Consider the following 50,737-nt stretch of genomic DNA (forward strand, 5'->3'; position numbering starts at 1 on the left):
ATCATCACAGATGCACAGTGCACAGCGTATAGCGCATATATTCAAAACGACTAAACGAGTAAATGCAGAACCACGACAACCATCAGCAGCACTCTTGCATTAAGAGCAGCTTATGACTGTAAGAATGGACTCTTTATACCTACAATCATATGTAGATGGCGCACAAGGAATTTGGCGGTGGCGGCGGGTCTCACTATGGGTATTTTATATACAAGTGCTTGAGAATGCTCTTGGTTCGGGTCCGGGTCCTGCTGATGTTCTCTGCACATGTACCTATCCAATCCTATACATAGAACTCTGTTTTCGTCCTTCGTGATATTCATTTGACAGTTGGAGGTTAAAAGTTTAAATGGAATTTGTATAGTTTTGTGATTTATGTGCCTGGTGGAAAATTTTAAACCAAGCACTGTGTGTTTTCTGGTCTGCCGTGATACTTTGACATTTTGGTGGTACATACTCAACTCATATAGAACGATATGAATTAGTTTGGTTGGATGGTTTTTGTAAATTTAGGGGAAGGATGGGTAAATCCTATTTTCAACGAGGAATGTGTACGAGTAAATTTTGTGATTTTGTTAGTTTCTTTTTATTAATTAATAAACATTCAAAATTTTGAAACTTACACTTTGTTAGATAAAGTATTATTACAGGAAAAGTTGTAAATTTATTACTGGAGAATCCAAATTATGCAGTTTATATAAAACTCGCAGCATTCATGCGTGGATTTTGCTGATTGGGGCGCATATTTGAATATTTAATTTAGTTTTTTTGTGTACTTTTGAAATTTGTGTATTTTGTATGGAGATTATGTTTTCCTTGTACATGTAGTGAAGTTTTAAAATTGTGTGCATACAAAGCCTTGAATTTGACTGACGTAAAGTAATTAACAGCAATAGGACCTTAAAGCGCTTTGCCTATAAGTCAATTGTACATAAGACCATGTAAAATTACTGCTAAAATTAATTATTTTCTAGAAAACAGGTATAAATATACCAAAATTGAGACTGGCGAGGCTGATGAAACAGACGAGAAAGAGAAGTGAGACAAACAAGACAAACTAGACTAAAAAAAACTAACGAGACTGTTAGAACTAACAATACTGAAAAGACTGACAAGATTGGCAATACGGACAAGATTGATAAGACTGATTATGGTGAAAACGATAATAGTTCATTCCTTTATTTCAATGTTGGCATACTCTTTGCAATGCAACATAGACTTAGCTTCTAGTGCGTCAATCGAAGCCAGCTCATCGTTATGTCGTTATAAGCATAAACCTCAACAAAGCTCCACACAAATAATTCAGAGACGTTAGGCCAACGTAAAATAAATTGTTCACCAAGCTTGTTACGCCTGCTGTGTGGCATGTGGTCTTGTTGAAACCACATGTCATGCAATCAAGTTCTTGCATTTTGCATTGTTATTATCGTACAGTAGAGTTCACTACCTTGCTGTAAGCTTCATTTTAGAAGAATACGGCTCAATCATTCCACCAGCTTATGCCAACTCCTCCAGAAATAAGCTAAACCAATATTTTGACAACGATGTAAATTTTCACCCAATTTTTCATGAGTATTTCCCCAAAAAATTTAGCGTTGTTGTACGTCGTTCGAATGTAGTTCTTGCACTTGTTGGATTTTGAAAGGATTCACTCCTTTATTCTTCGATAAAATGTTCCACGTAATAGAGTAACTTGTTAAAACAGTACAGTAAATTAAAGTTAAGGATTAGGGCCACGGCTATTTATTGGTAAAGTGCAATTTTATTACCAGGAACAAAACCCTGTCGATCAGTATTATTTCAGTACTGGGAAGAAACTTTGATTATTAAAAACGTGCCAGAAATAAAATGCAATGGTAAATGTAATGGTTTTGTAAATCAAGACATTTTCTATTTCAAAATTAAAAACAGCCTGTTGAAAACTAATCAGTTTTAAATCAATAAATAAGTAAGAAACAAAATAAATTATGTAACACAACAGTTCCTTGATCTTTAGGACCTAGTGACTTACAACTCTCAACCATCCCAGTCAGCGAGTTCTGTCAAAGAAAGATGAGACCCACAAGTTGTAATGCCAAATCTAAACGAAACTGTTTTTAGAAGTTTGGAAGTTTTTCAGTCCCCTGAAAATGATTTCTTAAATTAATTGCTACGTATATTGGGTGTGATTTTTATTTAGAAACCTTATCATTATAGGCTACGTTTTTGAATTTCTTTTTGCGTTTTATGGCTCATTAACCCACAAAAATCAATTAAAATTTCTTATCTTTACTGGTATAAATATTAAACACCTATAAGACTAACATATTTATCCGAAAACAATGGATTTGAATTCAAGAAAGTTCAAAACATGAACAATGTACCATGTGTTTATTAAACCACAGTACTAACAGAACCTGAAACAATTTTTTAAGATTTTTTGAACTTTTATATTTCTTCTAAAATATTAACATTGAAATCCAATCTTTAAACAGAAAAGTCAATAAAAAAACAAAACAAACAAACAAATCCTTATTGTCTTATCTCTCGAAATTAAAATCGAAAACATTAACTAATTTCATTAAATTATATAAATGTATTAACTATAGTATCACTAATCAAATCACTCGTAGTTACTTAGATCTCACTTTGTTTGAATTGGACATTTGTACATAATATTCAATTTGTCAATATCCTTAGAACTCATATCTCTCCTTTGGCCAATTTCAGCACTAGGATCAAGTATTGGAATAATTGTTTTCTCTCCGTTTTTCGAAAATGCTGTCGGTCCATAATGCATAACACTGCCATAATCATATTCAATACCAAAATCCTCCACAACCGTTGAATTGTAAATATTGAAATTACTCTCTTTGCCCGATGAGATATTTTCGAAAACAATTTTCACAAATTCATCACGATTCGAAGCACTTTGCTGATGATAGAAGCCCAGAGCGTGCAGAAATTCATGGACAATAGTAGCTAGCCGGAAGCAACCTTTATCCAGTTCGTAGTTTTGAAAATTCACAGTTTGTACTTTATTTTGGAATCCAACAGACGAATGACAACCTGTTGGCTGGCTTGTTATGTTTACGAAAGCAATTGTGGTCTCATTAGCTGGAATAAAGCGAATGCAGGATACTTCTTCAAGCATTTGCATTCCACGAAGGACGTGATTCTTGTGAGCTCCATCTATACATAATGTGAATAGTAACATTGCAGTTTAGAGTTTAGTTTTTAAACAATATTATTGTAGGTGAACTTACCGAATTGTCCTTCAGCGAATTTGTAGTAGACAACTTTGTTGGGCCAATGATATTTGCTAGAAATTAATCCATTGCGAGCCTTTCCCTCAATTGCTTCTCTTTGATCTTCCGATAGATCAATATCACCTTCGAAGAAGTCTCCTTGTTCGGGATCCTTCTCTACGGGAGTAGGATATCCCAATGTGAGACCTAGAATGGTTAAGGAAATGATAAGACCAATAATGATTGACTTCATTGTCAGTTGGAGTTTATGAGCAAATTGTTAAAATACTTTGCGAAATAAGGAATTTTAAACTAATTTGCTGATCATTTTAAAGGTACGTTTAGGGTATTTCCCCTCTTTAAAAAAGAGCTTTTTCTCTTAGCAAAAAGTAGAGATACGACGAAATAAATATTATTTTAATGCAAACCTTTATCTTATCGTGTTTTAATTCAAATATGTGCTAAAGCCATTGAAGGTTGTTAAAAGCCACTTGAAAACTGGACATTTGAAAGAAATATGGGTTTTTTAAAAGGTCTTTCAAAAAGATTAGATCGATCGATGATGGATTGGTTGATGAAGCAGTTTTGTTTTAAGTGTTCGTGTGTTTGACATTAGCAAAAAAGTGGATTAGGAGTTATCAGACATTTTTGAGTAGCTATCAAACACATTGGATTAAAAGTTCAAAAATCATTTTGTTCGTTTTTGAATAAGTCGAAAGGAAGTGCTTAGTAATCACAAATAATAAAAAGCTAAGTTATACAACAACAATTAAAGTGTAATCATTAAACAAATTGGTTATTTTACAATGTTCTTTTATCGCACTAGTTATATTGTGATTGATATTAGAAGTTTTATTTATTTATGATTGTTTTGTTATTTTTATGAATTCCTGGTTTAAGAATAGTTTTGATAAAATGTTGATACAGCGAAACTTTTGTAGAATATGTTTGGATTTTTTTAAATTTTGGTCCAGCTGTTTCTAATCACGCTTAATGCAAGCTGTTAACAAATAGTATAATTATTTTATGTATAGGCTTGGGCCCAAAGGCCCACATATTAGTTTTTGATGTACAAAATACTTCGAGAGGAAATACTGATATTAAAGTTAAAGGTGGAATGCTCGTTGTTAGCTATGCGAAAATTTGACGAGACATGTTCAAAGAGGCCGTCATTTTTATGGTGTGATAAGAATGGAGAAAAAAAGGATTATTCTTACCCTCTGTGAATTAGAATCAATGGAAATATTTTCTAGAAGAATTGGTGAGTCTAATCCCTGCTAAAAATAGTTTAGAAACAGAATATCAGTAAATCAGTGACTTCGTGGTGTTTTTGGAGGAGGTTGCAGATTAAAAAGTTGTAAACAATCTTCTTAAGGTCGTAAGAATTTATTATCACCCCAATTAAGACCGCGAAGTATATGTCTAAGAAATGTTCCTTTCATAGGTTAAGATGAGATTCCACAGATTATGAGACCAATTAAATACTAACGTATTTAAGCGGAGGTCTAACAAAGGTGGTATATAAAGATTAAGTGATATAGGCGTTCAAGTATTTTTCGTACCAGTGTTTGATAAAACCAAGAGATGAGTTGCATTAATAACGTCTTTGATAGTTAAGACAAATATTAAAGGCCCAAAGTGGCTCCCTTGAGGAACTCCTGAGTTTGCATAAATGGGATCGGAGATTGAGAACCTGAAAAAAAAATTCTTTACTGTCGGGTGTCTACGTATGATCTGAGCCCTAAAAAAATAGTTCTACAATGTAAGAGGGTCGTAGATAATGGTTTCGAAAATCTTTCAAATTGAAAAAATGCTTTACTGGGCATCTGTAGTTGATATTTTAATTTTTTGTCTTGTGTTTTATAACAAGAAAAATCAAGGAATCTTTCCAAAGCTTTTTGAACATGGCTAAAGTATGAGGCAAAAGTATTTGTAACAATTTCAGGGTCGGCAGACGTCAAATCAAGTAATTTTAATGTTGAAGATAAGCTATCAGATTTATGTTTAATGCTTAAAAATAGGTAGAAAAGGCTAAGATCCAAAATCAGGCTATATTACATTTTGTTGATGTGTTCGAGATATAGGAATTCACCAAAAAGGAAAATGCTGCATTGAGTTTGCTGATCAATTCATTAAAAATGTTGAAGTTAAAAGGTATTTTAACCGCGTTGACAGTTCAATTTAAGATCATAAGATATATTTTTGTTAAAAATTGAGTCTTGTAATCCTCAATTAAAACGAATAAATCAAAATCCTTCCCTGTTAGAAGTTACTTCACATTTTTCATATCATGCAAACTACGTACGTAACTATAATGCTGAATTAAATTCAATCTACCTATTTATATTTTTATATTAATAGAGGTTTACTATGAATTCTTTATGAAGATAAATTTGATAATTTATCAGTAGCGTACCTGGAAAACTTTTCAAAATAGGATAAAATTATATGAAATGAAACAAATTTCAATTTTGGGCTGATAAAATCTTTAATGATTAAAAAAGTACGAATGGGTTAATAATTTATCGTCATTCCAAAACTTTGATCCCTAACGTTAACTTTAATTTAAGTTGTTGGTTTCCCGTTTTAAAAGAAAAAAAACATAGTGTTTTTTTTTCTTTTGTTTTCTTTACTTTATTTCTTTATTAATATTTTATATAAAAGTACATTTTATTTTATATTCTAAAAGTGAGGCCGCTGTCTTCAGCTAGGCTGCACCTCACAGTTAGACTGTGGAATTAGAACTTGCATAAAAATAATATTTAACATCATTATATAGGTTATTTTAATATTACTTATTGTCTATGTTGCAATAAATGTGTAAACTGAACTTTCCCACGATTAAAGGTAACGGAATGCGCTTGTGGTATGTGTAGGGGAAAGGGGGTGTATCCATTTCGGACACGATTAGCAATGTATGCAAAAATGGCGTGGGAATCCGTTATGAGTGTGCCGTTAGCCAAAAGTGGAGTGACCGGAGTAACGGGTTTCGGTTTGCAGGTGGAGGCTCAGACGTAACATTTATACTTCGAAATATTCTACAACTATAATTTTCTTTTCTTAATTTGGAGGGAACAATTGCTGATTAACAATTTGGGTCCCTTCGTATCGATTTCAAAAGTTAAAGTTCAATATCAGAGGTGTTTGATAATTGCTTTTCAGGCATTTAAAACCCCTATACAATATTTTCAGCTACCTCACTGAATTGATAAAAAAATAAAATTTGCGTCATTTTAGTTTATATTTGGGTATATTTTATCTTCTATCTGTAAACGAACTTTATTTGTAATAAAAAAGATTGATATTTAGATATACCTACGTGTCGGTAGTTTTGATAAGAATAATAACAAATGTATTATAAATTTCAACGTTTTTATGGAGAATGGAATAAAACAAATTAACAATAAGTGGAGACTTTTTAACTTTAACAAATTTCCTGTACAGTACGATAAAAGAATGTTTAATTACACTTCAAATGCTAGGAATATATCGTTTAGCGGAAATTGAAAGCAACTTTTGTGAAATTGCGTCAAAATATTTGTTTTGTTTTAACAATTTTTCTAGAAATTTCTAATAAACAAGGAGCATACATTTTTCCGTTGTTAAAAACTGCCAAGGAAAATAGAGGAGCTACTTTGAAAAACAATTCCCCAAGTGCGGAAATTTGGAATTTTTTTTTAGTTATTAAGTTCGGACCAATTTGTAAAATTGAAGTTTTTTCAAGGTTCAGAACACTGTTTTTATTCGGCTATCTCTAGTACTAGCTGAGAAATAAATAAATTTAGTTTCCTTAAAATTAACATCCCGCTCTTAAAGAAGATAAATTTTTGGTTTTCAAGTTTATCCTAATTTTAATTTTGATATGTCAGTAGTACCCGTGGCATGATGGTTAGTGCGTTGGACTGTCATGCCAGAGGTCTTGGGTTCGATCCCTGCCTATGCCATCTAAAGTCTTTTCACGGGTACTGCCTCTTGCGAGGAATTGACAAATTCTCCAAGAGTAACTCTTGTCATGAAAAAGTGCTTTCTCAAATTAGCCGTTCGGAATCGGCATTTAAACTGTAGGTCCCCTCCATTCCTGACAACATTACTCGCACACAGGAATGGTTGAGAGTTGTAAGTCACTAGGCCCTGGTTCTTCATGGACTGTTGCGCCACCCAATTTATTTATTTATTTTATGTCAGTTTTTTAAAAAATTAAAAAATAGAAAATGATTTTATCTCCAAAACAATTTTGTGCAACGAAAAACAAAGTTTTTAACATCTTGTACAATTTTGTGAAAAATCGAATTGACAGTTTTTTAGAAAAAATATAAACTTAAACAAAAAATTAATAAAAGTTTGTACAAATTGATTTTCGACTCAAATATCTTTTCAAAACTTTGAAACATTGGCTTTAAACAATTTGTATTTATTTAAAAATATTGCTGTCAATATTAAGTAACATTTTGAGAAAAATAGAATCGACAGTTTTTTACTAAAAAAGATAAAAACTTCAAAGAAAATTTAACCAATGTTAGTAAAAATTGATTTTCGGCTCAAATGTCTTTTTGAAACTTTGAGATATTGGTTTAACACTACTTTTATCTTTTAAAAAATATTGTTCTCAACATTCGGAAAAATTGTAGAAAAATCTAATTGATAGTTTTTTAACAAAAAAATAAAAACCTAATATTTAAACTTGGTAAAAATTGCCTTTAAAAATATTGTCTTCAAACTTTTTTTGTTTCACTGAAAATATAGTTTTCGATATTCAATAGTTTTTATAAAAATCCAACAGTCCGTTTTTTCATAAAAAAATAGAATCTACAAAAAAAAATAGTACGCTAATTTGTTATAAATTGATGTTCGGTTCTTGATATCTCTCAAATAAATTTCATTCATCTTATTTGTAAACATTTAAGAAATGCTACTAAAATTGGTAAAAATTTGTTTTTGACTAAAAATTTATTTAAGAACTAAATTTTCAAACCAAACTATTTCTTTATATGAAAAATATTGTTGGTTATTTTAAATGTTTTAAGAATAATTCAGATGACAACACGAAATCCTACAAATTTATAGCAAGACAAATCGACAGACGGGATCAGAAGTTATCAGTGGGTCGCATTCCAGCATTTTTTTAATTTTTTTTTAAACTTTTAGGAAATTGGCTGACGGGTCAGTGCGAGTTGCATTTTAAATTCTTTATTTTATTTTAAAGAAATGTTTTTGGTATGCAGTTATTTAGTGCTTATAAATATACGTTTCACGTTTAAATTTCGTTAGGAAAATATTGACTCGTTTTTGAGATATCGCACTAATTAATATTTTCTAAAAAAAATAAAAAATGTCATATCTTCCCTGTACTTACTATTTTTGTTCAAGAGAGTATAGAAATGATTCAAATCTGCAAAAAAAACTTAAATATCCAAGTTTGACCTCAATCGATACAATGGTCTACGGATCATACATCGCAATGTTTGACTTAAATCTTCAGTTGGATATACGAACCAAGTTTTCACTAAGTGTCAGAAACATCATATGACGTTATATTATTCCAAAGTAAAATTAACTTTTCTAACTTAAAGTTTGGGAACTGAGCTTAGACCCATTTTATTTTATTTCATTCAATGGTTAGGATACTTTTTGTCACCTAGAACATTTTACGAACAAAAATAAGATTACTTCCTTAATAATTTCATCCAACAAAAATTAATATTGACAGTTGGTTACAAAAAGCAAACATTTTTACTAAAAACGTCAAGAAACCAAATTGCTTGATCCTCAATCATTAATTGCATTTTTTTCCGAAACAAATTTTCTATCTGTCATAAGTAGTCAATTTTTAATAAGAATGCTTGATGCTTTTGACGTATGCATCATGCATGAATGACAAAGCCATATTGGCGAAATCTATTTTATTTGTAGCCTCCATCAAGAAATTTTACGAGACATCTTTTGAAGAAAAAAAATTGATTGGTCTTCGAACCACAACCAGCCGACTTATGAATGACCATACTACCAATAGTGAATACCCTTAAGATAATCAAACTACATTACTTTGTGCTTAGCTGCCAATTACTTTCGCTATCAGTTTTTCATTCAACTTCAAGTTCCTGATAATTTTAAAATATCAATACACGGATACTCTAAGCAATGATTGTGTTTAAAAAGTTGTTCAAAATTCCATAAGATTATACTATCGTAATCTTCTACATTCCCATAAGCGTTTTGTCGAAATTCGCATATCGCACAGTCAAAACCTGTCAAACACTCGTCATTTTATGTCAGATTTTATCAAATAATTTGACTGTGTCTAGCAGATATTTTCAATTGATAAAGTAACACTCAAACCATAATGTTGTGGTGGTTTAATCTGATTTTTAGACGTTCCCAGAAACGAGTATAAAAGTCCAAGCCAAATCTCTAGTTGACATTAGTAATCAAAATGTTCAAGTTAGTAGTACTCGTTTCATTGGTCGCCTGTGCCTTGAGCTCAGCTGTGACTCAAAGTCTCCTTCCCCAGTTGGATGGACGCATTGTCGGAGGCGAGGAAACAAGCATCAGTGAATTCCCATACCAACTTTCACTGATGAAATACGGATCCCACTCTTGCGGAGCCAGTTTGTTGAGCCCAACCATTGCCGTGACAGCTGCCCATTGTGTTGTTAGTGCATCTGCCAGTTCATTGACCATCCGTGCTGGATCCAGCTCAAACAAGAGCGGTGGAATTGTTGTCAAAGTTGCTGCCTTGAAATACCATCCTCAATACAAATCCAGTAACATGCAATACGACGCTGCTGTCCTTAAGCTCGCCGAGGCCCTTCCTCTTGGAGATACCATCAGTACCATTCAATTGGTTAAGAAAGCTCCAGTTGAAGGAACCAAGGCTATTGTCAGTGGATGGGGTACCGAATACTCTGGAGCTTACTCCATTCCTACTATTCTACGTGCTGTTGGTGTTAAGATTGTCAGCCAACAAGTTTGCTCATCAAATGCCTACAGTTACGGAAGTGACATCAAGCCAACCATGATTTGCGCCACCGCAACCGGAAAGGACGCATGCCAAGGTGACTCTGGTGGTCCATTGGCTGTTGAAGCTGGTCTTGCTGGTATTGTTTCATGGGGCTATGGATGCGCCGCAACCAACTACCCAGGAGTTTACTGTGATGTTGCTTCAGTTCGCTCATGGATCCTCCAAACTGCAAGAACTTTGTAAACATTTTGATTTTAAAATCAAAAAAACAAATTTAAATGAAATAAATTATAATTTTATTTAATTACAATGCAATACTTGTTAAATTATTATTCTTTATATTTATTGATAAATATTGAAAAAAAAAACACACACATTCTGACAGGCTGCTACTGTCAGATGACATTACACCAGGTTCTCACGAGAGATATGGGTAAAGTGGGATAACAGCTTGTGCTAACTGTCAAATTACTAAAATTTCATTGGCTGGAAGGAATTCATACAACCTTAAGATAAATAATATTTATAATGCAAAAAACTTTAAGCCTTAGAAAAATAGGATCAAAGGTCGAAATAATTAAATAATATTTATTGTCACCTAAGTAAAACGTCAAAAGTTCTTAAAAGTTCGCAATATCTTTTCTTAAAAGAACACTGCCAAAATCATATAACAACAGAGAAACACAAAAGGCCACATAGCCACATAAATATATCTCTTCCGAATCCCCTCTAATTAGCCAAACCATGGCATAGTTCGTTCTGACCTTCAATGATCTTACTATACAAAAATTCCTTTAGCTTCTCGAAATATCAGAACTTTGTGTTTACAATAGACGTCTTTAACTTCAACTTTTAACGACGAACTTGCTCAACGTTTGGAAAATTCATAACTCCAGCAAAAAGATCTTAACATTATCTTCCACCTTACTTTTGAACTCTGTGCAAATCCAGGTGAGCAAGTGCGAAATACTTGCTCAAGAATCACTTAGTCCGCAAACCCTGTAAGATACCAACTATTTTAAGAACTTTAAAAGTAAAATGCTAAAACGACATAGCAAGTAATTAAGCTAGCTAATTGCGGCATATCTATGCATAAAGATTTTCCGGTAGGAAAATTAATAATCGAGAAGTAAAAGAACTTTTTTTTTACCTGAAATGATTTGAAGGGACTTGTCTAAATGTCAAATTTTAGATTGACTTTCTTGGAAAAATATAATTTCTCCTCAAACTGTCAATCAAATGTGACATGGGACAAGTTAAACACTTGCGACATCTTTATGTGGGTGTGGGTAAGATTCCGGTCGGTAAGGAAGTTTAACTTAAGGTAAGTGCGCAATAGCTACAAAATTAAAAACATAGATAAACTAAAACACATCAAACTGCTAAATTATAACATAAATTGATTATTAAATAAGAAAATGTTAACAGAATTTTTCCATGTTGTAAATTTCTTTGATATTTTTTTACCCACATTTTATATAAAAACCGATTTCTTGTCGAAAATTTTAAGCTGTTCTGGATAACAGCTGAAAAGAGAAGAGAAATTTGGTATCGATTAAAAATATCAATTTAATGAAATTTCAATCCTGTCTTGTTTAATTCTTCAAGGAAATTTTGAAAAGTAAGACTATAATGATTATATGTCATAATACACATATATAAAAAATATATGTCTTAAGTCTCAAAATATCCCACACTAGACTAGCCAGCGTTTGCAAAGAATTATTTGTATACAGAAATTACGCTATCAGAGCTTAAGTTAGTAGTACGCAAATCAAAGGACAACAGAGCCACAGAAAGTGAAAGTCTTAAAAAAGTTTATAATAATATTTCAATAATCTTAACAATTTTCAAAAAATAAAGGGGAAAAATTGTAACAATAGAACTCTGCTATTAAAATATTCATCAAATTCTGAGATGTCGTTTATAAGTACATGAGTTGATAGTCAGTTTGTTCTCAGCGAATTTCAAATGAGTTTTCGAAAACGTAACTCAATAGTTAACTAAATTCTTACTTTTACGAATAATAATAAGGCTGATATGCACCTGAGAAACGCAGTCAATTTCCATCAGCATTTGACGCAATAAATAGAAAAGCTCTGATTTATTAATTGTACCAAGATGGCCTGTCGAAGAAGTTTGGAAAAGTTGTTGAGGGGCTCTACAACTTGACCTTAGATGCGATAAGAAATTTTAAATATCTATTGGACAAGTTTCTAACTTCTGTACGACTAAAGCAAGTAGATAATCTATGCCCTTTAAACTTGTGCTTGTTCATCAAGGACGTATTGATATTTTTTCCGTGTGGAACAAACCTTAATAACTTTTAAATCAAAATGTTTATGTATGTTATATGCAATTACTGAAAGCAAGTATTAGCCGTAAAAAGGAATTCTTTAGGTGATTCAACATAAGTTTTGTTTTTGTTTTAGTGCGTGGAATCACTCTATCAAACATTTTAGCGAAAGTATAAACTTTTATTTTTTCCAACACCACATTTAAACCCTGCGTTAAATTTACCACAAGGGCATTAAAAACGCGCTCTAAGTGACTGAATAAAATCGTTCTCGTGGATAACAACTCGGCAATGAAATGCGGAACTGAATTCCTTAAGTTTCAGAGAGTAATAAGTCTCCCATTATTATTTCCAGAAATAAATACATTTTACTTTTTTTTTTATTATATGCAGACTTTATTTCTTAAATTCTTGATTTTTTTAAAACATGTTTTGATTTAATCTTCAAACCTACGAACAGATTCTAAGATCCATTTGCGAATTACATTAACATCAATATAAACACCTGGGTATTCTATATAGCCACATCCAACTCCCCACGCAACAATACCAGCTAGACCACCATCGACTGTCAATGGGCCACCTGAATCACCTTCGCAAGCGTCTTTTCTAAAGGCAGCAGCGCAAATGTTTTCCGATTTGATCTGTTTTCCATAACCGTACGGCAGAGATGAACACTTTTCCTTGCTGATAATTCTTACCGAAGCAGCTCGTAATTGAACTGGCAATGATGTTCCTTCAGATCGATTTGTGCCCCAACCACTAACCATAGCTTTGGTTCCATCAGCTGGAGTTTCTTCAACCAATTGAATCGCATTGATAGTTGATCCAAGAGAAAGTGGAGTTTCTAGCTTGATGACAGCAACATCGATTTTGGGATGGAAGACATAGTTTACAACATTGACAACAACTCCACCACTGATTCTGGAGCTAGATCCAGCACGAACTGACAGTGAGCTGACAGGTTCACCGACAACACAATGACCAGATGTCAAAGCTACTTGCGGAGTTAACAAAGTTGCCCCGCATAAATGTTCCCCATCCAGCATGAGTGAAAGTTGATATGGTACTTCGCTGATGCTTATTTCCTTGCCACCAACAATTCGTCCATCCAGATGAGGACGACTTTGAGAAAGGGGTGACCCCAAGGCACAAGCGACCAATGAAACGAGCACTACAAACTTAAACATTTTGTTTTCTTCTGTACATATTCCATGTTTCGAATCGGGCTTTTATACTAATTATGAAAACTTCAAGACTAGAGATAACGAATGGTTGAGTGTTTTTATCAATTGGAGTGAGTATGAATAGATTGGGACTGTTTAAAAGGAAAATTTGCTGATATAGATCTTATGAGAAAATTAAAAATAATAATTCGAGCTGGCAGACAGTTAGCTATCTAGGCTTGATAATAATCAGTCTGGTAATTCGAACAAAAAAATATAACCACAATCTTCAAATGCGGACACTAAATAAAGTTTAAGGTTTTCGATTTAAAGAATGCTTAGCTGTTTTTGGTGCGGGAACGAAGTGTTTGGATATCAAGTAATGGAAGAAATATTTATAAGCTATTCGAACCTTCTTTTTCAAAAGAGCTATAGTCGACCGAATAAACTTAGCTTTTTATGTACGAGTGTGTATGTCGAAACGGTTTCACCGAAAAAAATTAGTTAGAAATCATAAGGCCAACGCAGACTTCCTTACAATCATAACAACACATAAGAGTGGAAAAATTATTTTCACAACTTTATGTCTAAAATACTAATGCAAAGAACAAGAGTTAATTGTTTTAAGGTTCCTGTTATATTTTGCCAGGATTCCCAAATTATGCTATCGAAACGAAAAAAAAAATTAATCGAAAATTCCAAATAAACTTGACTAATAATTAGATTAAGGTTTTTTTGAGGAAATTTAAATTGTATGGAAATTAAAAGTTAAGAAAAACAAACATACAATCTTAATGTAAATAATTTGTGCTATCATTTCCACCTAAGTCCAAAAATTATAGATTACTGGATAAAGCAAATTTGGTAAACAACGTTAACAACTTGTGTCTCTTATCTATGCTGTATTCTAATTTATTTACACTTAAACTTCGGTCTTTCGAATGCTTGTACTCTTGTAAGTTATCAGTTGTAATATCGAAGACTTAAAAAAATAGATTGTGTGGATTTCTTGTAGTCTTTGGTCAGATATTTCCATTGAAAACACAAAATAAAAAGTTTGTAAACATTTCAAAGTAAAAACAGTACATACGAGTATGTAGCAGATATACATAGAAAAACACTATAGGCAATAAGAAGTCCAAGACCTTTCGTAACTTTATCTACAATCCATCAGTATTATGTCAATCTTTTGCCTTTAAGTCTCTGATTCAATTTTTTGGAACACGTTGGGTATTTTAAAACTTAGTACTACAAACCGAAATACCACAACCAAATCCAATATCTACTAAACGAAGTCCCACAATAAAATTTTGAAAACAGTAATACAAAATACACGTAATTCCTTAAAACCAAAATTTTAAAAAAGAATTTCATATTAGAAATTCGTAAACACCAATATCCAAAATCAAAGATACGTAGACCCCGAAAGAAAATTCCAACAATAAAATTGCTTGCAACCAAAAACCATAAACCATAAATAAAATCAGCAATCTAAGATCGAAAATCCTCACGCGAAATTTCAAAACCAAAATCAAAAAATGTTAGATCTTGAAAACAAATTCGAAATTTAAACACGAAATATCGAAAATAAAAGAAAAAAAAGATATATCCCAACCAAACACCTTCAAGACAAAAATCCCAATAACCAAAATTTGAAACGTTTAAAAACCCAAGACAAATTTAAAAACTAACAAACAAAATCCCCAAAGACATGTATATACATTGCCAAATTACTAAAAACCACAATTCACATTCGCAAAACTTAGACATTTAATCCATAGATATGCAGATAATAGATATTGAAATCAAAACAGCAAAATCACAAAACGAATGTCCATAAAACAACTTCCGAAGAATTGTTTTTTTTTAAAACAAAAGACGGAACAAAAATTTCAAATGCCCTTAAAAAGATCACATTCCTCAAAAAGAAATTAATTAATTCAAAACTTTCTAACATCTTAAAACTGCAAAACGAAACTCGCAGTTCTTAAATTCTGAGAATGAAAATCTTCTAGTTCAAAGTTTAGAAAACCAAAGCCCAACACTAAAATTCCAAAAACAAAATTTTAAAAACCAAAACCTTGAGATCAAAAATCATCAAGTAAAATTTATCCCAACAACTATGTATGTTTTTTTTTTGTCAAAATGAATATTTCATTCGGGTTTTGACATAAGTATAAGCAATGACACATTGCCTATTCTTGTTGAGATTACCCTTACGGGTAACGTGAGCATGCGTTTTCTGCCATTCCAACAAACTTGTCAAAAGCTTATGTAAAATTTTTTCAGTTTCTATATTTGTCATTCATTTTTTTTGTAATTTTTGAAGTTGCAAGATTTTATATTTTCATAAATTTTAAAATTATTGTATTTTAATGGACCCTAAGAATATTGATCTAAAAAATCTTTGTTGGCCTTAATTTGTTTTCAATTCTATACAATTCATATAGCATATACATACATTTCTCTTTATTAATGAAAAGCATTCCAATAAAATTTTGAAGATTCAAGAAACATTTTTCTAATATTTATGATTTCCGAAAAAAATTCCTTCTACACGAGCAAGAAAAATTTCAACTTCTATTCCGTGTTCCTTTGGGGAGAGATAGGAATAGAAACCCATGTTAACTCATAAAAGTAAACACATACATCATTCTTAACTATCAATTTTGAAATTTGTTGCAATCTGTAAAATACGAAGAAGAAACACAAAAATAAAAACCCTTTTCAAGATTTCATATCTCATCACCTTTAACATTTTGCTTATCCCATAAATCCAGAAACGAAAAATTCGAAAGTCGAAATCAATTTAAGGATTGCTGTTATACAGTTGTGTAGGTGTAGGACTCATATATGTCAGTATACGAGTACATAAGCCCCAAAGGATTATATTAGCTTTAGCACCATATTTTAAAGCAAACATAGAGCGAGAGTCCCTTAAAAAGGATCAGATCTATAAACAAGCGTTGGAGTACATGGTAGGTCGCTCGATGATGTGGTACCTTTATACGAAGAGTATACAAACGTATATTGAATCGCTGCGTGTAAAGGTCCCATCAATCTTGACTAAGTATAAAATGAAAGCAAAAAGAAATAATAATAATAAAGAACAATCAAGGTCCGTATCCCCTGTGAAACGAATTTTTCAACTATGACTCGCAGAATCAATCCATAAAATAAGTCTGAAGGCTTATTTCACAGAACAATCTTCGTTTTCTTAAATTGTTTTTTTTTGTTCCTTGGCCAACAAAAGCGAAAGACTTCGTCGTCGTCGAGGACGACGCAACGGGAGAGCAAAAGGATAAAACCAAAAACCAACAAAACATCCATTCAAACCATATTACGTTTTTCCAATAATAATTCTTTCATTTTTCTAACTTGTGTGTACTTCAAGGATTTCGTTATCGTTGTCGTTTTCGACATCGACATCGACGACACGACGTTATGTCCCTTTCATATTTGCCCTTTTGTGAGAGGTGGGAGTTTTGTTGGTTTGTGGAACCCTCTGCCTGCGGTCTATACACTCTTTCAAGCCATCAACATCATCGACACTGTATACACCAGTCGATTGCCAAAGGATAATACTATGTGGCGCTGTTTGGTCAGGCATCAAAGGGGCTATATGTACCTCTTCACTACTCCCTTTCACGTCCACGTTATAAGAGTACATATTGGCACAAACAATATTTCACCGCAAAGATCATAAATCTCCGGCATCAGAATCAATATTTTTCCAACAACTGAAGAGCCCACATACTTTGTATCTATCTACGAGTACCTATGCCAACTTGTAGTCCTCCATCATCCTCATCCTCAAAGTAGTCGTATAGTAGTTTGCCACAGTTCTGAGTCGAAAACTCGAATCGAAATCACTTTAAGAGCTATACCCAAACCATAAGAGAAGTGCGGTAACGTTTTTCTGACCAGAGAACGTAATCCTTCTGCTAATCCCTAAATCCTTATCCATATACAACACGAGCTCGAGCATGACAGTGTGACTGATCTGGGCTGGGGTTGCAGGCCTTGAGTAAACGCGTTATTTCGTTTGCATCCTTCTTTATACTCGTATACATTCCTTTTAGTCCCACCTGACTCCTGGAAGCCATGACCAGACCATGAGTGGATGGAGGAGGCTAGAGGCTAGAGGATTGTTATTAAGTGGGAGTTTGTGGAAAATCATGGAGACGACGACGACGGGCGAAGAGCTTATCTGGTTCTGGAGCTCTGAACGAGTTGTAGATGCATAAACTGTAGACGTAGAGTATTGAACTTATTTATGGCAGTGAATGAAAGAGATTACTGCTGGAGCTTGGTTTGGTTGGTTTTACAGACGCAGACGGATATGGAATTGGAATATGCGGCAAGGTTTGAGTTCGGTTGCCATTTCTGTTTCAATTTCGGTTAAAAGCCGCCAAAGCTTTCAGCTGATTTACTTCGAAAGTAAGTTTTTTGTGTGATGTGAGAAAAGAGTTTCAACGCCACCGCCTCCATTCTCTTCTTTTTTCTTATTTTTGTTTGAAGGACGAAAACTACCTAAGGAAGGATAAGGCTCAGAAGCAGAAACATCAGGGAAGTGTAAATGGATATGGTGTTTTGTGTTCAAGTACACCAACCTTTTTCTAGGGAGTGAGAAAAAGTAACTATATCAGCTTGACAGAAGATTGACGTGAATAGATGGATATGTTTTCAAAAACCTTCAATGGAAGAGATGTAATTGATGTTTAAAAGGTCCTTTGGGATGCTAAAAACAATAATGTTAAGGATATACGAACGGTCATGATCAGACAATTTATTGTTTAATTCGTGTTGTTCCCAAGCAGGTGGTGTTGGTTGCAAGGGGTAATCGATATGACTTGTTCAAGTTGTGTGTTTTAATATCAAGTTGATAGTTGAGTGTTCATAGGAGTTTGGAGCTGATGCAAATTGATCGTTATCAGCTAGAAAACGAATTAGCTTCAAATACATCGTAGAAGATGAAAATTTTACTCTTAAATATTCATTTGATAAATATTAAGGCAACTTAAACTTTAAGTCTGCCTTTAATGTAGAAAGTTCTAAATTTAAGAAGGTTTATTATAATTTTTGTAGCAAAGTGATATTGACTAAAAGTCAACAAGTTTTTGGAAGCTAAAAAATTGTAGATAATATAAAATAACAGAAGACTTGCAAAGGAAACCTATTAAATAAAATACCACGCCCACTGCGTGTATTAAGTATATCACCTTCTTATAGTTACATCATAAACATTAATCAAAAGTTTTGTATAAATAAAAATAACCACGCCCTTTGAGTGCTCAGATTTGTCCCTTTTGTATAAATAACTACGCCCCCTACTTTATTGAATTTCATTTCTTAAACAACACTTTGAATTGGTCTTTTAAATAAATATTTTGTATGAAAAAGTGGGAGGATACTTTGACTCCCTTATCTCATCTATATTCAACACAAGATCTATATTCCAAATGTTATTATAATATATATTAAAAAGTTCTTCATAATTTTGATGATCAATCAATCAATTTCAGATTAGGTTTTTGTGATTTTTTGAAATTTAATTGGATTTATGGCATCATGTGGCCTGACAACCATCATGACTTTGTAAATTTTTTAAATAAATAAAATGAAGAAATTTCTCGAAGTTTCTAACTTCATATATTTCAAAGCATAAGTGGAGGTTCAAAATTGGCTGAGCTTGGTCTTAAAAAGAAAATAGTACCTGATTACTTCATTTAGCACTTCTGGGTCTTTTGATTAGAAACTATGAATATTAAATAGGAAAAAAGCTCAAAATCTCAACGTATGTAGACAATTATGAGTTTGAGGATCTTCTTGTTTAAAATTTATACAAGAAGATGGAAAACGGCCTATTTGGATGCAGTTGAAGCCAGACTTAGACATCAAGTCTTTAAGTATAGGTGCATCATTATCTTTCGTATCAAAATTCCGAACTGCATCGACTCGGACTACTACTTCAGTGTAGCCAAAGTAGTAATTTGGATGACGGATTTCCAGACCTAAGTCAAAACACGAGAAGATACGACGTTGAATAGTTATAATTACAAGATATAACCAATTCCTTCACCGAACAAGTATAACCACTTTCAAATTTATCTGCTACTAGCACAATTTATTGAGAACCAATGCAAAAATTTGCTCAAGATGCAATCAGAGATGTCGACTCTGTCATTGTTAGATAAGGAATAGCAGCATAGAAGGAAAAGAGCTGCTCACGAGCAGAAGAGAAGAGAGGAACACTGACTTCTCAGAAGGTAAAATAAAGACTAAGAGAAGCATGCCTTCTAAGCTGTTGAGAGATTCAGAAGCAGAAATAAAGTTGGAAAGCTCTATGAGCAGGTTAAACGAAATTCACAAGTCCATAAACCTAGTATTGAAGGCTGCAAAACGAAAGTGGAAACATCATAACAGAAGCTCAGTTAATGCTTAAGATATAAAAGGACCACTTTTGCAGATTTTACAAATGCGATGACGGACCAAGTTCCGCTGCCAGGGATTATGATCCATTCAATATAGATGACGAAAGCGAAGAATCAGATTTGCGCGACTTAGACGAAGTTAAGATTGCCATACCTAAGTTGAAATGTAAGAAATCCTCTGGAGTAGATGTCTTAAATTCTGAGCTTTCCAAGCCGCTGTGATTAACTCTGCCATGTGATTTCTTAAACATCGCCCTTGAAAGGAAAGTGCAGACCTTCCACGCCAACACTATCTTTCAAAAGTCTTGCATCTCTGGCTTCTCTCGAAGAATTTGTTTCCATATCTTAGTCTGAAAGTTTCTGGAAACCAAATTATAGGTGGACCGAACCAAGTTTTCCACATTGTTAACCTTAGAACCTCCTCCAGAGCTAATAGGATATTAAAATAGTTCAAGTAATCCAAAAAACTATCCATTTTTAGAAAAATTGCACGTTTTTAAGCTTCCACCTATGAAAACACTTTATAAAAAGGTATACCTATCAACAACGTATATAAAGTAACAAAAATTTAATGGACCACATTAACCTCCGCCATTACTTTTTGGAAAATATTGTTATAAAGAATATGTTTTTAGTATAAGAACCCACAACCCATAAACTCATCACATTGATGTGCTTCCGATTTTATTCAACCACATCAAGGTGAAACCCCTTTAACCATCAAAAGATGTAATCACAACGAGCAAAGCAGCACCACTTGAAGTTGTAACAAATCAATCCCTTCCATTTGGCAGTGACGCCCATCATCCATTACCTCACAGTATACGTACCTTTCCACCCTTTCTTTCCATATGGAGCTGGTGCCGCTCTATATTGCCACCTTCTTAAGCTCGTGTTATGTTGGTCCTGTATATTACTCGGTTCTCTGTGCATTCACGACAAAAAAGAAAAAAAAACCGACAGTAGAAGGACGTCAACGGCGGCGGCGACGATGATGTCGACTCCGTTGAACACTCTATAAGAAAATCAAATGACTAGGACGACCGACAACGACGACAACGACAACGTTGACGACGAAGACGCAAGGACGACGAGCGGCGATGAAGACGTTGAACGTCTTACGAAGGACGAGGTATCTTAACCCAAATTGAGACATCTATTCAGAAAGCAATTTGCAAAATGAAGTAGTTCCCTGCTGCCAGCTAGTGAGCAGAGCAGAAGCAAGAAAACCTGAAGCAGAGTATGAATGAAGAAGTTTCGTGCGGAACCATCAGCATCCTTCATCGTATATCCTTCCCTCTCTCACTCTTAAAATACCCTCCCACTGGTATCCCAACCAGTCGACCTGAATTTCGAATTACTCTTTTGTAAATAAATATATGAGCATATAACATACCTCCCTACCCTCCTCCTGCTCCCACCCTTCTCCCCTAAATCTTCACCCTCAGCTCGAAATTACGACTTAGCACTATTTTCGTTAGGAACATCCTTCAACATTCCAGGATACGAAAAAAAATTCAAAAATTCCAAACAAAAAAAAAAAGAATACATTAAAATTTAATACTCTTCTCGGGAATAATGTTATGTGTCTGAATACTCTCGTTCTTTTTTTCATTCGTTCGTTCGTCGAAGGCAATTGAGTGATTTAGTGTATTTCACTTGAAACTATTTCAACCGTATCGTAAGCGCAAATAATTTCTCCTCAAGGACATCACATCAGGACGAATGGTCACAGAGGCAACTAGGCACAAGTGAGAAAGCGACAGAAAGACACAAAAAGCCTTTCCCTGATGATGATGATGATGATGATGGTTGCATTCATACAGCCATAGACATAGTGCTCCTATTTCAATTCTCTAGATTTTCATTTCATGGAATGTGCATCAAGGACTCTTCAATCTAGTCTCGTGTTGAGAGCTCATTGGGCAACAAACAAGCACTATCGTTATCATTAAACCGACATCATCGACATCGAGTAGATCCTCTTCATCGTCCTTTTTACAGATGAATAATTTCAAGTCTTATTCGCAAGGAAGTGATGAAAGAACATTTTGGCAACCCGCCGCCGCCGCCGAGCCGTTTGTTGTCACCGTCAACTTCCATCTGACGACGCGCGCCTTAGACCCAAAACACCCGCCATATAAGGTACTAATCTTTTCGTGCTCTACAATGAAATTCAAGTTCATCATTGGGTCCTTTTTTGTATCCGGTATACGATATACAAAAAAAAGAAGAAACAAAATTCCATTAAACGATAATTTGTATTAAGGACACGTTTCAAGTGTTAACCATCTCGCAAAGGATTAGGGACGAACTTCATTATTTTAACTGTCATGACGAAATTTTCGTTTTTGTTTTTTTCTTCATCTTTGTTGTTTATTTTTGTTGACATCCTCTCGGCTCGATGGTCGTGATACTGTCAGAGTTTTTTGGGTTAAATTTATTGATAGGAACGGGCTTTGACAAAAATTAAACAAGGAGACTACACTCAGAGAAATTTGAAGAACTGAACCTCAATTGTTAGATATAAGAAGCGAAGTTCCATACAACGCCAGATTTGTTCAACTTTAGTGAGAAAGTTCATGCGGTAAAAGATGAGAATCTAAAAGCCTTGTGAAGGACGATGGTTGGGATCGGGCAAGTTAAAGTCTCCAACTCGTAACACTGTGCTTTTCTGTTTTGGGAGCTCTCGGGAAGCTTCAGTTGGGTTGTTGCTAACGGAAACAGCTATCAAAATTCTGATTACATAGAAAGCAGTAAGATTTTGAAGGCCAGACTCCGGGCTGTCAAGCCCCAACGAAATTCACCCCTGAGGAAGAGAAAGAATGCTTCTACAGTCAGCTAAGTGTCACCTACAAAACCTCACCACGTGAAGACCCCGTATTGGTAATGAACGACTTAAATGCTAAGGTTGGCAATAACAACAAAGGGCTCAGACACGTCATCTAGTTAAGAATAGAGTTGGCAGTAGCAACAAAAAAAAAGAAGTTTAAGAATTTCTGCGACGCTAATCGTTTTGTGATTTGTGACTATGTTTGAGCACAAAGCGTGCCACAACAAATAAGCTGTGGGTTGACGGATAGACAAGATTCTTCCAACCAACTTGATCACTTCGTGGTAAGTCAACGCTTCTCAAGCAGTGTCTTGTGTGTCAGAAATAGAAGAGGTACTAACGTACAGCTGCAGTTAGGAGATCAAATTTAAATATTCAAATACCTAAGTTAAATACGGACAGGCTAAATTACCGTTCCACTCGTCAAAAACTCACTTTTCCGAACATTTGAGAGCGATCGGCAGCAACGAGACCTCAAACCATAGACAATTATTGTGGAGCTGTGAAAAATCTTTGTATATCGGAAGAGGCTTTAGACAAAGATCAACGAAAGGAAGCAGTTCAAAGCTCATTTAGTAGCTGCTTGAGCTGAAGAAAGAAACGAGCTAGAATCCTTATACCACATAAAGATGAAAGAGGTCAAACGTAGTGAAATTATCATACACCAATGCTTTGACTAAAGAAGCAGAAGAAGTCCCAATAAGGTGCGATAGCATAACCCTCTCTAGAATAACCAAGAGATCGCTTGTGTCAGATTTCATGACAACAAACTTAGAAGGTGAAAGCACATTTCCTACAAATTTAGACCTCATGAAGTACGAAAACTGGAAAGGCATTGTCGTTTTGCTTGCAGTTGCCAAAATCTTAGCGAAGATTGTCTTAGAACGTGTAAAAAAACACCCTGAAGTAACACTTGACTCTAAACAAGCTGGATTTTCCTGCATTGATCACATCAACATCTTAAAATATCTATCACTACTTCATCTGCTGTTCATCAATTTTGAGACGCTTTTATCTGGCTTGCTTTATGAATGTTGGGTACATCAGATAAACTCATCTCTATTATAAAGGCAATTTACGATATGTCCAAATGTGACGTCTTGTAAGGAGGTTGGTTGTCAAAAGAGTTTGAAGTCTAAAGTGAAATCAGACAGACCTGACAACATTATGTCCGAAACATCTAGATTAAGCACCACCTGGAAAATAAAACCAACGATTAACAGGAAATTGCAGGCTTTCGTTAAAAGGTTTTTACGAAACATCTCACCAATTTTCTGACTCAATCGTATATCTGATAAAGGACTATAAAGGACAACACGCCAGGAATTCATTGACAGCATTACACGCAATTGCAAGTGACAGGGCATAAGATAAATGCTTTAGACAGCCTATGAATCCACTAAGTCAAAAACTCAGAGTAGAACAGTCGAAAAGGAAACGATTGGGAAAGAGCTGAAGGGAGCTCAAACACTTTGCGGAAAACGAATACGATGGCTCTAAGGAGTTGTTGAGGCCCAATGTTCCGCTAGGGATCACCTACGATCTGATTTGCGTAAAAAGTTTTGGATTGTGATTTTTATTTGGTTGACTTGATATTTATGGATTTTGAGATTTTGCATTTCTAGAAATTTAGCTGCAGGATTTAGGTTTTAATAATTTTTGATTTAAGAATTCTAGGTTTTGAAGTTCATCTTAGCCATTTTGGTTCTAAGGGTTAGTTCGTTTTATGAAATTTGGCATGAAATTTAAGTATTGGAATTAAGTTTTCTGTACTTTGGATTCAGAGCATTTTGATCTAAGCATTTTTTAGGTATATAAAATTTTAGATTTGAAATTTCCCTTTGAAACTTTCGTTTGACGATTTTTGGTTTTGGGAATTTTGTTCGTAGTTTTTTGTTGCATGGAACTTTCTTATAGAAGTTTCTGTTTAAATTTTAGTAAAGACATTTCTGACATGTAATAAATGGTTTAGCTAAAGAATTTCGATTCGGGCTTTAAATATTAAACTCATTTCAGAGCTCATTTAAATAAGCAGGATTAAGCGCAAGATTATTTCTGTTAATCCTTAAGCCAGCCAACTCTCCAATGAATTGCAGTAAATGATACATCTTATTTAAGCCTGCCATGTTGTTAGCTATGAGACATATATCGTCAGCATAATATATTAGCTAAGCTTGCCAAACAGACTCCATTGGATACCGTGTCTTTCATTTGTACCCACCGTGGGAGTCATCACATAGTCAATCGCAAGCAAAAACAGAATTGGTGACAAGACATCTCCTTGTCTCACTCCTTGACGCACATCGAAGGAGTCGGAAAGCTGTCTATTGTGCAACACAAAACACCTTGCGTTGTTGTTCGATTCTTTAATAACAGCGACAATTTTCTCCTCGCGATCTCCAGATGCATTGACGATTGACCCGATCAAACGCCTTCTCAAAATCTACAAACATTAGGTACAGCGGTGATTGGTATTCAGATGATTGTTCGAGAATGATTCGCAAGGTGTTGATGTGGTCGACGCACCATCGACCACTGCATAACCCCGATTAGTGCCTATTGAGGGTAGACTGAATCCTGGACTTAATCCTCTAGAGAATAATAGTTGCCATTAACTGCGGAAAAACGGACAGAACTCTAATACCGCGCCAGTTATTACAGTTTTTGAGGTTTCCTTTCTTTGGTAACACAAATAAGACCAAAGTAATGCCCACGGGCCAAGGCACACAAGTTATTCTAAGGCAGGAGACCATAGAGGAGGTCGAACAGTTTAATTATCTGGGAAGTTTTATAGCTCTCGATGGCAGAACGGACCTGGATGTTAACAGTAGAGTAAACAAGCCCGTAGTGCATTTGGAATCCTTTCTTCTGTGTATAACTCTAGCAAAATATCGCTACGCACCAAGTTAAAACTCTTCGAATCCAACGTCAAATCAGTGCTGTTATATGCTTCTGAAACATAGAAATGCTCTCTAGCAGACTACAAGCTGTTGTTAACCATTCTATTCTGAAGATCCGTTGGCTGCAAACCATTTCTAACGTTGAGCTGTGGAATAGGACCGGACAGAAACTGGACATAGAAATGGTGTTGGATAGGCCATAGACTGAGGAAACCGTACGACATGTATATATATATATAAAAACAATCCGTCAAATGGAATCCCCAGGGTAATAGACGCGTTGGAAGACCAAAGACAACTTGGGTGTCATCATTTTTGATGGAGGCTTGGTCTCAAGGTATTTAATCGTGGCCACAGCTGACGTTAGTTGCGGTGAATCGGTATAGGTGGAAGGATCTTGTTGCTGCCCTATGCTCAAGGAGTAGTTAAAGCGCTGCTGTACTTGCAGCCGGACAACATATACATATATAAGCGCAAAATTAAAGCAACTGTAGTTAGGTCATGAATCTGATTTCATTGCTCTTTCGAGATCTGTTTTTCTTCTTTCCTAGTTATAAAGCCTTACAGTGCAGTGAGGTAGGTAGTATTTGCTAAAGTATAATGCTGTTTTGTAAATAAGTCCACTTTAGCTTTTAAATTTCTCACATATATTTGCAGTAAACCGGATATGAGGTAAATAGCGTAATTTAGACTTTAGCCGAAATTTTGTTTAAAAAAGTAGCGTTGAACAGCTTCTATTCTTTCCACTATCCATACACGTATCACAAACAGCTAAGAGTCGAAAACCTCAAACTTTAATCTTGGGTCCGCATTTGAAGATTTTGCTTATATTTTTTTTGCTCAAATTGCCAGACTGATTATTATCAAGATAGCTAACTGTCTGCAAGCTCGAATTATTACTTTTTAATTTTCTCATAAGATCTATATCAGCAAATTTTCCTTTTAAACAGTCCTAATCTATTCATACTCACTTCAGTTGATAAAAACACTTAACCATTCGTTATCTTTAGTCTTGAGGTTTTCATAATTAGTATAAAAGCCCGATTCGAAACATGGAATATGTACAGAAGAAAACAAAATGTTTAAGTTTGTAGTACTCGTTTTATTGGTCGCTTGTGCCTTGGGATCACCCCTTTCTGAAAGTCGTCCTCATCTGGATGGACGAATTGTTGGTGGCAAGGAAATAAGCATCAGCGAAGTCCCATATCAACTTTCACTGATGCTGGATGGGGAACATTTATGCGGGGCAACTTTGTTAACTCCGCAAGTGGCTTTGACATCTGGTCATTGTGTTGTCGGTGAACCTGTCAGCTCACTGACAGTTCGTGCTGGATCTAGCTCCAGAATCAGTGGTGGAGTTGTTGTCAATGTTGTAAACTATGTCTTCCATCCCAAAATCGATGTCGCTGTCATCAAGCTAGAAACTCCACTTTCTCTTGGATCAACTATCAATGCGATTCAATTGGTTGAAGAAACTCCAGCTCATGGAACCAAAGCTATGGTAAGTGGTTGGGGCACCAATCGATCTGAAGGAACCTCATTGCCTGTTCAATTACGAGCTGCTTCGGTAAGAATTATCAGCAAGGAAAAGTGTGCATCTTTGCCCTACGGTTATGGAAAACAAATCAAATCGGAAAACATTTGCGCTGCTGCCTTTAGAAAAGATTCTTGCGAAGGTGATTCTGGTGGCCCATTGACGGTCGATGGTGGTCTAGCTGGTATTGTTGCATTTGGAGTTGGATGTGGCTATATAGAATACCCAGGTGTTTATATTGATGTTAATGTAATTCGCAAATGGATCTCAGAATCTGTTCGTAGGTTTGAAGATTAAATTTTTAACATGTTTTAGAACGTCAAATTATAAGAAATAAAGTCTGCATAGTTAAAAAAGTAAAATGTATTTATTTCTGGAAATAATAATTTAAGTCTTATTTCTTTCGAAGGCTGGAGGCATTCAGCACCTCCTTTTTTTGCCGAGTTGTAATGCAAAAGGACGACTGTACTCAGTCAAATAAAGAGGGTTTTTAACGCTTTGGTAAGTTATACGTGGAATAAATAGAGCTACAATTTTGCAAAAGGTGATTTGAGTTTCTTTGGTTTAAGTTTTATTAGGTTGGGCTAAAATCATGTATCATATGTTTGAGTTGGGTTAAAGCCAATAATTCACTTTTAAAGTTTTATTGACATCTCCTTTTTTTCTAAGTGTATCTTTTGCATGCGTGAAGAAGAAGTATCTTTATATATGCATACATAAATATAGACATAGATAATATTATATTTTTATGCATTTTAATTATGACAAACGGTCTTATGCTTATCCAAAAAGATGGACGGGATGTTAGATTAGATGGAGATGAATGAGGTTAAGATGAAGATGAAGAAATTTGGTTAATATTCTTATATCTAACTTGTATAAGACTTAACAACCTACATATACATATACCTACAGTTCTGCTAGTACAAGATTGACAATGAACTTCTAAGAATTTTCGTGCTTTATGAGAATTAAGTATAGAAGTTTAAGAAGAAAGTTCTTATATTAAAGGTAGGTACCCATATAACTATGTTAACTTATGAATATTATAAAGATGTAGATTTATATATGTATTTTTCATCATCATCATAATAAAAGGTGCTCTCAAAGTTATATATTCGTGTAGAGTATAGGAGAAGGTATACGGACATTAAGGTCTGATTACACGGCAATTTAATGTAGATGACTATAAACGTATTCTCTTATGCAAAATATAATGAAAAACTTTTGGTGGGGTAAAGGTATAGAAAGTATTTATCATTCTGACCGCATGCAATAACGATTTATTAAATAAGTCTAGAGGGAAAAGTGTAGGTTAATTGGTTTCTTAGAGGAACAGTTAAAATTGGATGTTGTGGTCTTAATTTATATATACAAATTTAGTGCGGTAAGTAGGTAAAAAATTGAGACAAAAATTAGAACGAGATCAGAAAAGCTCCATAGTTGGAAAGCCTAAGTCCAAACAAGTTTAAGGACTTGCTTATGTATCATTTGTTTTTTCTGGATACATAGGTCAGATTTCTTTCCTATTAAATATTACATTGCTCTGTAATGCAAGGTGGTCCTAATAGCTGTGGCATTTCCCTTGTATAAATAAGATATAAGGTTGGTTCTAGGACACTTCCTGTACACCGGCTTCAATTTTCTTTAGTTTCGAGTGATTATGGTGGTGCCGGATTTTAAAAAGCTAGTTTCTAGAATACGACTTCAGTATTTCGTAGTACTAACTGGAAAGACACCTATGCAGTTTGTTCTCGAGTCCCAAGTGTTGTAGCTTGTTAAAGGCTTGAGAAACATTGAAGAATATGGCCAAGCATCCTTGTTCATTTATTGTTATTCGATGTACTTGATCTTACACTTAATGTTTTTTTCTAAATCCAAACTCATGGTTCGGAATTATAATTATTTCTTTTATAATTTTGCTAAAATTTTTTTTAGTAGGGGTTTTTTCGAAAATCTCAGCGATACTGGTTTGCATTCTGTCTGCAAAATGTAACATCTGCTTATGGTATAACAATGAATTCTGCAACTTTCCGATGATGTGTTAAAAATACATATCTTAGCTAAAGGCAGGTGTTTATTATAAATTAGTGTTTTTTGAAGGCTATCAAGAGTATTTCAGTTTTTGATGTGTTTCTTATTCTCTTAACTTGACCAAATGAACTTTACATCAACTTCGTCGTTCCTATCAACAAACTTTGGAGGAATCTGAAGCCCTATTTGTTAGAAATGGTTCTAAAACATTCACAAGATGGTTCATCAAAAAGTTCGGCTTTTTTCGGATTTCCGATCCATTTGTCAATCTTCAGAGTTTATTGGTACGTTAGCCGCTTTCCTGCTTTCTATGAGAAGTAGTCGGTCTTATCAAAACTAGAAAGGTTCTAAGAAAAAATCCTTTGCTAAAAAGAAAGTTATATTAAAAACGTTGCACCTGAATACTACAAACTGAAATATACTATAAGCAAAAATGAAACTCGAAAGTCTTATGCGTAACTGGAGACATCTTGCTATTTACCGAGCTATAGGAAGAAGTTTGTTTGGTAAGGCCCTAGTTCACAAAGCATTGTAGCACCATCTTAGAAAAGTAAGTAAGTAAGTAAGTTATTATTTGGAGGTGCCAGTTATACTTTTGGTTGAATTTTCAGACTGATTTGTATCGAGCCTAGAATCTAGATAGCTAACTATCTATCAGATCGAATTTTTATTATAAATTTTCTTAGAAGATTTATATCAGAACATTCAAATTTTTATTATAAATTTTCTTAGAAGATTTATATCAGAACATTTTCCTTTTAACTGCCGCAATCTAGTCACACTCACTTCATTTGATAAGAACACTTAATCTATTGTCTTGTATATGAGGTGTAGCTTTGATAAGTCCACTAATTGGACTTTGCATAGAAAAATAAAATATATGTAATTTTTTTTTAAAGAAATTTTTTCTGAGAATAGTAATGGAAGGCTTTAGCTTGTCTTTGGCTTGAGGCACGCATAAACTAACGGGAAAATGTTGTTCATAGATCATAATATGGTATACCTTGCGTAAGGCTTACTTTTGCAGCGGGTGTTTTAAAGGCCACCTTTTAATACATTGTTTCACAAAAACCATCTTTTTAATTACATGGGGGGTGCTTTGAACTCTAGAGCTGTAATAAAGTCAACGTGGCAGTGTTGAAAGGATCAAAGGATGGCTAACCTATGAACATCTTTTTATGACAACTTTATTTGACTAAGTTTTTCGTTGAGAAAAAGAGAAAGACCTGTTCCGTTTCAATTTTGTATTAACATACAAATCATATATAATACAGAAAATAAGTTTTGTAGATTTTTTCATTTACCCACTGGACAAACAAACGTCAAAAACTAAAGCTTAGTATTCAGATATTAATCAAATCTACAAAAAAATAACTGACAGTTGAGTTCTTTCTTAAGCCAACAATAGTTAATGGCTTTATTAACACAACACAACTTATCTCTCCAGATGAAAATATCTTTTAATTTTTAATAATAATTTAAAAGTTTCTCACCCTAAACTTTAAACAAAACTTTAATTAAATAAAATGGACTTAAATTACTTTCTCATAGCTTATCTTTATCATCATCGTTTTCGGAACATCAGAGTCGGAGAAAACTTGAACTTGTTCCAAGTTCTATAATAATTTACTATTCACAGTTTTCTTACACTCAACTCGTACCAACCGATGATGATGATGATTTTTCTGTGTGAAAAGTAAACAAGCAATAAAGTTTTTGAAAACAAAAAGTAAAAAGTTAAAGCAGAAAAATAATTTGTTAGCTGCATCCCAAATCACCTTGTTAATTTCAAACAAACCAATTATTATCCTGAAGATTATTATTTTATAAAGGGAATACCTCTGCAAACAAGAAAATAAGAAGAAAATTCATAATCATCACCGTCATCGCATCATTGTATAGCATTCCGATTAAAATCTGGAAAGTTTATTCTGTCTTCTTACGAAGCATCCATGAAATCATCATCATGCTCGTCATCTGCCTGCAACAATGACTAGTTGCTTTGTTCTCTAAGGACCACCACGATGTTATAACTCTGAAGGAAAAACTCTCATCGTCTGTCGTGACCGTCGCGGGTCGACTCCATCATAGTCATCATCACCGTCATTGCCTTCGCCGTTACCGTCGTCTCCATCGTCATAGTTTTCGTTTTATAGTTGTCGTTGTCCATTTTATAAGGCAACAAGGACTTCTCCAACGATTATCACGACGACCACCGACCACCGACCGCTGCCGTACCGTATCTACCCCAAACATCTCGTCATCGTTTTGGTTGTTATCATAGTTTTCCCGTGTCGTGTAAGTGGTGAGAAATAGTGCGCCCAGTCTTATGCTTCACTAAAATTATATTCCTTCTCTAACACCTAAAGCTGTCGTTACACAAATTACATTCAGATAGCTTCAGGATAATAAAATTAGAGTAACACAAAAATTGAAATGTTCCACAAGACTACTATCCTAGGACCTACCTAAGGTATGTAGATGACAGAAAAGAAAAAGACGAGATAGCGGCGGCCGGCGCGGAGTTACAGTGGTGGTCACTGACTTTAGCAAGAGAGTGTCAAAAACTGGGTGATGATGGTCCCATGTTGGGCACCATTCTTCTGGCCCAACGAACATTTTCAATTGGATTCCTCCCCGGCGTCACTTTTAATTCAATAAAAATACTGTAATTGCATGCTTCAATTTCAATTCTCTGAACCAGCAAACGACAACGACCGACCAAAATGACAACGATGAAAGACGAAGACGACGCAAAGGACGAATACGAGGATAACTATACACAAAAAAATGACAACGACTAAATGGAAATACGCCCCAAGGACGAATTCAAATGTTGGTTGGTTGGTTATGGCAGAGTGTAAATGTATATGCAAAGTATAACACCTTTTAGTTAGGTGTTAGCATCATGGATAGCTATGGTCTATTTATATAGAGTTACGAGTACCTATAGAAGCTAAGGTATCTAGTGGCAACGTGTTTTGTAGAGCGGATATTTTGATCTGGATTATAATTTCCCGCACACAGGATGAGAAACAATCTTTCAGTTTGTCCTATGGCTTGGCTCTGGATTTACCTACGTTAGGTAGGTAAGGTTCCTCACTGGACAGGAAGATGAAACCGTTGTTTTGTATGTTTGTTTGTTATTTTTTTCTGATTCTGATTCTGAAGCACCAATTTTAAGTTGAAATTATTTCTTTTTTTCTTTCTTGTTGAATATAAATCAAGACTTAGATCCACAAATGGGTTACCAGATGTTTTGTGTGATGAAATTTGAGCTTTGGATTAACGTTTCGCAGGGAAAATACATACATTGAAACTTTTGAAAAATTTATTTGGTTGTTTTTAAGCTCAGAATTTTATGCAATAACAGGGGAGAGGGGACTGAGAAGTTCAGACTATTATTACAGAAATAATCATAAGAATAGAAACTTATCAAACTTAACAAATTAAGATGTTTGGTTCTTTTTAATTGACAGATGGATTTTCCGCATTTTATCTTCTGGGAGAATATTCTTTATTTATTTCAAACCCAATTTTATGAAAAAAAAACCTAATTCTTTGGATCTTTCCCATTTCTAACCTAAAAAAAATACAGGTTATTCTGTCTTTTATCTTTCGTTTCTTAAGTTTTATAAGTCAAAACTTTAATTCTTTAAAACACAATTCTAGTTTATTTATTTGCTTGTTTTTTTTTTGTTTGTTTTTTTGTTTTTTTTGAACGAGCTTATCTCAGCAACTATTGGTTCGATTTGAAAAATTATTTCAGTGTTAGATAGCCCACTTATTAAGCAAGGCTAAAAACTAAATAACAACGCTAATACCAATACAAGTGGAGTAGAAATAAAGATTGTTTCAAAGTCAGCGTTTTAGCTTTCAGCTTTCACTAAAGGCACTGCTGAAACTATTAAAATTTTGTTGCCTTTTAATAGTTCTAATAAAAAGTCCGCGAAATCATATCTAAAGTTGACTCCCTAAAACCAGCATGCGAGTAACGCCGAGAAGCCCAGCTAGTAAATATATAGTACATAATTACCTGAAACTATGAAATTGAAAGATCTTTGAATCTTAATAACGATGTGAAACTATAGTTTTCAAGAAAATTTATAAATGCCGTACAAAATTGCAACTCAAAAACAATTTTTTACTGCTGGGATTGTTAGACTTCAAAATTTAATGATTTTATTTTTATATTTGAATTTAATTAATTTCAGTAATTTTAAAAGAAACCAGAATTGATGCCAAAATTGTTTTAATTATTTCAATTAATTATAATGCCTGTTAGTTTTTGACATCCATACGCAAAATATGACAGATGGTAGAAAAAGTTTAATTGGAGGAAGGAACAAGTGAACAACTTGTTGAATACAAATTTAAAAATAAAGTTCATAAACTTTCAAACAAAACTCGGTTTTCTGACAGCTGCTGTCAAAGCTGCATCAACGATATAAAGAAATTTCTATGAGTACTAATTGCTTATTGTATGAATCATTTAAGTTTGGGGTCACATGAGTGTCTTAATTTAGAATTCTAACACTTAAACAGTTCACCTTGGCAACCATATTCACAAAATAAATGACATCACCATAGATGCTCACTTTTTTGCTACCGACGACAAAAAGTCCTTAAAAGTAACGAATCGCTCTTTTAAACCTATTTTCATTTGTTTTCTTGTTTTTATTTTTGTCTTTCTTTTACTTCTTCAATTGCTTTGTTTTAATTGAATTACAAGAAGTAATTAGCATTGGAGATTGAAAAGAAGCAAAAATCCATTACACCTCTGCTTGAGCCTCTTCTCAAATTGTTGAAGTGTGTCGGGAGAGGGGAGAATGTTCTTCAATTTCATTTGACTTTTTATATTGTTAATTATCATGTTGTTGGTTGTTTTTTGACATTGAATTGAACAATTATAATACTTTTTGATGGTAATGCCATTACATCCATGAAAGGACAAAACTGAAATATTTCTGTAAATAATGTAAATAAGTGTGTTTAATTCTTTTACAAAATATATTATCTTCCAAAAATAACACAAAAAAACTCATAGATAAATAAAAATGTAAGAATTTGACATAAGCTTTTTGAAGGTTTATTGATTTTAGGGTAATCTTTACAAACATTTTATCATTTTCTAGAACAACTGACAAATTCAACTGATACATTAACAAGAATTGGCAAAATTTTTTTCAGTGATCTACCTTAATATTGAGTCCTTAATTTACGAATGATCTAAAGCTCAGTAGTTGTTTTTGATGTGGGAATGAAATATATGGATATCAAATACTTGAAGAAATGAAAACCATGAAACGGTCGAATAAAGGTAAGAAACTTGAATGCCAACGTAGACTTGTTTACAAAAGTGATGCATAAAACTTACAGCAATCGGCATTAGCATGTTCTGCAGCTATTCCCCCTTTAGTAACTGAAATGTACTTATGCCCTGACACTCAACGTTTCATTAAATTTAGTAACATAGAAAAGTGCACCAATTATTTGTACTGCTTTATTTTTAAAATAATTGGAAAATGTATGGAACACACTTCGAAAGAGCAAGGAAATTAGCTTCAATTAATGTATTTTATATTAAAACAATATGTCATTCCTCTCTTACACCACATTCTATAACACTTCGGGTTTGAAAGTTTTATGAAACGAAGGCTGCAAAGACAAATTAAAAACATCATAGTAGAACCGCATCAATGATGATAATATAGAAGGACAACTTCTGCAGACTTTATAACGGTGACCACGAACTGAATTCCGCAGATCCAGTCAATATATGTGACAAAAGCATACAATCCCGTCTTTCTGACTAAAACAAAGTAAAGATTGCCATTTCTAAACCGGATTCCAAGAAAGCAACTAGAGCAGTTGGTATAAATACCGACATTTTTGAAACAGCTGCACCGACTTAAGAGGAATTAGTCAGTTGATCAGATTAGGACAAATCATGTTTAAAACTCAGGACATTGATTTATAGACCGCATATGAAATTAGCCTTGACTAATTTGTCCATCCTTGTCAAACTCGTCTGTTTGTTCAGAATGACCTTGGCGAATTTATGGTGCTTTATAAAGGTTCAAAACTTAACCGAACATTTTAAAGAGCTTAAGACAAGGTCATGTATGTAAAGAATAATGCAATACTCCAATACTAGCGGTAACTGGAGCCATCTAGCTTTTCATCAAGCTATATGGAGAAGTTTATTTGGTGACGCAGAAGGTCACACAGAAATGTAGCGCCATCTTAGGTATGAAAGTAATTATTTGGAGGTTTCGGTTATAGTTTTAGTTGAATTCTCAGACTGATTTTTATCGAACCTTAATTGCAAACTATCTTTCAAATCGAATTATTACTTTACGTTATTTAAGAATATATCTATCTAAACATTTTCCTTTTAACTGTCGTAATCCAGTCATACTCACTTCATTTGATAAGAATTCTTAACCAGGCGTTATCTTTTGTCTTGAGGTTTTCAAAATTTGTTTAAAAGCCAGATTCGAACTATTACATTCGTATAGTTCACAATAGAAACCAAAATTTCATTGATCGCTTGTGCCTTGGGGTCACCCCTTTCTGAAAGTCGTCATCATCTGGATGGACTCATTTTTGGTGGCAAGGAAATATGCACCAGCGAAGTTCCATATCAACTTTCACTGATGCTTGATTAGAACATTTATGCGGGGCAACTTTGTTAACTCCGCAAGAAGCTTTTAAATCTGGTGATTGTGAACCTGTCAGTTCACTCCAGAATCAGTGGTGGAGTTGTTGTCAATGTTGTGAACTATGTTTTTCATCACAAGGCCGATGTCACTGTTCTTGAGCTAGAAACTCCACAATGCTATTTAATAGGTTGAAGAAACTCCAGCTGATGGAACCAAAGCTATATGGTTAGTGGTTGGGACACCAATCGATGTGAAAGAACCTCATACTTAGTCAAATAAAGTGGGTTTTTAACGTTGTGTTAAGTTAAACGTGGAGTAAACAGGGCTACAATTTTCAAAAGGTTAGTTGAGTTTCATTGGTCGCTTGTACCTTGGAATCACCCCTTTCTGAAAGTCGTCCACATTGTGATGGATGCATTGTTAGTGGAAAGGAAATAATCATCAGCGAAGTCAACTTGCACTGATTTTTTATAGAGAGCTTGTATGCAGTGCAACTTTGATAAGTCCACAAATTGCTGTGACCGGTGCTCATTATGTCATGGGTGCACCTAAAGGTTCATTGAAAGTTCGTGCTGGATCGAGCTTCCGAAACAGTGGTGGAGTTGTTGTTAAGGTTGCAGGCTATGTTCATTATCCCAAATCCAGGAAACACCATGCTTTTCGATCAAATATTAGTGCTATTCAATTGGTCGAAAAAACTCCAGCTTATGGAAGCAGCGAAACTATCAGTAGTTGGGCACCAAAAAAATATGAAGCCCCTTTACCAGTGCAATTACAAGCAACCACGGTAAAAGTTATTAGCCAGGAAGTGTTCGCGTGCATTAAATATTGATATGGAATTCAAATCAAACCGGATTTTTTTTGCCGCTGCTGACGTAAAGAAGAGATATAATTCTTAAGTTGCTAAATTTTTCAAATAACGAATTTTTGTCCATTTTGAGCCAATGTTAGAAATCTTCTATCGTGTTATGCCAATGTTTGTTTTTATTTTTCAACTAGTGTTATCTCTCAAAACAAGGTGCATTAACCCTGATTTACTTTTTCAATCCCACTTGGTTCATCCAGTTAAACTTTAAATTATGCGTAAAAATTATGTAAATATATGCACCTCCTATTCATATGTGTATTATAAGTATAATGTACATTATGTAAATACCAAAAATACCATTACAACATTCCATTAAACTTTAAATCGTTTTACAGGTAAGGATACATTATTATTTACTTTATACATGTGATGCTGATGCTGATGCATATAAATATCTTACCATCATTCCTATGAATCCTGAGCATACATACATATATATATTATAGAAGAGCAAAGGACATTTCATTAAAATTGATAAAATATTTCTCCTGTGTATGAGTATAATGTCCCAGAGGGTCACATACTCATATCCGAGGCGTATATGTCAACTATATGCTGTTATACTGACACTCAGAGATTGAGATCGCATCGTTTTTAGTGCGTTATGGCCTCAATATGTCCTTACATCATAATATTTACAAAATATCCTCTGAATATGAATCAACATTCGCACAAACAACAACAACATTCATACATATAGAAGCACTATCCATAAACATTGAAAATTTAATTCGTTCGGCAACTGCTCTGTTTGTATCTCGTCCTCGCTGTCCGTCGTCTGTCGTTGCCGTCGCAGGACCATAAGGACATCTGAAGGGAATCTTAAAATTATGCAAATTTTTTGAATAATTGAATTTCGTATCGGTTCGGTGGATGGGTAAAATCCTGACAAAGGCCTATACTATTCTCTCTCTGCGTGTCCTTATGTTCCAATTCTATATCGCACTCTTTGTATAAAGGTACCTACCTTTCCTTCCATAATATAAAGTAGGATGATGATGATGCTTCTGTTCCCTCTCATCTCTGTTCATCTCATCTCATCTCGTCTTATAGCTAGAGCCTGATGATGCTGTGTGTTGTTTTCTTTATTAACATATTGATAGGAAGGACGATATTGATCCTATAGTAGTATAATAGTTTTGCTATAGAGGGTCTCATCGGGGAGGACTTAACACACGAATATACAAGGATCCAATTTAGTGCCACCTGAGTGGACTTGATTTTATTGATTTTGATGATAATGATGGTGAAGAGAGAACGAGAGAAAGAGAATATAGAAGAGCTATAGGCAGTTGAGTGCAGTCACGTGTGTCAGGAAGGACAATTCAAGCGTCAATTGCAATAGATTTACATTCCTTAGCTCCTATATCCTTCTCTGTAAAGATATTTATCTACAGGGTGGGTTAAAAGTAACTTATTCATTTATACTTTTAAAGATGTAAATTTGTTATTAAAAATGTTTTTTAGATATTTTAGGTGACTATGGAACATAATTTCCTCCAGCTTTCTAGAGCCTTTTCCACAACTGTCCTCGTATGGCGCCTGGTCTTCAGTCGTATTTTAAAGTACAGAGATTCGTTCTTTAGCCGTACTACGCGAATGTGGGATGTTTTACCATTCTAAGCGTTTATTAATGTACACCTTTCTTTTAGCATATTAAAGGTGTAAAAACCCTTTAAGGTTGCCTTAGTTTTTTTATATAATTTACAGGCACTCAAGATGTTATTAGTACCCTTTATATGTTAATATTTAAGCTCATTGCGAGCATAAGGAAAATAGGCAAGAATTTTTAAATTACAGCCAGATTAGAAGAGGTGACAAATTTCTTGCACTGTCGGAGAAGTCCTACGCACCTGGCAATATTTTTGGCAATATCAATGCCGTGCCACCGCAAAAGCTTTAGCTATTGAGTTCTATGTAAGAAAAAGAGGAAAAATATATTGAACGAAAGCATAGATTTTAGAGCTTTTATTCGATCAAAAGTTGGAGAGATAATTATAAGAAAACTTGCTGGAAACTGGTGAAGCTTGTGGTACTGTCAAAGTTGGAAAGTACAACACACAGCGAAGTTGAAGACTTAGTTGAAGCGCAAGTTGGATGAACTTTTGCATTTGACTTCATGCTGATTTTTGAGATTTGTATGGTTTATATAGATAGTTGAGGGATTAAGTTGAAAACTTTTGACTTGATTTTTGACGTTTTAATGGGTTCGTTCAACACAATCATCTTTATTTAAGTTTAGAAAGAACTCGCTTTGGAATTCTTAAATGTATTTCAAAAGTTATGGCAATTAAACGAAGTCACAATTTATGTCGCATTTCACTACTGTAAAGGTATTTTGCTTCAAATTTCACGTTTTTAATAACAGCTTTTCCTTTAAGCGTTTTTTAAGCTTCAAGCATTTTTTAAGCTTCAAACTTCACCCATTGTGATCAGGTGATAAATCAGTCTGAAGGAATAATTTGAATGGATAGTGTTTTTAGGTTTCTTCCCCAGCGTGTTTTGGTACGATTCAGATGCAACAAAAATGCAGTAATGTACATTTAAGCCCTGGTTCATATATGGACGTACTTCTTCAACGAAAACAGGAGCTGCATCCTAATCAATTCGCAACAACTCCTGAAGTAGCTCTTCGAGCATTTGAAATAAGTCTGTATTATCCACAAGTCTTTGTCAACACATTTGCATCTGGTAGCTTTGTCGATCCATTTCCGAAAATAGTATTAATTGCTTACCTAATTTTCTTGAAATTATTTCGCAACTTCCTTATGTGTTTTTGATTTTGTTGTGACAGTAGATTGATAGTCAAACTTATCCTCCTAATAAATATTACAGTCAGCATTCAATGATAAAAATTCTGAGCTACAGAACTTGGATACAGGTGAGCAACATGCTCGTGGGGAGCTCTTGGGATTATTCGTTCCAGACCAGTGCAGTGATCATGTGCTTAGAGGATGATTTGAAGAAACAGAAAACCTCTTATTTTCTTAATAAAATACAAAAATATTGGTTTTCTCTATAGCGCTGTGGTCTTAGTACCTTAAAAAATAATAGGAAAATGAAAAGAAACTTTTGACCCACCCTGTACTCAGATATATTTTCAATGATCCTATATCGAACACTTGTTTTTGTAATCTCTCTTAGATCTAAGATGTGCGAATAATCGTGTTTTACAATTTTGTCACCTTGCTTATATCGATGCCAACAGGACTATAAGTTAATTTATCCTTTCGAATCCAACATAATATATACAACTCGTAGTTATGTACAATAAAATTATATTATTGTTATTGTTGTTGTTGCTGTTGCTTGTTTGTATTTTTGACCTCTGTAATGAATCCAGATTGTTGCTTTGCCTCTTGAAACGATTATCTTGTTCAATGGAATGAATGCATTAATTTTATAAACACCAAACTATCATATCGGATTGTATATCAACAACCAAAATTCCTATCCTGACAATAACAACAACAACACCAACAGAAGCAGTAGCAAAAGCAACAGCAACAAGGACATTACGTATGTATGTAGGTATGTATACATATATAATACGATTGCAACTGGTTAACAAAAAGGTAACATGACAGGGACATACGCTTTCCTGATCCTGAATAGAACTCCATTTGGCCATTACCTCTGGTAATAAATTATGTTAAAATAAAAGGAAGGAAAAGGATGGAAATAAAGTGGAGACAGCCGGAAACAGGAGATTTTGTTGTGATTTTATTTTCGATATATTTATATGTACAAAACGTACATATGTTATGTACGAGTATTTATGTATTATTGTGTAAAAGGGGAGTTTTGGATTAATTTATCGAAACCAAATCATCCATGAGGAAGCAATTGCTATATGTTTTCTTTTATGGGAATATATGAACATAATAATATAAAACAAAACAGTTGAAATCGAAAAAACTCGTTCCAATAAATCCTTAGGAACAATAAAATAAAAATATTTTAATTTATATTGAGGTCAATTTTAAGATTCAATTTAAAGATAATACCAAATAGACTTAATGAAGGATTTAACTTCTATAAATCTTTGATAAGTAGTAAGAAAAAAAAATGTTTGCTAAAGTTTTCATTACCTTATTTTTAATCAAGAAAAAAAGTTAAGCATTAACTTTAAGTGAGCAGGATACTGATGATGCTTACATAGTTTCGACTAATTGTTTTCTACTTCTATAAAATGTTACACAGATAAGAAAAATTTTAGATACATTCAATGACAGAAGCTTTGAACTTAAGGATTTTTACTATCAAAATGAAAGCTCTTTAAAATCTGTATAGTGTTCCACAGGTTCCTTTTAGCTTCTTAATAGAAGATTAATAGAGATACACCATTCTTAACAGCTTCCTATGAAACATCTTAGTAGTTTTTCTTAATTTTCCTAAGTTTATAATTTTTTCAGCTTCTTAATAAAAGGATTATAGAGAAAAACATTCAAATGACATTTTCTTATTATTTATTTTTCTGTGCATTAAACTTCTTATAACAAGCTTTATAGAATCGTAAACACATGTATTTGCTAAAAATATTTAAAGCGATTTAGAAAGATTTTTTTTAGTAAAATTATTAATTTGTTAATGGAAGATTATGATGATGTTTTAAATAATATCAATTCAAGAATCTTGAATTTTTCTAATACATGTTTCATTTATCTACTTGTTCTTCTGTAAAGCTCTTGTTTCACTTGTTCTTATTTTAAAAGCATAATAAACTTTTCTAAAAGAAGCATTACAGAGTCACGAAAGTTTTTATAGATCTTTAGAAAGCACTAATTGAAGTTTAAAACTTATTGTTTTTTTGTCTATCTTTAACTTTTATTTTGATAGAATCATTAAAGAGTTATCGGTTCACGAATCGTTTTTGTTTGAGCTAAGAAAATGGTTAAAAATATAAGATATCAGTTTAAGAAGCCTGATGGCTAACTCAGTAATTTTTTTTCATTTAATTTTAATTCTGTAGAGCTTCTTGATCGAAGCTTTAAATAATTAGTATAAATTAGTGTACATCAGTTACAGAGCCCCTGTAAAAAAAGTTTAATTGATATATCTTCCACATTACTTATGAAAATTGCAAGTTTCTGCATACATTTTGTATCGAATGTATGTACTTATAAAAAGCTTTTAAATTGAAGTTCTATAAAGTAACGAAAATCGTGACTGCTATTAAAAGCATTTCTGGTTATTAAAAAATGTTTCATGTTAAATTTGTCTTAATTTATTAATAATATTTCGCTTCTGAATAGAAGCTTTACAGAACAATGAAAACCTAATAGGCATTAAGAACTGGAAGTTTTGAGCTTCGTTTAAGCTTATAAAAATATAAACAACAAACAAATCCAAAGTTTTGACATTATTTTTGAAAAAATAAACATTTAAAATATAAATGAGAGCTATTAAGGAAGCCACAGCTTCCAATATAGTTTTTTTTTATTTAATATTGGATTGAACTTTTCGAGAAAAGTGCTTGCTCAACTTTTTATCCCTAAAGGTAGACATAGTAAACAAGAAGTTCTACAAAACTAAGAGGATAACGCTTTTTTTTTCTTTTTCCTCTGAAAAGCAACATGAACTGTTTTTGAGTCGTCAGATAATTTTTGGTTTCGAATGTGGCATCCTGGCACCGTACGCGCCACACTGCCGCCTCGTCACAGCGCAGCGGTCGCCGGAGCATAGTGTAATGCCAATAGAATATGTTCTTCGACCATCCTCTGCCTCTGGGTTCAATAAATCAGTGAAGAACTGTTGATCACCAAGCCGCCGCCTGTTGTTGTTGGTCATATACTATATACTTTGAACAAAAACCAGCTCCAACAGCAGCAGTAGGATTTCCAGCTAAAAGAAATAACACCAATAAACCAACAACAAAAAAAAAAGAAAACACAATCGAATGAAGTCATGGAAAACATATTTCAAAATAAAAATACAAAAGAGATCCCCAAGGTCCTTTATCATCCTATACACAGGACGTTGGTTCATTCCATATCTCGTTTAATTTTGTTGTTGTTCTCCTTTTGTTGTTGTTGTTATGGCTGGGAGAAGGTTTGAAGGCATAGAGGTCACAAACTGTCACCAAACAAATTCAATAAAGAGTTATGTACACAAAAAAGTTGCGACGTTTGTTTTTTTCGTCCTTCACGTTCTGCCACAACTGCCACCCGCTTGCATTCTCTTTATACCCGTATGGTTGGGATTTATTCGATTTGACCAAAAAAAAAAAGCTCAAAAAACAAAAATATTACCAAAAAGGGAGCAATTCCACCCTTTCATTTGCCGTCTCGCCCACAAGGACCACGACGGCGAGGATAGGAACGGTGGGAACGACGGAGAACGCAGGACGTGCTCAACCCTCGGATGGGGCCAACATAAATCCACAGGACGCATTTGAAGGCAGGCCAACAGGCATCACACAGGTCTCCCCTCCCCACTAACAATCCCCTCCAAAATAGGACATCCTTCGTTTCGTTTTGCGACTTAATAGCCCAAAGTTTGTAAACACATTGCCATCAGAGTGTTGAATTATTGACAGAATATTCCCAGGCTAAAAGTTTTTGCTTTAAATAATATTTTCACAGCATTATGTTCGCCTACACATATACATACATATATACAGACCCATACATTGGATAGGTATATCTGTTGGAACCCGCACGATAGAGCTATAAGGGCTTGAGCATCATCAGAGCCATAGAGCACACAATATCGTAAATTCCTAAAGCGCACACTGTGCGTGCTCTAGCTGTCAGTTTTACAGTTGGGGGTCTAAAGATATGTCGTCAAGCTATATAGGTCCTGGATGTCTACACACAATATACACATCAGGAGGGTTTGAGAATTAGTGATAATCGATATTAGGCGTCGTCGTCGTTGTCGTCTTTGTCTTCGTCCTCGATTGAAGTTGAAGAATGAGACGGGGTTATAGCTAAGGAAATATGATAATTTTATGGTCATTCAGACGAAGGTAAGCAATAAATTATTAGAAAGAAGAAGAAGAAGAAGTATGGGGAATATACTATATAGCCCAGGGGTTAGCAGTTATGAAAGGAAGGTTTATTAATTTGCTGCTGCTTCAGATGAAGTGATAAATTTTTGCTAAAAGGCTCTTAATGGGTGAATCTGAAAGTAATGATTGATGAAGCTTTGTGGAGGATTTAATGGGGGGTGTTTGCTTTGCCAGCTATAGCTAAAGTTTATTTTGGGTTCAGATATATGTAAACTATAGACTATAGCAATATCCTTATGTTTTAGCTTTAATGGAAGTCTAGAGAAGTAGTGTTTATTTTTTGGATACTATTTATTATAATTTATTAATAGAATAGTAAACACTTAAAACATTTTTTAGACTTTACTGTGAGATGTAAATGCAAATATTTTGATCCAGTCCCCTTTAAAGTTAAAGGCTTTAAGAAAACCTAGAAGAAGAATAAAATCTTATATCTTGCCTAATATGTTTTTATGTTAAATCTATGATCGTTCCGAATCAGCAGGGGTTTAGAAAAGGGCGTTATACTGTCACTTTTTTTTGGAATACCACAAGGTTGTCACTTAGGTCATATTCTCTTTATTTTATTTATAAACGATATATACCATTTGTGCATTTAAGCATTTTTCGTGTATTATTTAGGCTGACGAAGTTAAAATTTTCAAAACAGTTTGAAGTTCTCGTGATTGTGAAGTAACTGTGGGCTTCTTAACGTTGATAAATATTCAACTATGAGCTTTATGAAAAAGCATTCTGTACTATCTTCGAATTATGTGTTTCACGGAGTATTAATTTCTTATGTCAATGAAATGTTTCTACTTGGTGTGTTATTTAATTTAAAATTAAAATAACAAATAGTGCTAGTTCAATTTTTGGTTAAATTAAAAGAGAATCAAAACAATTTTTTTGATTTTTTGGTATATAGCCGCTTTTTATAACATTTGCTCTGCCAGTTTCCAAATACACCGGTAAGATCTTGACATTAAATTTTGATAGTCATAAATCTAGACTAGAACTGGTGCAAAAAAGGTTCCTGGAGTCTGCGCTGATGGGGTTAAGATAGGCAGATTCCTACGATCTTCTAACTTATCAGCATAGACTAAAACTTATGAAACTGTCCAGTTCTGAAAGCAGACTGTTTTTTATGTTTTTTGTTTGTTGATACATTAATAATTGTAACAATTGACTCTTTACACCTTCCTCCAAATTAAATATTTTTCACAACTACTTATGTATATGAAATGTAAAAGCTAGACAAATTAAGAAATACTGAGATTTGAAGCCCGATTATTGAAAGACTTTTCCTGGTCACAATATTTTAGGCCACCGTTCTTGAGCTTATAGGGTGGCCTAGCCTCTTGGATTGCAGTTCGTCAATCAAAGAGTGATTTTCACTATAACATGAGCCTTAACATAGCCGAACAAAAAAATAGGCGTAGGCGTTAAATTGCATGATCCGCACTTACCATCACGCCACTAAAATTATGTATATTGGAATAAAATATCAGTTAGAATAATTTGAATTTGCCCTTTCTGCTCCTGTCAAATTACTCACACACCAAGTCAAAACAGAACGACATCTATTGCATTGTGCATTGATCCAGCTCATTACTTTTGTTTGTTTCGTCCAAATTTCAGAACAGTTGCACTAAAAATTCATACAAAAAATGAATTTACGATATTTTCTGACTTTTTCTGATATTTTCTCCAAATTTGTCCTCCCTAAAAAAACTTATCCTGCCAATAAAACCACAACGACAAAAATAATTACCAAATTTTTTTAAATCCGTTGATGCGTGAGTCGATGACCAAGGGAAATACAGATCAATTGTTATATAAATTGATGACTAACTAGCTGACCCAGAAGACGTTGTTCTACTGTTTCCAATGTTTGCTGATTCAATCATCACATATCGCTGCATCAACTTCTTGGAGGCTAACCTGAATATTAAAATCTCTTCATCTTTTTTTAAAATCAGTCCATCATCTAACGGGTCAATAGACGATATCATACAAGTCTAAGATTATTGTTTTATAAAATATTTTCAAAATGGAACATGTACTAATTGATCAATTTCCTTATCTTCACTTAAATAAAACAACAACAGCAAAAAATCACTCTTGCTTGCATTTTAAATTCCTTATATATCACGTCTATGTTTAAAGATAGTATCCCGAGCTCAAAGGTGACAAGAGCGACGAGACGACAACAAAACGCCTAGACTACGACATTTGACCTCGATTCTTCATAACATAGCACTCGGACATATTTTTTTTTTAGTTTCATCTTTACTTTTATTCTTCACTTCAAGCCCGCATATGTTGCATTGCGTATAATTATAAATAAAATGCATAAATAGACTCGAGGGTGTAGGGTATACTATTTGCCCTAGAAAATCGAAAAAAATGTAAGGGATTTTTTTTTATTTCTTTGAGATGCGTTTTGTGATATTCATAGATTTTTATCAAAGGGATACTTTTTTTTTGAGTCATAAACATAAACATCCCAGAAAGAAAAAAATTAAAAACCACCAGAGGCTAAAGGTATGTTGAAGGCTTTTAATAGTGACACCACGTCGGTGTATACCTTACACCCACTTTCCATAATTAATTGGCCACATTTGGCACATATACAATATACACACTTGTTCGAAGGACGATATGATATCAAATTCCTTACTTGCAAAATTCCTTTATTTAAATTAAAGTTTATTTATGCACTCGGAGAAATAAAGCCTATAGGCTAGAAAGTTTCATGGTTATGGGCTCAACTATAATTTTTTTTCAGTTTTACGATTTTTCGATTGTTAATTATGTTTAAACTTTCTTTGCGATAAAATATTTTCACCACAATAAAACAAATTTCTGCATGAAATATGTTGAGATTTGTAAAATGTAAATTTAACAATTATCAAAAAATTCGCATGTCATTTTAAAAATGTTAACTGTGGAGTATAGGTAATTTTGACATACAATTTTTAAAGTGTTTTTCTTATTTTTTAACATCCCATTGGAAGAATTCTCTCAAATTTTTTGAATTAAAGCGTTTGAAAATCTGTACAACCAATGCTTATTTTTTTTCTGCAGATAAGAGTTTTCGAGTTTTGATTTAAAACTAAAAATAACGAGATCTTAAGAAAGGGTTCTCAACAATTTTATTGTTTTTTTCTTAACTTCCCATAGAAAGTTATTCTAATCGACCCGTCGTTGTTTAGACTTTTTCAGGACTTAGGAAAGCCCCACGAGAAAAAGTCTAAACATGCCATGAAACTGCTCGCTCTAAGTATGGATTGTATCTTGAGCTGTGTGGCACGAAGCGTCATCCTGTTGAAATCATATGTCTTCATTGTCCTTATCATCCAATGTAGGCCACAAGAAGTTGGTGATTCACCTATAGTGACCTATAGCAATCGTCGGTAGGCAGATGACGCCTCCACCCCAAAATCAATCAACCATAGAGTAACTTCGTTTCGTTGCATTGGCACTTCATGAATGTCGCGTGGATTAGTTTCGTCTACAAATTTGACAATTTTGCTTATTTACGAACCCTTTTATCCAGAAATGGTCCGCCTAAGATGATTTTTCGACAAAGCTTATGATCAGAGATCCAACTACTCTAATTCAATTAGCGACCACACAAAGATCCATATTGCCGTTTGATTTTAGCTCGTGGGTCAGTTAGATGCTGGCGCTAATCACGACGGAAAACTTTCCATGTTCTGGTCTACAACAGGGGAATTTACTGTTCCGGATTCTTCTACACGCTTTCAAACTTTCCCGCATATCTTGCGTTTCCTTGATGTACGGATGTTGACTGATTGTTCACTGAGCTATTGGGCCGCGCGGGTATCGTTGGTACTAGAGAACACCCATTTTGATAAAAAAGTTGTATCATTTTGTTGTTCGACGATGTCACTTGACACGATGACTTGTCTTTAGGTCACTGATTAAAAGAAGATATAGAACCACGTTGTCAAAATCAACCCATCCCTATTGGAAACACCTTTAAAATATTTGTATGTGAAATTGGTAAAATTTTCATTGAGATCAGGTTAGACTTTCTTCACAAAAATTAATTTGAAGTTAAACAAATTGTCAAGATATTTTTAGAAGTTCCTGAAATTACAATTTGCCTTATTACAAAAGTTATAAATGACTTCAGTTGGTTTTATTACATCTATTTTATTATTAAATATAAAAAAAAAAACAACTTCATTTAAAAATGTATACTTTATTATTTTATGAAAATTAAAATTTTATTATTTAGAAAAAATCTACCTAAATCGTTCTGTTATGAAAAAAAATCAAGATTTATAAAAATTAAGTTGTCTATCGACAAGTCAAAATACTAAATTTCAGATTTTTTTTATTTATTATAAAGCAGAGATGCAAAACTCATCAGGATCTTTAATGTTCTAAGTCTTAAGAAATGTATTTTTTAGAAAATTAATAATGGTAAACATTTTTATAAGTTTTCGCAGAATATGCAAGCACATGCTTTCATGGAATTGTGTCAGGTGTAAAACACTTGTGATACCAAAGTTAAACAACTATCATCATTAAATTATGTGTTATAAACTAGATCAAGGTAAATAGCGTTGAAAAGTTTGTCTATATTTTATTGTTTTTTAATTGAAAAAATGATTTTAAAAAGTGAACATTTTATAAAGTATAATTTAATCATTAAGAGAAATTTGGTTGCATTAATATTAAAAAATATTAGTTTAAAAAATCTTGTTACAGATTTTGAACTCAAACTCTTACAAACTAGAAAAAAAAGGTTCACGAAACGCCTTGGGGTAAAACTTTTTAGAACTTTACCATGTAAAGAGCTTTGCAAAACTTAACCTGCATAAGATAAGCAAAATAGTAAGCTTTATCAAAGCATACATAAACTATTTTAACCTTTGTATATGAAAACCAGTTTTTATATACAAAGTCTTAACCTTCGTGTATGAAAACCCTAGTACTCTCATGGGGAGAAACTTTTAGGGCAACGATATTCCGCATTATTGGCGTTGATGTCGCGAAGTGGAGAGATTCACGAGCATCTTTTATCTACTTGATTCAATCTGTGTCTATGTTTTCATATAGAGAGCATCATCCTTTTGTTGTGTGGATATTCTTGTTGCATCCGTGTATACACCCTCTGATTGCAAGGAAGGGTTTTGAATTCCCGGGATTCTCTTCACTTCGCTACACCAATGCCAATTATGCAGAATGTGGTCGCCCTAAAAGTGTCTGCTCATGGTTTTCAAATACAAAGTTTTTAACATAACAAACTTAATATAGTTCCAAAAGAGGTTTGGGTCTTTAGCTAGTTTTTAAGCTTTTCACCACATTTTTAAAGCTTTTCTGTTAGTCTGCAAAAAGGTTTATTTCGATAAAGTTGCATATGATTTCTTCATGCTTTCAAATTTTTGAGGTAATAAGATGCATAAAGTTGCATAAAGTTCCAGAGGGTGTCACAAAGAAATCGATTTAAAATTAACTAATTTTGTTTGTATTAAATCATTTAAATTAAATGTTACACTTTAGTTTTAATTACTTCAATGTGAACTGGTTCGAATAAGTGTGTTTTGAATAACTTGAAATAGTGTTAAACTCAAACTTTAAATTAAGTTATTTGAAAGCAAATAACGATAGGTTGTTTAAAAAAACAAAAATTGAAAGCTTGCCAAAAACAATATCCCTGCAAGAACCAGTACCACTTTTTCTTTTTTACGCTTGAAACCAACACAAACACCCCCCTCCCCCTCCTCTTAGACTAAGTATCATTTCCCTTTACTATGTCTAAGTAATATTGGGAAGAGTTTAAAAATTTAAGTAAGTTACCGAGTTAAAAATATTATTTGAATAATTTCAACCCAGTTTAGCATCTGACTATCTCTTTACCTTTAGCTCAAGTTAAAGCCACAAAATGAAAAATTTAAGATTTTGTAATTTATTAAATTCATATTATATTTGAGTACATTTCAAATTAATAATAAAATAAATTGATATTTTTAAAAACAATCTTCAATTAATCGACTAAAAACAAGAGGTTGGGATGTGACCCACAGTAAAAACTTCCCATCAGTTTCATCTGTTGATTTTTCTAATACTTTAACAAACTGTTAATATTAACGTTTTGTGTAATATTACAAAATTTTAGAACAGTATCATTCTTTGTTTTCATAAAACTTGGGTTGAAAACCATTTTTAATTACAATTGTTTTTTTCTGAAAAACTAACAGCACAACAATATTTTGCATATAATAAATAAGTTTTATTTCACTGTACATATGTAAACTCAATTTCTACCAATTGTAGTAACATTTTTTGAAAGTTTTTTAATTTATATAAAAAAAATTACTTGTTGGATTTTTCTAAGAACAGTCTCTCAAGTTTACGACAAAATTTAGCACAGAATCAAATAATTTTGAAGTCAGTACTTTGATTTATTCTGGAAAATATTCGAATTGAACATCCTTTTTTTTGGAAAACAATTTTTTTAGATTCTTATTTTTGTATAACAAAAAAAAATGGCTATTAGATTTTTATAAAAATTTTAATAAATATTAAAAACAATATTTGTTATACGATATTGGATTCTTAAATCAGTTGTTAAAAACTTTTAGTAGTGCGCTTAATTAATTAAAATTTTCAAAATTTTAGCAGATGTTATAGATGTTCTGGTCGTATTGTCATTCCACTCAAGATTTTGAAACTCCTTTCTGCATCTTTTCGCGTTATTATCTGTAAAACTAAATATATTTGAAGTCAATATCTCTAAAAGACCGTATTGACGAACGGATATCTCTCTAAAAACCTTTTATTTAGATTCTAGAC

General features: G+C 33.6%; 4 protein-coding genes across 4 annotated transcripts; 2 read left to right on the forward strand and 2 right to left on the reverse strand.

Annotated features, from left to right (window-relative positions):
• Nucleotides 1-2,387: 2,387 nt before the first annotated feature.
• LOC129951202 (seminal metalloprotease 1-like) lies at nucleotides 2,388-3,535 on the reverse strand. The gene is made up of 2 exons (XM_056063241.1): nucleotides 3,246-3,535; nucleotides 2,388-3,171 (listed from the first exon to the last, which is right to left on the reverse strand). The coding sequence occupies exons 1-2, from the start codon at nucleotides 3,478-3,480 to the stop codon at nucleotides 2,624-2,626; spliced, it is 783 nt and encodes a 260-aa protein (XP_055919216.1). The 5' UTR covers nucleotides 3,481-3,535; the 3' UTR covers nucleotides 2,388-2,623.
• Nucleotides 3,536-9,636: 6,101 nt separating this feature from the next.
• LOC129950955 (trypsin beta-like) lies at nucleotides 9,637-10,500 on the forward strand. Its single transcript, XM_056062923.1, has one exon. The coding sequence runs from the start codon at nucleotides 9,658-9,660 to the stop codon at nucleotides 10,426-10,428; it is 771 nt and encodes a 256-aa protein (XP_055918898.1). The 5' UTR covers nucleotides 9,637-9,657; the 3' UTR covers nucleotides 10,429-10,500.
• A 2,376-nt stretch (nucleotides 10,501-12,876) lies between these two features.
• LOC129952071 (trypsin beta-like) lies at nucleotides 12,877-13,678 on the reverse strand. Its single transcript, XM_056064498.1, has one exon. It carries the CDS (start codon nucleotides 13,669-13,671, stop codon nucleotides 12,919-12,921), a length of 753 nt encoding a protein of 250 aa, XP_055920473.1. The 5' UTR covers nucleotides 13,672-13,678; the 3' UTR covers nucleotides 12,877-12,918.
• A 13,213-nt stretch (nucleotides 13,679-26,891) lies between these two features.
• On the forward strand, nucleotides 26,892-27,671 carry LOC129952228 (trypsin beta-like). The gene has a single exon (XM_056064715.1). The coding sequence runs from the start codon at nucleotides 26,893-26,895 to the stop codon at nucleotides 27,643-27,645; it is 753 nt and encodes a 250-aa protein (XP_055920690.1). The 5' UTR covers nucleotide 26,892; the 3' UTR covers nucleotides 27,646-27,671.
• Nucleotides 27,672-50,737: the final 23,066 nt, after the last annotated feature.

The sequence above is a fragment of the Eupeodes corollae genome, chromosome 3 (assembly GCF_945859685.1).
Source record: "Eupeodes corollae chromosome 3, idEupCoro1.1, whole genome shotgun sequence".
Classification (NCBI taxonomy): Eukaryota; Metazoa; Arthropoda; class Insecta; order Diptera; family Syrphidae; genus Eupeodes; species Eupeodes corollae.

Bases quoted from the DNA above. Each gene is read 5' to 3' on its own strand.
- LOC129951202 (XM_056063241.1), bottom strand. From the start codon at position 3,480: ATGAAGTCAATCATTATTGGTCTTATCATTTCCTTAACCATTCTAGGT. The intron at 3,172-3,245 runs GTAAGTTCACCT...CATTATGTATAG, and splicing joins ATTCGCTGAAGGACAATTCG to ATGGAGCTCACAAGAATCAC.
- LOC129950955 (XM_056062923.1), top strand. From the start codon at position 9,658: ATGTTCAAGTTAGTAGTACTCGTTTCATTGGTCGCCTGTGCCTTGAGC.
- LOC129952228 (XM_056064715.1), top strand. From the start codon at position 26,893: ATGTTTAAGTTTGTAGTACTCGTTTTATTGGTCGCTTGTGCCTTGGGA.
- LOC129952071 (XM_056064498.1), bottom strand. From the start codon at position 13,671: ATGTTTAAGTTTGTAGTGCTCGTTTCATTGGTCGCTTGTGCCTTGGGG.